Source organism: Vitis riparia, chromosome 3 (assembly GCF_004353265.1).
Source record: "Vitis riparia cultivar Riparia Gloire de Montpellier isolate 1030 chromosome 3, EGFV_Vit.rip_1.0, whole genome shotgun sequence".
NCBI classification, from domain to species: Eukaryota; Viridiplantae; Streptophyta; class Magnoliopsida; order Vitales; family Vitaceae; genus Vitis; species Vitis riparia.
The window spans coordinates 20061188-20122253 of NC_048433.1; the positions used below are offsets into that span (position 1 = coordinate 20061188).

Sequence of the window (61066 nt, forward strand, 5' to 3'; positions counted from 1 at the left end):
ATAGAAGGATACTTTTGATAAAATATGTCATAATTGTTGTTCTATGTAAGTATTTCATTACTCAATCAAAGGCATGTCAATGTTCTATACTTGACTTACTAATAAATCTACTAACGGTTGGGAATTCCCGAATTACTCTTTTCCCTTATCTTAGATCCATAGGATGTATGCATCTATTTTAGGCTTCTCTAGATTTACGCAGCATAAAAAATATGACATCAAAACTTAATAATAAAAACATAATTCTAGAGATGGAAACACAAACCTGCGATCTAGATGTTCCTAGATTGAAAGATGTCAAAACCATGATAGTCGTCTTAGGACTTATTTACTTAAAAGCCTTCCATTCGATCTCTCTCTCCATGAATCTTAACACAAAAGAAGGGTGGGTTTTTCTCTCCCATGAGGATGGCTAGGGTTTTTCTTTGGAGGCTTTCCAAAAAATGATAGGCAAAAGTTTCAAACTCTAACCCTTAAGGGGGTTATAGACCCCTCATTTTGCCCTTGACACATATAGGTTACCATCGTAATTCATTGACTTATAGTCTCTAATTTTTCCTTAGGAGCTTTTTGGAGGATAAACTACAGAACTTTGATGTGATCACATAAACCTTTGATTTTGTAACAAGTTTTTTTATTTATTATTATTTAAACTTATCATTAACCATAAATTGAAACAAAAATGTTAAATCCTTGTTTTAAAATATAAAGAAAAATAAGTTGTTTCTTTAAATAATAAACATGCCAAAATATTAATCTATTTATTCATTTTCTTTAATAATGCATGACCAAAAAAATAATGATAAATAAATAAATAAATAAATAAAATAAAGTAATATTGAAATCCGAATTTATTACTACTATCAAGTTCATGTTTTAAAATAAACTAAAAATAAGTCTTTTGTTAATAATAAATAAACTAAAATAATATTCTTTTTTTTTTTTTAGTATATCATGAACTATAAATTAAAAATTAAAATTCAAGTTTCTTACAACCATGAAATTCATACTTCAAATGTAAAATAAAAATAAATTGTTTCTCTTAATAATAAATACATGAAAACAATATACTTCCTAATATTCCATTTACCATAAATTAAAATAAAATTCAAGTTTTTTTTTTTAATTTTTTATCATAATTACCAAATCCATACTTTAAGAATATAAAAATAATATCTTATAATTGATATAAAATACATTATATATAGACTTTAGTAACAAGTTCTTTTTTTATGTAGTTTTTATACACTTCAATAACCAATTATAGCATATTCCCTATCATGCACCAAACATCTTATAACTGGACACCAACCCATGCACCTATTCTTCTAGTTCATACCAACCCTTGATCTTATTACATAGAACCCTCATTAGATGTCCAAGACAACCTTCTTACAGTATCATTCTTGACTGCCCAAAACGTACTTTAACCCATGCATGAACCATACCACTCCCTACTACAATCTTTGTTTTATTGGGCTAATTGTGTTTCTAGCCCAACTAGGTTTGATAATTGAGATGAGGTCCTCCTATCACCTATAATTAAACTCAAAATCTAATGAAAGAGTAGAAACTGAAATGAATGATATTGCCTTTAAAAATCTTTAAAATACCCTTGACTATTAAATGAAAAAACTAACCGATCACTCACCATTCTCATTCTTTCTTTGACTCTTTCACCCTTCTCTCTCCTATTTATGCATTTTTGAAGTAAATAACTTTTAAATACTTCATCAAATATATATTTTTTAAACTAACATAATATATAATAAATATTTTTTAAATACCTTATAAACTTATATAATATATAATAAATATTATTTTTTTATTTCAAACTTATATTATTTCTCATATATATATATATATATTAAACAAATTTTATACACCTCATAAAATATTAGTATTCTTTGTTTGTTTTAACTTACAAATTAGACATCATCAAATATTATTTTTTTTTTCAAACTTATAGAATATATAATAAATACTTTTTAAATACCTTATAAAATATTATTATTGGTTTTTTTTTTTTTCTAACTTACAAATTAGACACATAGTGTTTATTATTTCTCACATTATCTCATAAATAATGTAAACACTCACATGCATATATAAATGTATAATATTAATCAAGAAGACAATATTTATAAGACTAATTTATCAACCTTCCAATAATTTTACAAGTGTAAATAGGGTAATTTGTATAATTAAAGTTTTCAAGATATTCAAAATTTCTCCATTCCAAAATTACCTAATTGTTCCTCGCACTAATCCTAAATATTTTAAAATAAAGATTTAAACATTTAAAACCATTAAAATAAATATTTTCTTATTAAAGCAATTTTTTAAAAGTAATAAGATAAATCATGAAATCTTCAAAACTATAATTACAACAAATATTTTTAATTTTAAAACTAATTTTATAATTTAAATTAATGATTTAAAAAAAATGTTACAAAAATTATTTTTTTTCCATTTTTAATTCCATTTAAATATGTTTTAATTTCTACTTATAACAATGAAATTATGTTTATAAGGACAAAATAGTAAAAATATATATTTCATTTAGTTTACTTATAATGAACAATTCAAACGTGATTGATTTTAATTTTATTTCATATGTGTTAATTTTTGTAGGTAATGTCTTAATGACATAGCTTGGTTAAAAGAAAAAAAACTATTAATAATTATCTTAATGTCAAGTTTAAGTTGTTTAAAAATCATACAAACCTATTAGGAGCCTTGTGCATCCTTGTACACTTGGCACATTCTCCTTATACAGTTAATGTAATACCCTTGTACAGTGACACAAATTCTATGTTTCTCCTAAGTTATGTGTCCATGTAGGTATGTTAACCATGTTTTCAATGGTTTGGTTGAGAAAATGATAGAGACTTAGGGTTAAATTTTTTTCCCCAGACATCATTATTGGGAAAAGTATTGAGATTTTCATGTAGGAGTTAAATAAAGTGCATGATATAGGTGTATAATCCTTGGATGATAAGGAAAATAAAGGAGTGGTTCAAAATTGATTGAAATCATTCACAAAGGGTAGTCTTGTATACTTAGTACATTTCTTTTGTACAATTAGTGTAATACCCTTATATAGTGGCACAAATTTCATATCACTTCTAAGTTATATGTCCACAGAGGTGTGTTTAACAATGTTTCCAATGGTTTAGTTAAGAAAATGGTAGATCAGTTAAGGTCAAATATTTTTCCCCAAATATCATTACTAAGGAAAGTATTGGAATTTTCATGTGAAAATTAAATAAAGTGCATGACATAGGTGTACAATTCATGGGTGATAAGGAAAATGAAGGAATGGTTCAAAATCTATTGAAATCTTTCACAAAAGGTAGCCTTATACATCCTTGTACACTTAATACATTTCCCTCGTACAATTAATATAATACCATTGTATAGTAACGCGAATTACATATCACTCCTAAGTTGTGTCCACATAAGTATGTCAACTATGTTTCTAATGGTTTACTTGAGAAAATGGTGGATGATTTAGGATCAAAAATTTTTTTTTTCCCCAAACATCATTATTGGGGAAAGTATTGGAATTTTCATGTATGAGTTAAATAAACTGCATGACATGAGTATGTAATCTGTGGGTGACAAGGAAAATAAAAGAGTGGTTTAGAATTGATTGAAATCTCTCACAAAGGGTAACCTTGTATAGTTAGTGAATACCCTTATATAATTATGCAAATTTCATATCCTGCAGCGAATGTGTGCCTATAAGTGTATTAAACATGATTCTAGTAGTTTGGTTGAGAAATTAAATGGTGGAAAACTTAAATCCGATTTTTTTTTTTTTTGTAAATATATTATATTTTTATGAAAAAAAAAACACAATTGGCCAATTTCTTTGTTTAATTGTGAACATATTATATTTTTTATTTTATTATTAAAACAACTAATAGAAAAAATAATAATAAATAAATGAAATTTAATTCTTTTTATTATTTTCATATAAAAAGAATTAGTACTAAACAAGGTTTTCAATTTTAATTTTTAAAAATATTTTTCATTTTTTAATTAAATATATTTTTAAAAAGAGACAATATAGAAAATAAAAAATGTAAAATATAAAATAAAAACTAGAAAAATATTTTTAAACCAAACTCAAACATAACTATATAATTTATAACTACTTATTTTCATCTAAAATGAGTAAATAGACCTTTTAACCCTTTTATATAAGAAAAATTCAATCTCTCCTATATATTAATATAAACTACTTTTAAAATTAGGTTATACGAAAACATTTTAATTGGATATTTAAAATAAAAACTTTTCATCATTCCTCTTTCTTTCTTTTTCTTTTTCTTTTTCTTATTTTGACAAAATTTTGATTAATTCAAATCATTAAAAAAAAATCATTAGTAAACAAATTTGCAACATTTCATATAACTTATTACTAAAAGTCATATTCAAAAAGTTATTAAAATAAGGAAGGAAGAAGATTAAAAAAAAAATTAAACTTCTTATTTTATAATAGAAAAAAAAACTTTAAAATACTTTTTAGTATAAAAGAAAAGAAAATAGTGAATATATTTATTTTAAATAGTGTTTTAATCATTAAATTATTTACTTCTAAAATGTAAAAGATAATTTTTATTTATTTAAATTAACCTTTTTTTTAGAAAGTATTTTCCAAAATAGTTTTTGAATAATTAATATATATTTTGTTTATTTATAATTTAAAAATAGAAAATAATGTTAATTTTTCAATTATTTATAAAAGAGTTTAAAAAAATAATAAAAATTTTAAAAAATTGTTAAATAAGAGAGAATTTGCTAGTAATGGTATGTGAAGAGTGGTAGAATAAAGACAAAAGTGAGTCAAATTGGTATTTTCGTCCATTACTATCTCATATCCTTATAATCAATTAGAGGTGATAGGAAGACCTACCTCGATTATCAAGCCCAATTGGGCTGAAAACATAATTCTCCTTCATGTGTTCTCTAATATGGTATTAAGAGCATTTCTCTACTCTGCTGCTCTGCTCTCTCTTATTTCTTTCTTTTTCTTCCTTTTCATGTTATGGCTCGAGAAGGTCACAAAAATGTCAATAATAGACAGGTTACTAGTACCTTAAATACATCACTAATGGAAGATTATGGTAACCCATTTTATATGCATAATATCGATAATCTAGGTTTGGTCTTGGTTTCACACCATTTGATTGGATCTAACTACAACACTTGGAGTTGTGCCTTGCTCATGGTGTTCACTGCAAAGAACAAGGTCGGATTTGTTAATGAAAGCATCGATCATCCAACCTCTGATCATCCTTTCTTTGAGGTTTGGAACTGTTGCAATAGCATTATAATTTCTTGGATTCTCAATGAAGTCTCTAGGGAAATAGCAGATAGTCAACATTAAGAATGCTTCTCGATCTAGATTGATCTTGGTGATCGTTTTACCAAAGCAATGGTCCTCGCAGTTTCCAAATAAAAAAAACAACTTATTGCTCTTAATCAAGGATCTCTTGATGTTAATGGGTATTTCACTAGATTAAAAATTCTTTGGGATGAGCTCAAAGAATATCAACCTGTACTTGTTTATCAATGTGGCAGAATGAAGTTGTGGATGGATTTTTAGCAACAAGAATATGTTATGCAATTTCTCATGGGACTCAATGAATCTTATGCTCAAACTCGTGCTCAGATCTTGATGATAACCTCTTTGCCTTCTCTACCGAAGGTGTTTTCTTTGGTCATTTAGGAAGAATGACAACACACTATTAGCTATGGTCTTAATTCAAATCCACTATTTTCTAGTGACCTCAAAACGTCTGCAACATCTTTTGTTAGTTCAGCTTCCAATTCTTCTGCAATGGCTTTGGCTAGCAATTACAAAGCCAAACCCAAGCGAGACAAACCTTTTTGTTCTCATTATGGTATGCAGGGCCACACCATTGACAAATGTTATAAGTTTCACAGATACCCACCTAGTTATAATCCAAAACCCAAGTTTACAATAACTAAAGCTCATGTAAATCGAGCAGCTTCTACCATGAATGAAGATTCAGCTTTGTCTGAAATCTCTCTCAATCCATTGACTCCCTCTTAATGTCAATAGCTTTTTGCGCTCTTGAGCTCGCAATTATAGGGAAATTCTCACGTCTCTTCTAAATCGCAACAACCTGAACCGTCGAATTGTAGCTTTAGTGGTATTGTTTCTTCTTCCTCTTTTACATCTTCTTATTCTTCTATTTCCTCCAAATCATGGGTTTTGGACACAAGCTACTCATCATGTATGTTGCTACTTGAGTTTACTTTTTCTAGTCCAGCTACTAATTCATATGTAAACTTGCCAAATGGTCATTTAGTTCCTATTAAGTGCATAGGTTTAGTCTAACTACTCGATAATTTACTCTTGTCAGATGTGTTGTTTGTGCCTGATTTTCATTTCAATCTTATCTCCATTAGTGCTCTTACTAAAAATCGTCAATTCTCAATCAATTTTCTCACTGATTCTTGTATTATCCTGTACCATACTCAAGGCATAGTGATTGGGATGGGTAGAAGATAAGGCAATCTCTACGTTTTTGACTCCTCAAGCTTTAGTTCTAATTTTACAAATGTTGTAGCAAAGTGTAATAAGATTTCATTGTCACAGAATGATCTCTAGCATTTTCGTTTAGGTCATCCGTTATATGTTAAACTTCACATTTTAAGAAATGAATTGAATGTTTCCAATTTATTTGTTAATTCTAATCATGGTTATGTATATCATTTAGCAAAAGAATGAAGATTACCTTTCATTTCTTTAAATAATTTTTTTGCAACACCTTTTCAACTCATTCACTGTGACATTTGGGGTCCTTTTCATGTTCCCATTATTGAAGGCTACTGATATTTTTTTTACAATAGTCGATGACTGTATTCGTTTTACATGGATTTATCTTTTGCATACAAAATCCAAAATGATAACAATCTTTCCCACCTTCTTTTCTTTAATTCAAAATCAAGTTGGGGTCAAAATAAAGTTTATTCGCTTTGACAATGTGCTAGAACTTTCTTTATTCAATTTTCCTATAAAGAAGGAATCATGTCTTTTCATTCTTGTATGGATAGGCCACAACACAATTCAGTTGTCGAGCGAAAGCACCAACACATTTTAAATGTTGCCAAGGCTCTATACTTCCAATCACACATTCCTTTAGGTTATTGGGGAGATTGCATACTCACTGTTGTGTATCTAATCAATAGAGCACCATATTCACTTTTAGCAAATAAAACTTCTTTTGAATTACTTTGGAACAAAAAAACCTTCCTTCAATCATCTTCGGACATCTGGTTGTTTGTGCTATGCTTCCACTTTGCCTCGCCATCGCACAAAGTTTTCTCCTCAATTTACACAAATGGTTTTCCTTTGATATCTTGTTGGATTCAAAGGATATAAGTTGCTTGATTTGACCACCGATACCACATTCATTTTTAGAGATGTTATTTTTTATGAAAACATCTTTCTGTTCAAGGAAATGTGCCAAAATCCTTCTCAACTCGATTTCTTTTTTTATCGTGTTTTACCATCTTTCTCTTCTATTGATTTTGGTGTTTCTTCCATTGAGTCTTCTAATCCCACTACGATTTCCAATCCACCACCTACCTTTACTTCTTGTTCTTTTCATGTCATAAGCCCCCTCTTATCTTAAAGATTACCATTATTATTTCATTTACAGTGGTTCTTACTCCACCTCTCATCTTTTGTCCAATGTCCTCAATTATGACAAACTAACTCCAAACCATTGAGCCTTTGTTTATACCATTTCTTCTCATGTTGAACCAACAAGTTTCTCCCAAGCTGCTGCAATTCCAAAATGGCAAGAGGCTATGTCAATTGAATTGTAAACTTTGGAGAGTAATTGCACGTGGACCTTGACCACCTTACCACCTAACAAGCATGTAGTTGGGTGCAAGTGGGTTTATCATATTAAATTCAAAACTAATGGTTTTATAGAACGTTACAAAGCTCGTTTAGTGGCAAAATGATAACTTAGCAAGAGGGCATTGACTACTTTGACACTTTTTCTCTTAAGGCCAAACTAGTTACGATTAAAATGTTACTTGTCTTGTCTTCCATTTATGGTTGGAGTTTGACCTAATTAGATGTCAATAATGCTTTATTTGCATAGTGATCTTAATGAGAAAGAGTACATGAGCTTGCCACTTGGTTTCTATCGCGAGGGAGAGTACACTTTGCCTGCAAACACTATCTGCAACTGCATAAATCTTTATATGGACTTAAGTAGGCCTTAAGGCAATGGTTTTCAAAATTCTAGTGTGCTTATCACCAAGGGTTTTAAGTAATCCACTATTGAAGACTCTCTTTTTGTGAAAATTAGTTGTAACACTTTCATGGCATTGCTTGTATATGTTGATGACATTATCTTAGCTAGCAACAATCAGAAGGAGGTAGATGACTTAGAGAAGTTTCTTGATGGATGCTTCAAGCTCAAGGACTTAGGACCCTCAAAATATTTTCTAGGGTTAGACATTGCTAGATCTCCTAAAGGTATTTTTCTTAGCTAAAGACACTACGCTTTGCAGCTCTTATTAGATTCAGGCTTTACTTGGATGCAAGCCAAGAAAAACGCCTATGGATCCTAACACCAAGCTTTCACAAGGGGACTTTCTTGATGATCCCACTATGTATAGAAGGATGATTGGTATGATGCTATATCTCACCATCACAAGACTAGATTTGTCTTCTGCGATTAATCGTTTGAGGCAGTTTTTTGACAAGCCAAGGATCCCACATTTACAAGTAGCTTGTAAAGTGCTCCAATGTGCGAAGTGTACTATAGGACAAGGTTTACTCTTCTCCTCATCTTCAACTGTTCAGATAAAAGGATTTGTAGATTCTAATTGGGCCTCTTGTCTATATACTAGAAAATCCGTTGATGGTTTTTATATCTTCATTAGGGATTCTTTAGTTTCTTGGAAATCGAAAAAACAACAAACAATGTCAAGATCATCAACTAAAGTAGAATGGCGATCCTTGGCAAATGCAACTTGTGAACTGGTGTGGCTTTTCACTTTACTTAAAGATTTGCACATTGAACATACACAACCTTGCTATTATGTGATAACCAAGCAGCTTTACATATTGCAACCAATCTTGTGTCCCATGAATGTACCAAACACATTGAAATTGACTACCATTTAGTGAGAGAAAAAGTACAAGCTGATGTTATCAAAATACTACGTGTTTCCTCATAACACTGACTTACAAACCTATTGGCAAGATGAAAATTCACAATATTCATTCTCCATTATATTAAAACTAGTTGTAGTATCTTTGTAATAAAAAAAAATAGTATTTTACCTTGTTTTTTTTCTTTTTCTTTTCTTTTTTTTGTAACTTTTCTGTTTTCATAAGCAAATATCTAAGCTTTGCTTTGCTTTGTTATAAGGTTGGTTACAAAACCCATTCTCCAAGCAACAGATATAAAATAACACTTTTCTCTGATATAGCCATGAATCTATTGACTTATATATCTCATCAAATTACTTCATAATTACAGTAATGCTTCTCTATCTATCATTTTAGCACTGTTACAATCAATTTTTGGTTAAGTAGCTATCTAACATTTATGCCTAAACCAGCTAATGAGCTTCGGTAATCAATCAGTGTTTTCCTTATGTCGCCCACATCTGGATATAAACCCCAAGTCGTGCCAACAATGGATTACATGTTTCCCTTTTTCCTCATCTGCAAATCATCCAAGTTTTCTATTACTACATCACTGAATATAAAAAAAACACAAGGAACGCCAGGATTCAAAATTTTCATTCTCAAAGTGCATTCGAAATAGGAGAAGAAGAAGACATCATGTTTGCAACAAATGGGCAGATTCTCCAATTCCAAATTCTCCACTCACAGGAAAATCAGCAGCTGCCAACTGTTTCGAGGAAGATAATTACATGGGGGTAAAGCTCACTTAAATGATTTCACAAAATTCCTTATAATGGAAATATATTTGACTTCCAGAATCATCATATTAAATTTCATGACTAATTACAGCTTGTAAAATCACCCACATGTAACACTTTTGTCACACCGGGCCTTTAAGACGCATCATAATGCTAGGAAAAGCAGCTAGTGAACAAGGTTCTTTCCTAGAAGACTTTTTGGTATTCCTGATCCTCTCTTTGCTGTGCAAACCCTAAATACTGAGATGGTGTTTCGCAGATTAGCCAAATTTGCTAAATTTTCTTACCGGACAGAAGAAGATAGTGCATCATCTGAGTCCACCTTTAGCTGAAAATAATGGATAAAAATGGTGAGAATTTCTCATATAGCAGCAGAGGAAAATTAAGGCAGACAAGGACCACACAAGGAAATGGAGAATACAAGGTTAAGATGTCTCAGCAAAGCTCCATGTAGTAGTTTTTTCAGCTTATCACATTGATCAACCATGTTACCCGAACTGATCATTTCCTCAAGCTGGCACCATAGACGCTCAATTGTTGTGTAAGGAAACCAAACTGCAGATGGCCTCTTCCGGTGAATTATATCAGCTGGTCTCTGAAAAAGATTGATAGTGACATGTTTCTTCATTACACAGCCAACCAAAGATTACTAACATGTTTCATATACTATGAATAATCAAATAATCAAATAATGGTCAAGTGGCCACACTTCCTTCGAAGATCTCATGGATGTGATGGTCAAATTGTTACTTTACCAAGTAATGGGTTTAAAGGTACAAATCAATGTTACCTGGATCATAGACTTGCCATGGTATGTGGAATGGAAAATGTTCACTGCTCTAGAAGTTGGCATGTGAGAATAAAACATAAATTTGATGGGAGCAAGTTTAAATAATTTGTATTGGAAGCTATTGTAACTTAGAATGTGAGAATGAAATAGTTGTTTTTTCAATCAATAAATAAAATGCTATATATATATATATATATATATATATATATATATATATATAATTTTTTTTTTCCTTTCCCCCTTTTGGTTTTCTATGTTTTCCTCAAGTCATTTTCAGAAGCATTTTTTCCTTTTTGAATATGAATTAACCATGTGAGGCATAAGTGCATCCTAGTGTGTTTGGTTGCTGCCCCTCTTTACCCCAATATTAGGGGTTGATTCATAACTTTTAATAATGCCTCTCTAGAAGGGAAATAATAAGTTCATATGGTTGTCAAATTCATCAGAATTAGTATTATAGAGCAAAAGTGCACAGATTTTGCATCATGCAGTCTGCATCATATATCACTAGTTACAAGCAAATTGTGGTAACTTGTAGAAATACATTATCTCACTAGTTACAGCCAAATTGTTGTAACTGGTAGAAATACATTATCAGGAACGACACCAATAAAGATGTGAGGAGAGATCACTACAGTAGGAAGGAATTTTCATGAAATAACAGTATTTCACAATTTTCTTATCATTGTAAAGATGGCTTCTGTTTCAAGCAATGAACCCATGACCACATTCAATAGTGAATCTCATAAAATTATTGATAAAACTTGAATGGAACATATCAATTTACCTTTGTTGGCCTACTAGATTAGTTTGATTCAACTATTTCCAGTCCAATTTGAAATGATTTGGTAGCCACATGCTCTCAATTTTGATGGGGTTGGACTCCGAGGATAATGAGATCTTCCTTACAAACCAGACTACATAAAAGAAGCACTTCTAAGGGGTGATAAACCATTCTAAACCACTTCAATAGAACTATCAAATCTTGTATGATCCTAATAGTTCCAAATCCACCTAGTTTTAAGCTTCTTCTTCCCCTGTTAAACTATTAGTTATCTCCAGAACTTATGATATTAGGGAATGTGCTGGCAATGTATATCAAGCTAGCTAATACCCAGCATCCTGCCAAACGTGCAGCCTTCTCTCATATGCAGGTTCAATAAATGAGGACATAAACAGATATAAAGGTTAGAATCCAAGATCCCCAAGAACCATAGTTATGATGTCATGCTTAGCTATTAGATCAAAAGCTTAAGCTGCTAGGGAATGGGCCAAGAATGTATATCAAGTTGACCTCAAGACCTCCCTCCCTTAAACCACTTTAATGCCTGACAGTTCCACCTAAAAAAAAAGGACCCATATCTAGCCCTATTAGGACTAGAAGCAGAACAGAAAGTTTGCTTTGCTACAAAAAGTGTTAAAGGGAGAATTCCCTTGCTCCCCATCCCCCAGCTGCCATGTATTCTCTTGTCAGAATAAACAAATGAATCCATGCTGTTAGGGTATTTTATTTAGTTGGCAATTTTGTTCCTTTCTTACTAATTGGATGCAACTTACTTCCTTGGGTCTTATTCATTTCAAGACAACTTTGCATTTCATCAAATTTGGATCAAATTATTTAGTAAGATTTAAGGTATGTATTTATGGTTGGTAAAGCTTTTGAAATGACTAATACAATAAATTAGGAAGAGAATACTTTCTATTTCTTAATTTGATTTCCATTATATTTTTAATTCCAAGAATAGTTTTTGATAAGTTTTAAAATTATGTTTCTCTAAATTTGTGTTTGATTCTAAAAAGAATTTTTGTAATATTTCAAAATTGTGATTATTTCTAAATTAGTATTTGATTCTAAAAACAAGTTTTAGAATATTTTAGAATTAGAAAACTCTCCATAATTCTAAAAAGAATTTTATAAATACAAATAGAGATATTCTATTTAAAAACGTATGGTGGATTTTTATGAACCCATAGATGGTATAGCCATTCATCAAAATCTTGATCCTCCAACTCTCAAACTTTCAAGATCTTTCTTGAGAGTAACTTTTGACTATAACAAAGGTTAGAGATCTTCGATTAGGGCTTTGAGGGATCCACTAAGGAGCATGGGGGAGTGTTGCATCAGGAACGTGGAAAAGGAGTATAGGTGCTGACGATATAAGATCCTAGGTAGTAGGTGTATCTGATCAAGTAAAATTATGTACCATTTTCTCATATTTAGCTATTAAGAGACTACCCATGGTTTTTTACACTAGGAGGTTACTAGGTGGTTTTTCCATGTAATATCCTATGTTCATTTGTATAATTGATTTTATTTATATTTACATGAGATTTTTGCTCTCTCTAAAGAATTAATGTAAAGTTTTGTGTGTACAATTTCCAAGTCTTTTCAGAGTCACCACTACTAAAAACTGTCTTATTTCAGCTATCCTTGGTAATAACACTTCATTGTCTTGGGATCTTACTTTTCGTCCTTGGTTATAGCAGATACAGAGATTGAGGATTTTGAAAGATTAATGTCCTTATTGTCCAATTTCCATCTGTCTCCTTATATTTCAGATACGAGATCTTGGGTACCGTCCACATCAAAAGTTCTCTCAATGAAGTCGTTTTTTTCAGTCTTATCCTGTTCTCTAGATTCAATCCCCTTCTACCCAACTAATTTTCTTTGGAATTCAAAAGTTCCATCTAAGGTCAAGGCCTTTGCATGGTTTGTGACACTTAAGAAGGTAAATACTAATGACTTGCTATAGTTGAAAAGACCTTTCAAAGCCCTTAGTCTTGATTGGTGCATCCTATATAGGAGTAGTAGTGAGACAATTGATCATCTTTTCTTGCATTGTTCGATTGCTTCGGGATTGTGGCAAAGGTAGGATGAAGTGGGTTTCACCAGGCACTATTTGTGATATGATGGTGATTTCCTTCAAGTGTTTTGAGAATTCATTTAAAGGAAGGACTCTTTGGAGGATAGCTTATCTCTCTTTATTGTGGATTGTGTGGAAAGAGAGGAATGCTAGGATTTTCGAGAACACTTGGAGGATGTCGGATTCATTATGGGATTCGCTTCATTTTTTTGTTTCTTTTTGGGCTTACTGTATAGACATTTTTAAACCCTACCCTTTGAGTGTAATTCAGCTTAGTTGGCTCTCGATTTGTACACTATTTTTTTGGTTATAGGGCTGCTGTTGGTTTACTTGTACAGGCCTTTTTGTTCTTTTTGCATAACCTTCTTTGTTTTGCGGAGGTTTGCTTAGTTACTTTTGATCAAGTTTGTTTTTCTATTAATACAGTTGTTTGTTTCTGATTTTTTTTTAAAAAAACAAGAATTAATGTAAAGGGACAAACCTAAAATAGGTAATAAAATATTAATTTAGGGATTAATTCAAATACTACACCTTCTAGGTAGTTCCATTATATCAAGACTAAGACAATTTCTTTCACATACCATGATCAAAGTTTGAGATGTAATGACATAAATTCTTATACAGTGTAAATTTATGAAAATCCTAAATAAAATGAAGGGGCCAGCAGGAATGCATGTAATTTCATGGACTTTACAATAGTGTGAATGTCATGAGTAGCAAGGAAAAGATTGCAATTTACCATTGATGCAAATGACTCTATGTACTCAAGTAGCAGAGTGGTAGCTTCTGTATATCGACCATGATCAACATAGAGTTGAAATAAGGTTGCAGTATTTGATTCTTGGCCAGTCATTCCCCAATAACTTTCCTTCTGATTACCCTGTCAGAACCATGATGGTGTGAGTCAAGTGTGCCTTCGAATCATGATACAACACAGAGAAGGCATATATCCAGTTGAAACACCAAAAGTTATCTGTAACATGTCAAAATATGCTAAAACAACTCTAATGAGAAAGGAAAGACCACATAGGGAGAAGAAATGAGCTTCATTCAGGCAAAAATGAGTTTCGGATTGCTCTCAGAACAATGCATAGAATTACCAATTTCTGGAATTCAGAGCATCTGTTCCTTGGTTCATTGATGATAAGAAGACTATTCATTTGAGGGTGTTGGAAGGATGATAAGAAGACAGTTAATTTGGTGCAAACAACAGAGGTGATAGTGATTTGAAGGATAAAATTATCTTAAAAGATAAATGACATTGATATGTAAAGCAAAAGTGTATATATATATATATTTTATTAGAAACGAAGAAGAATATATTAATAGAAGAATAGATACAGGAGAAAGAAAAGATACAAAAGAAAGAGAAGAAAGCAAGGGAAGGATGAGAGGTCCTTCCTACACAAACTGAACAAAGGAGAAAACTCCCAACAATAAAACTCTAAGAACAAAGAGAAACACTAACAAACTTCAAACTTTTGAGGCGCAAACCGCAATCCAGTTGAGTTGTAAAACACTTAGAGGAACTCCTCTAAACGCTTCAGTACAAGAAGCCCAAAGAAAAGAATAGAATCGAATCAAATCCCATAACACCTCTTCCGTTCTCCCTTTATCCTCAAATATCCTATTGTTTCTCTCTTGCCACACCAACCAAATCAAGGTAAGGCAAGCGATTTGCCAAAGTGTCTTGCCTCTTAATGAGTTCCCCAAGCCTTTAAAAGTAATAACCATCATGTCCTCAACACTCCTTGGAGGGACCCAAACCAACCCTGCTAGATTGAACAATTTGTGCCAGAGTCCAATGGTAACAGGACAATGAAGAAAAAGGTGGTCAATCGACTCTCCACTTCCTTTGCAAAGAATGCACCATTGAAGACAGAGGGATTTGTAGGGTCTTCTCAATTGCAGTTTATCATTAGTGTTTACCTTCCCATGTGCTACTAACCAAGCGAGGGCCTTAACCTTTGAAGGCGCTTTTGAACTCCACAAGAATTTGGCCAGAAGGAACAAGATAGGATTTGAGACTTTTGACAAGGCCAAGAAAAAAGATTTCACTGAAAACAAACCTGACGAAGACAAACACCACGCTCTTGAGTGTTGGTCAAACCAGCCTTTTGAAGTACATGGGAGGTATGCAACAAACGCTTAAAAGCACAAAAAAGGGAGAGGACCAACAAAAAAACTGCATCCTCCTCAACAAGAACCCACCCAATCCACAAAATCTACAATCGAAGGACTAGAAAATAAAAATAACCTAGACCAATCCCATAGATTACAAAGGAAAGCGTGTTCTAGTCCTTGAATGAATTGTTCCTCATTCTCGAAAGCTCTTCTATTTCTTTCCTTTCAAACTGTCCAAAATAAGCAAAGAGGAGCAGCTCACCACACCTTTTTCCACCTTTTACCAACAAAAGAACCATGCCATCCTAGAAACGTGTCTCTAACCAAAGAAGGAAGTGTCCAAAGCACATTAAACAGGCAGAACACAAGATTCCATACACTCTTGTCTTAACACAATGGATAAGAATGCGATCAATGGTCTCTTCCTCTTCAAGACAAAGGAAACATCTATTTGCCAAAGACCACCCTCTTCTCTTTAAACGATCCAAAGTTAACACCTTTGCCTAAGAAGCCTCCCAAGCAAAAGAACTCACCTTTGAGGGTACCCAAGAATTCCAAATCTCATTAGCAGGAAAGGGCAAAGTACTTTGAGTCTCTAAGGTCGAATATAAGTCTTTGACTGAAAACCTCCCATTTTTTGGTCCCAACTAAATCACTTTATCTTCTTGATCCCTGCACACCGTCCTCCCTTGCAAACTCAAGAGAAACCGCTCCACCAAATCTAGTTCCCAATCATTAATAGCCCTAATAAAACTAGTGGCCCAACACCCCCCTTCAATTGTTGAGTGCCAAACATTCACCACCCAATCCTCCTTAGAATAAACAATAGAATAAAGAGCAGGGTAAGAAGTACACAGTGCCACATCACCACACCACTTACCCTTCCAAAATTTCACCCTCTGCCCACTACCAACTGAGAAAACAACTCCATTAGATAAACGTTCCCATTCCTTTCTAATGGCTTTCCATAATCCTACCCCATAACTTCCTCTCACCACCTTAGAGCACTACCCTCCCTATTCCACCCCGTACTTGCCACTTATAATTTGCTTCCACAAAGCTCTCTTATCTTTTGCAAACTGCCAGCTCCATTTGCCTAGAAGGGCTTTGTTAAGCTTAGCAAGATTCTTTAACCCAATCCACCCTTACTCTTATCTGTACAAACAACAGACCACCCTACTAAGTCTAGCTTCCGCTCAAGTGCTCCTCCTCCCCGAAGGAAATCCCTTTGAATCTGTTCCAAACTCATCCTAATTGTCTTTGGAATACAGAACAAAGACATGAAGTAGATCGACATGCCAGAAAGAGTGCTTCAAATTAGGGTAAACCTCCCACCCTTGGATAAGTATTGCCTTTTTCACATGGCTAGCTTTCTACGGAACCTCTCCTCTACCCCATCCCATACTGTCAAACTTGTAAGGGGCCCCAAGGGGAAGACCCAAATACGACAACAGAGGTGTTCCCACCTTGCATCCAAACTCAATGTGAGAACAAAATTTCCAGCCTTGACTTCCATAACAAATAAAACTTCTTTGATTTGGAAAAAACTAGACTTTTGAACTAAAAATTGCAGGTAGAGTTTCCATCATAACCAGAAAAAGGAGAAGCAAAAACAGTTTTGGACAATGAGAGCAGATCGACAGTACTCAAGCAAGGTTTACAGAAGTTATGCCTTTATGTACCCTAAAGGTGGATTCAATCACTGAGGATAAACAGCCTTATAGAGTTGATGGTGGCTTCACTTAAATGTTTAAACACACAAACACAAATTCTGTTAGGAAATATTATGAAAAGGCAAATTAAAGATTGTTCTTGCTACTTTTTCTTTTCAACCGATAGAAAAATTAAGAAGGAAATTTGAAAACGGGCAAAAAAACTGCTGTTTGACAGTGAATAGGCTAGAACCTCTGAGAAGATTGTCCAAGGAGTCAGTAAAGTACCCAGCAATAAACTAAATATGTGTCTCTCTCAATGTGTGTGTATGTGAAAACATTTAAGTGAAGCCATAGTATTTTCCAACAAAAATTTAACAGAAAATTTTAAACTTCAAGGATGCCTTCATCATATTTTTGACAAGCCACCCAAGTTATTCAGTTGAATTTAAAAAACAAACAATTACCTTGAACATATGAACCAACCAAAGAGGCAATTCAATCTGTGGATCTGTGCGAAGAAGAGTTTCAGCAACTATTACTGGTAATCTGGCATTAAATCCTTTATATTTTTCCTGCAATTAATGTATTCTATGACAATTAGTGAGGAAATCAATTGAGTGCAGAAAAGGGAAAACTTTCATGATTGCTTATCCAAAATGAAGTGTGAAAACAATTATATCTAAAATTTGCAATGGAAAAAGGAACAAGTCACAGGTAGATGAATGTAAAAGCTACTGCATATTCTATGATCTATGGACATACTGACAAGCTGGACATACCAACAAGCTGTCTGACATTTTTAATTTAACTTTTATTTTTTATATTAGAAACACAACATTTTCATTAAAATGGATTAATAAGTACAAAAGAAGGATGAGAAATTCTTCCCACAATTACAAAATCTGATTAAAGCAGAGGAAGAGAATCCTTCTACAAAAATACATTGGCAAATGTTCCTTTCTTTGCTAATTTACCCTTTTGATTTACATATCGAAAACCAATCAAGTTGAATGACATTGAGTGTTATGCCCTTAAAAAGCGAAAGTAGTAGAAGCCCAAAAGGAGGAATAAAAATAAATTAGGTCCCATATCAACTCATAAGTCCATTTATTCTCAAAGATCCTTGCATTTCTTTTCCACCATACTATTCAAATCAACGTAAAGCAAGCAATATGCCATAAAACTTTGCCTCTAATAGAATTCCCCAATCCCCTAAAAGAAATGGTCATTATGTCATTGATACTTCTAGGAGAAACTCAATCCAATTCGGCTAGTTTAAATAACTTATGCCATAGTTCCATATTCAGTAGACAATGTAAAAAAAGGTGATCAATCGATTGTCTGTTGTTCAAACACAAAATGCAACGATGAGGACTGAGGGCCATGAAAGGTCTTCTCACCTGAAGCAAGTCATTTGTGTTAACTCTCTAATTTGCTATTAATCAAGCAAATGCCTCAACCTTTTGATGAGGCTTTGACTTCCAAATGAATCTTGCTAGAGAGAAAAGGGTTGGAATTGATTGATTGCATAAGGCTAGGAGAAATAGCTTCACTGTGAATAAGCCTGAGGATAATAACGACCAAACTCTCAAATCTAGAAAGGACAGTGATAGGTTCACACAATTTGGAATGGACATGAGGCTTTTGAGATCCTCAATCTCCAAATCAATGAGGTTTTGACAAAAGGTAAAGTTCCAACCAAATGGGGAAGAGAAATTTAAGACTTGACTTAATTCACTATAATTATTTAAAAATATGATCCAGATTTCAAGAAATTTAGGAAAGTTATTGGCAAACCAAGCAAACTAAATCGACAATTGCCTACTTAACACAACTATTTGGCTTAGTTGAGTTGAATTTTCATTTTTTCTGGTCAAAACTTTAAATTGTTCTTTGAAAACATCCCCCTAAATAATAAGCATATAAATAGATATATATAAATGTAAAATCTTTAAACATCTAAGTCGAGAACACAATCTATCAACCAAATACCAGAAATACTAATCCAAACCAATGGTACTTCTTAAACCCAAGGCAAAAGACTTTTATGAAGAATATTCTGTATAAGTTTAATAGCCTTTCAAACATTTTATGATGTTGTAAGGCCATACCTTGTTAATGACATGAAAAAGCTGTTAAAGAAAATACAGAAGGTGAATACTAGTTCAGCCACTCAAAAACCTTAAAAGGTTGGCTTTTCTTCAAATGGCTCTTCATTTTAAGTTCTTAACAATATGGAGTCTACTAGAAACTTTATTGGTACATTTTTTTCATGGAATAAACTCCAACTTCAATCACTTTAGAATTGTGTCATGTATATAGTCCATGTTATATGGGTTTGGGCATGGTTGTGTGCATGTACGTATCTAGGTGCTGGAATTTTTGCATCCCAAAATCTTAAGACATAGGAATTCAACTAAAATTGATCTAAACTATGAGTGTGAATTCTGGGATACAGAGCAAGTTGTCTGATATATATAAATATATATTTAATTTGAAACACAACATTCTCATTAAAATGGATTAGAAGGATGAGAAATCCTTCTCACAATTACAAAATTTGATCAAAACATAGGAAAAGAATCCTTCTATAAAAATACATTGGTAATGATCCTTTCTTTACTCATTTACCCTTTTGATCCACATATCAAAAACCAATCAAGTTGAATGATTTTGAGTGGTATGCCTAAAAGCGGGAGTAGTAGAAGCCCAAAAGGAGGAATAGAAATAAATTAGGTCCCATATCATCTCAAAAGTCCTCCACATATCCTCAAAGATTCTTGCATTTCTTTCCCATTATACTATCCAAATCAATGTAAGGCAAACAATATGTCATAGAACTTAGCCTCTAATGGAGTTCCTCAATCCCCTAAAAGAAATGGTCAGTATGTTACTGACACTTCTATGAGAAACTCAATCCAATCTAGCTAGCCTAAATAACTTATGTCATAGCTCCAAGGTTAGTGGACAAAGTAAAAAAAGATTATCAATTAACTATATACTTTTCAAACACAAAATGCAATGAGTAGGACTAAGGGCTATGAAAGGTCATCTCACTTGAAGCAAGTCATTTGTGAGAACTCTATTATTGGTCACTAACCAAGCAAATGTGTTGACCCATTGATGGGGTTTTTGAAGTCCAAAGGAAGTTTGTTGGAGAGAAAAGGATTGGAATTGATTGATTGCATAAGGTTAGGAAAAATGCTTTGATTGTGTGTATGGGGATGATGATAATGATGATTAAACTTTCACATCTAGGAAGGACAGTGATAGGTTCACCCAATAAAGAATGGACAATGAGGCTTTTGAGATCCTCAATTTCCGAATCAATGAGGTTTTAAAGAAAGTTAAAGTTCCACCCAAAAGGGGAAGATAAATTTAGGATCTGACTTAATTCACTATAATTATTTAAAAAAAGGATCTGATTGTTGAGAAATTTAGGAAGTTATTGATGAACCAAGCAAACTAAATTGACAATCACTTCACCTAATACAACTATTTGGCTTAGTTGAGTTGAATTTTCATTTTTTCTTGCCAAACCTTTACATAGTTCTCCAAGAACATCACCCTAGATTATTATTATCATTATTATTATTTTGATAGATAACATCACCCTAGATTATAAGCATATAAACATACTTATGAATGTAAAATCTTTAGACATCTAAGTTAAGAACATAATCTATCAACCAAATACCACAAACACTACTAAACCCATGGCCTTTAGGTATCTTTTATGAAAAATATTCTATATAATTTAAATAGCCTTTGAAACATTTTACAATTTTATAAGCAATACCTTGTTAATAATATGAAAAAACTGTTTAAGAAAATATAGAAGGTGAATGCTAGTTTAGCCAATTAAAACCCTTAAAGGGTTGGTTTTTCTTCAAATGACTTCATTTTAAGTTCTTGACAATATGGAGTCTACTAGAAACTTTATTGGTACATTTTTTCATGGAATAAACTCCAACTTCAGCCACTTTAGCATTGTGTCATGCATATAATCCATGCTACATGGGTTTATGTACGAGTGTTATGTGCAGGTACATATATAGGTGTCAAATCTTTTGCATCCCAAAATCTTAATACATAGGAATTTAGCTAAAAATGATCTAAACTATGGTGCAAATATGGGGATACACCATTAATGAAAAATAAATTAACACTAAATATAAACACAATAAGATAAATAATCTATAATACTACATTGTTAATTGTAGATAGAAAATTTATTTATTGTATCTTTTCTATTTTAATAAGATGCTAAATATTATTTTACTTTGATGTTATGACTAATTGTACATAAAGAATCTATTTATTATAGGTCTTTTATTTTAATAGGATGTTGAAAAAAAAAACTTTAATAAAATATTATACCACATTATTAGTAAACTTTGATTAGTTTATTTTTTTTAAAATTTATATTGATTTTGTAATAAAAATTTCCCGATATATTAGATAAAGATTCAATGTAAATTAAATATGTATTTATATAAATTATTATATTTATTAGATTCATGCAAAAATTTTGATTTTTTATATTAATTACTATAATTTATCTCTAGATTTCTTAGGATATTAATCTTAATATTTATATTCAAACTTTTTATGCTATTAACTATTATACTTATTTTAAAATTTTATATAATATTAATTATTATATTTATCTTCAAATTTTATCAATTATAATTTTTTTTCTTTTTTTAAAAAGAAGAGATAAAGCACTTCTTTAGTTATAAGAGTTAGAAATTTAAAAAAAAAAATCTTTATTTTTTTAATTGCAATTTATTTTATACTCTCATTTGATATAATATAAAAACAATTAAGAAAGAAATAAAGAGTGAAATAATTGTATTTGATACAATATAAGCATAATTAAAAAAAAAAAAAATAAAGTAGTCACGAGTTAAATAGTTGTATCCAATGGAATGTAAGTGTATCCGACATGGATCTTACAACCACACCCCATGTTGTATCGTGTCAACATGGTATTTTGACTAAAATTAGTGTCTGTGTACCACAGTATATAGTAATAAGGATGTGAGTGTGTGCACGTCTATGCATGTTTGCGTACTTATGAGAGAGATAGAGAGAGAGAGAGAGAGAGAGAGAGAGAGAGAGAGACAAGATATAGCTCAAGTGTTTCCCATCGATTACTCCCCTTAGATTGCTGGGTTGAAGGATCCGGATCAATAGAACCATGAATGGCTGTATCATCCTTTGATGATGTCAACAGAAGGCCATGTGTCCTGAAATCATTCCAGAAAGATTTAGATTACATTGTACATATAAAAGTGGTCAAGAGGTATCATAGAAAGTTAAATTTAACAACCAAACCAGATTGAAAAATGAAGTATAATGCAGCAGATAAACAATGATAAAAGAATATCTTACCTGGTCAATGAGGAACCTACTCTATTTGGACAGCATTTCAATGACATGGCAATGAAAATTCTTTCCAGCTCCCTGAACAAAAGAACCAAGTTTTGCATTACAGGCATGCCAAGAAGCATACATGACTGAAATGAAATTATCTTTTACAACTTATATGCAAGAACCACACCTTTTTAATCCTGAACCCTTCCAGAATTTGAGAACAATGGTAAATGCCATATCATATAAGTTTGTCTCCACTAACAGATCAACTAAATCTGATGGGAGTTTTTGCATTCCTGTAAAGAAAACAAGAATGAGAAAACAAGAAATAATGTCCAGCAAACTATTAAACTACTTCATACGAACTGAAAAGAAGATTTTAAATGCTTAAGAAAATCTGAGTAAAAAAGTAGTCCATCAACAGTGATGATGTTTCTGTACAAAATAAAGGTTCAAGGATCCAATTATGCATGAAACTTAAAGACTTTCGATGAGCAGAAGTATATAGGATTTTGAAACTCTAGTTTCGTTCAAACATCAGTGGCTTTGAAATTGGAATTAGCTTCTGAAGTTCACAAGGTCGATGCTTCCAAGACACTAAATAGACAAAATAACCTAAAAATAAAGATTACCAGTATATGTCCATTTGACATTTGCTAATGAGAGCAAATATTCTGCTGTAGTTAGCACAAACTCATTTTCAAGTTTCTCAACATCAACATAAGAATGGAGTTTTTGAAGCTGAGCATCATTGCTGGAAGCTGTAGCAAAGGTAAACATAAAACAATGTTATTGCTTCTAAGTAAACCATGTAATGCATGATAGGAGATAAGATCAGTCTTTAATATTGAACAAGAGTTTATCATAGAAGGCAAGCATGGGCAAAAGAACAATCATAGATCTGGAAACAATAAGATTAACTGAATAATAAACAAAAAAAAATTATTTTGTCATTGCAGTATTTACACTGTTCTTCCACCATCTTTTTAGCCTTTTTGCTCGGATAATGCTCATTGTGAAGAGGATTTCCTCCAAGGAGAGGATTGATCCAAGCACATGCAGGATGAACAAGATATAAAGCATTGATAGCAGCAGATAGCCCATTCAGCCTCTCTTGCAGTGTTAGAGATAGGTTTGGGCAATCCCTCAGCACTGATTCAGTTCTCAGACGAGCTGAATAAAGATATATGTAACTTGCTGCTCTTCGCCAGTTATGTCTATGCATTTCAAAAGCATAAAGCAACTTATACGGGTTTGGTTTTGCTGCAATATCTGATCGCTCTGCCTAAATATTTTAGAGGAAAAACATCAATGATTTCAGTCAGCAAAAATATCAGCCAATGTAGTTCTCTTGCCATTTTGCAACTAGGACATACCTTCCAGGCTAGCTCTCTCTCAACCTTTTCTGTTAAACCAATGAAGGGTAGTTGACCATCACAAAGAATCTGCAAGGAACAGGAACACAAATTTTCTTTTAGAAGTAAAATAACATGAAAAAAATTAATTTTCCATGTGATCAATAAATGGTGATAACATTATGTACTCTCCAAATACCATAAGACAGTCCGTTGCTAGGAAAATAAGAGAAATATGACAACGATTGCATATTGTATGATGAAAAGGTTAGGCCAATAGTACTTAATCTCACAGACATTAAACAGGAACATATCCTAAACATTAGACACAAAAATGATAATTGAATTATATATATTGTAATTTCTATTTTTCTTTGATGAATTAAGCTTAAAACTTGCTAGACTACTTTTATCAGGCATTTTCTGCATACCAGAGGATATTCTAGCATACTTTGAGCTCTAAACAGAAGAGGATGTTCTGACATACTTTTAAGCACTAAACAGAAAATTGTCTTACAGAATTCTCATATTGCCTTTTGGGAAGATAAACACCAGGCTAATTTAGTCACATGTTCATATTTGCTAAATGGAATGCTTCAAATATATTATTGATTTAAACTACATTGGAAATTATGGATCATTTTCTGATTGCTGAAAGTAATAAAGAAAATTGTTAATGGATGGAGACAAGCACTAAAAAAAAATAAATTCTAGAAAACCTTTATGGCACCATGTTCATAAAGAACAATTATGAAACGCCTTAAGCAGATGTATTTGCTTTCTTCATCTGGATTTGATATTATGGCACAATAAGCATCATAGAAGTGATTGAGATCTAAAGTAAATTTGAAGACGTTTGCCCATAGTCGGCCTTTAAAAGAAGTGGCCAATTCATTAAGAGGGTCTTCTCCACAGCTGTCATTTTGTGGACCAAGCGCTTCATCAACTTGTTCAAGTGCAGCAAGAGCAAACTGGCAAGCACCTTCACTGATATTATATTGCTCAAATATCTGCATTGCCCATTGATAATAGTGAAGCTTCCATGCTGCAGATGATACATGACCATCTGGGAAAGAAAAACAATAGTAAAAAACAAATAAATAAAAAGATAAATCTGTTTAGAAAATAATTATGGGTCATTCTAAAAAACTTACTGAAACCAAGGTGTGGCAATCCTGCTTCAGAAGACAAACTCTGCAAGGCCTGTGAAGCTCCCTCTCCAGATGAAGCTCTGGGCAAAAAAGATTGCAATATAAATTCAAAACTTCTAAAAGTACAAGCCCATGAAGACTTATCCTTAATTTATGTCAAAATCAAATTGAAGGTTCTGTTTTGGAACTAAAATATAGCAAGGAAATAGCAGCTATTTAGGGGCAGAATATAGTCACTCAGTTGAGAACAATCTTCTAGGCAAACCAGAGCATAATACAGTAAGAATTTCAAATTCAGGTGCACAACAAGCTTGGGCATCCCACCAAGGAAAGGTACACACTGGTGGAGTGTGGCATGGTGAAGAAGGATTTCTATTTTTATATTGGAATGTGATATTAAAGAAATTTGAGGGAGAAAAAAAATCTTATTTATTTTTCTCTTCTTTTCAAACTGATTATTGTATCAATATTTATACATGAATGGTTGAGATCATCTGCCTTGAAAAGAAATCTAATCCTTGATTTTAGGAGAAAGTCTCACATCAAATCAGGAGATAAAATTAGAATAGAAAATACAACTATATCATAGTTGTGACATAACTGTGACACAACTTTAACACAGCTGTGACACAACAATAACCGTAACACAACTGTGCACACAGCTGTACATTCTGGATTTCCTTCGGATTTCCACATTATCCCTCAAGCTGAGTTGTAAATGTGGATTATTTCCATCTTGAATCTCAAGTCTTCAAAGTTGGTTCTAGAAAGCACCTTGGTAAGGATGTCTGCTGTTTGGAGAGCTTTTGGAGTGTAAAGCAATGAAATTGTCCCTTCTATCTTCTCCTTGACAAAATGACAATCTATTTCCACATGCTTTGTCCGATCATAATGAAACTGGGGTTCTTAGTGATACTTATGGTAGTTTGATTGTTACAGAACATCTTCATAGTATTTTCTACTGGAATTTGCATCTCGTTTAGGAGTCTCTTTAACCACATGGCTTCACAGATTCCATGTGCAATAGCTTTAAATTCTGCTTCTACGTTGCTTGAGCTACAATAGACTGTTTCTTGCTTCGCCAATTAACTAGATTCCCTCATACATAGGTGCAATATCCTAAGGTTGATCTCTAGTCAATTATGGAGCTAGCCCAGTTTATCTAAAAAAAATTCAATATTTCTCTTCTGTTTTATACCAAATAAGGAGAACAACAGATGCCATAGAATTCTTGCCTTGATATAGTGAAGCAAAATATGATTAATAGATTCCCCCCTGAAGTTTACGAAGAAATGATCTATTTGCTAGTGGCCACCCTCTTTTTTGGAGCTGATTTGAAGTCAAAACTTTTCCCCAACTAGCTTCCCAAGAAAAATAGCTCAATTTGGATGGGACCAACGGATTCCAAATGATGTTTGTTGGAAAGGGGGCTTTTGGGTTCCAAAACTGAATAGAAAGATTTAATTGAAAACATGTCTTTCATAGAATCCTTCCATATCACCCTGTTGTTCTCTTCCCTCCTAACCGACTTCACTAGCAATCTAGAGAAAAAGCTTCCTGGTGGGAAAAATGAAATTATAAACTAATTTACAGAATACTAAATACCTGAAGAAGCAGCGAACAGCTTCACAAATCTTCTTTTCTTTCTGTATTCCATTTAAGCCACCTTGTGCCTGAGCAAGAAGACAACATCCTAGAAGATGATGGAGTGTGCACCATCCACCATCACTACTTTGGATACTTCCAGATAACTTTTCCTTGCGTGAATGGGCATCCACGATGGTAAGTAGGTACTTGGAGAAAGAGGAGCTAGTTTCAGTAGCATTCACAAAGAAAAAGAAGAAAAGGGAAAAAAGAAAAAGATTCTCATCATAAAAAATTAAAGGGATATAAACAGACCTCAACTGCATCATATTGGCCATGCTTAAGTAGGATTGATGCAAGCTCAGTTGAATGGCTAAAGAAAGCAGATGATTCTTCTCCAGTACTGCCCCAAATCATCCAGCTAGTAAAGTCCCGTACTGAAGAAACAAAGCTGTGGGGACTAGGAAGGGATCTTAAAGAGAGGTGGCTTAGATCTCCAGAGGAACTTCGAATATTTAGTAATAGCATAAAAGCCAATGTGAAGTCACACTTTCCAAGCCTCTCGTTCCATGATTTCCTATCAATGTTGCTATCTGGACCATGAAGAAAATGAGATCAGGGTCACGGCAACAATGTAAGGGCATTGTATCCCGCCCAGTAACCGCAGAGAAGCCAAAATGGTATGAAACCATATCTCAATGAGTTGAAGGAATACTTGATAAAAGTAATAACTTTATCTATTATTAGATCATATTAGTGTATCTGTATAACCAACAGAAGCAGAAAATAGTGGCATTTTGATGGCAGACCAAAGCATAAACCTACCAATTTGTAATGATGAAAGTTGAGAACTGAAATCTTCAAGAGCAGGTGACTCAGAAGGTGTGGTGCTAAAGAAATGAATGATAAGCCACTCAGTAACAATTTCTTGAATCATTGGAACCAACTCAAGCTGTATTCTGGATATATCATCATGCAACATATGGATCTGCAAAGGATAAAAATTTGCCATCTAAATTTAATAAATGCAATGAAATTGTCCATCCTAGCAAAAAAAAACCTTCGATGAAGGGAACCAAGATATTTTGGAAACTCTCATAAAAGCAAAAGGTAAGTACAAGAATTAAAGATGATCAATTTACTACAATATGAACAGAAAAAAAGATGATGTATCAGACTGATTAAGGCATCCACATGGCAGCCAACATTTTACTGCCTAATTCAACAAAGTGGTAAAACTAAGGCAACAGACTAGAAAAGAGGTTTGAATTCGTTTATCAGATCCTATAGTTGTATAGCTTTTCTCTTATTTATAACCACTGTTGAAACCATAGGATTAAGACAGATAGATAGAAAGATGTAATATAAATTTATAGTGTAAGTTAAGAAATTTTAGATCATCCAGCTTCCTGGTTGCTATAAATTAGTAAATCCAAATTATCCAATTATATGGAAAAAAAAGTGTGGAAAATTTTGCAAACTATATGATCTAATTATCTAAAGACATCGATCCTTTGGCTTACATAATTTTCTTGGTAGGACTTATCTACTATAAGTTTGTGTTCTGTTAACTGAGTCAATGAATAACAGAATTCCAGAAACAACATATCTAGTTGCCCGGGCATCCCAAAAGCACTGTGGAGTCATCTCCTGGTTAGAACCACTCTCCTAGGCCCTAAATCAGGTGATAAGGAACATGGTACCCCAACTATGACTACAGATCATGTATCCACAGAAGTTCCACTCACAAACTACTAGCCCTAAAATGATTACTTGAGGAAACCAGCTTTAACATCTGATATTACTCATTAAATTGTCTGTTTAACATTTTTTTTTTACAGTGAAAAAGCTTCATCCCAATTCTAGTAACATTAGTATGGTAGAACAAACATATGTATACTTTACCTTAAATATAAGAAACTTTATTGTGTAAGTTTGGCATACCACAAATTCCATGCTATACATTGATAAATGGATGTTAATTGTCTGTTAACTCATTTAGGGACAACACCACAGATGTATATGTACATGAAACTGTTGCCATTTGAGCAATCTCTAATAATTAAGCAGTAAAAGCCCTTTACATGCAAAAGGCGAATGATCTTAAGAAGAAAAAAAAGGAAAACCAAAGAGGTAATCCCAGGTGAAGCAACGCAAGCCCAAGAAGAGATTCAAACCAGATTAGCTCCCTCCACCTCAACCTCTTCTTGGAACCTCAATTTTTGCTGCAATGTTTCTGACTGGGAATCTGAGGAGCATCTCTACTAATATATTCTCTAACTCATGTATTGTTCACCTATTTTCCTTGATGTGAGGGTTGGATCATTAACCTCTTCAGGTTTGCTCATACCAATAAGGAGTTTGAAAGAGAGAATAAGGAGAATGGGAATCTTTATGCTAACCTTTTTTTTTTTTATAGGTAAAGTATTTTCATTAAAGGCCAAAAGGCAAAGGAAAGAGTATACACGGAGTATACCAAGATACAAAGAAGTAAAACACCAAAGGGCAAACAAGCCTCACCCTTAATTGGTGGCTAGCCAATCTACAAAATCTATCAAAGAGAAAGTGTGTTCCTTTATAAATACCCTAGCCCAATTCACAAAAGTGTACAAAAAAATGGACTTAATATCTTGGTCGTTCCTCTCAATATCATCGAAGGCCCTCCTATTCCTTTCTTTCCAAATGGTCCACATCAGGCAGAGAGGGGCCGCTCTCCAAGCTTTCTCTCTTTTCTTGCCCACAAAAGAACCATGCCAACCCAGGAGGTTCTTTTTCACAGAGGAGTGCATCACCCATTGCACCCCAAAGAGGAAGAGAATCAAAAGCCATAACATTCTGGTCTTTTCACAAAACAAAAGAAGGTGATCTATGGTTTCCTCCTCCCTTTTACACAAAAAGCACCTGTTGGGAATGCTCCAACCGAATCTCTTCAGACGGTCAGTGGTGAGCAGCCTACTCCAAGCCGCCTCCCAACCAAAGAAGCTAGCTCTAATTGGGACCCAAGGCGTCCAAATAGTTCTGACCGGGAAGGGGGTTTTGATGCCCCTTGAGAGAGAGCTATAAAATGATTTAACTGAAAAGGTTCCATTCTTGTTCTCTTTCCACCGGAGCGAATCGTTCACACCTCTTCTAATGGTCATAGGGAGGAGCTTGCCTAACAAGCTTCCAACTTCTCCCACCTCCCAATCATTAAGGTGTCTATTAAAACGAGGCGCCCAACTTCCCCCAACTCCATCTTCCTCCCAGGCCTTAGCAACCCAACTATCTTTGTTGATAGAGAGATTAAACAAGGTGGGGAAAGCTTCTTCCAAGGATTGGTTTTCACACCACAAGTCTTTCCAAAACTTCACTCCAGTGCCATCCCCTACAAAGAAGCGGGAGTGAGAACGGAAGCTCTCCCAACCATTTCTGATGGCCTTCCAAACCCCCACCCCATAACGATCTCTTACACCTTTGGAGCACCATCCCCCGTCTTGAAGGTCATACTTACTAGAGATAATTTGCTTCCATAGGGACTCATTCTCATTAGCAAACCTCCACAACCACTTCCCAAGAAGGGCCTTGTTAAAAATAGCTAGATTGCGAATGCCCAAGCCTCCATCCTTTTTAGCAGCACAGATAACCTTCCAACTTACTAAGTGAGGCTTGTTCTCTAAGGCACCACCGCCCCATAAGAAATCCCTTTGGATCTTTTCAAGCCTTGTACACACCCTCTTAGGGATCACAAATTGGGAAAGGAAGTAGGTTGGGAGGCTGGAGAGGGTGTTTTTTAACAAGGTAAGACGGCCACCTTTGGAGAGGTATTGCCTTTTCCAGAGAGACAACCTTTTCCTGAATCTTTCTTCTACTGTATCCCATACCCTGGTGGATTTGTAGGGGCCTCCAAGGGGGAGACCCAAATAGGTGGTAGGAAGACTCCCTATCTTGCACCCCTGAAAATAGAGTATGCTGTCCAAAGCAAAGGGGTTGTAGAAATTTCATTACCCACTAGTATGTAAGTTGAATGAGGAGTTGACACTCAAGGTACCTGAATAAAAAGTTTACCTACTTTCGAGGTTAGTTTTGGTGTGATTGGTTACTTGAATTTGATCAAAGAAGGCCATGAAGATGAGTGGAAAACAGATTTCAAGACAAAGGGTCTCTAAGAGTATGCAAGAGTTGAAATCATTGCAAATCACATGTTTCATAAGCGAGGTTTATGCCAAGTAAATTACTTCTTGTCCATAATCAATTCATTCACATGGGATGAGGAAGAATGGTTGGAAGAACTTGCTTTGGATTTCAATAGACTAAGGAAATGATAAGGAAAGAACCCCTAGGATTTATTCTCAAGAAGGGGAAGACAAGGATAGTTTGGTTTCATTGTCCTACTTGAGACTTCTATTATGGTAGGATTGAATTTTGCTTGAGTTTCTGTTCTTGTTATATTGGAAAGTTTCTATTTCTTTTAGTTTCTAAATAATAGTCAATAGATTTGCAAGTAGTTTCTATTAAAGTAGAATAGTAAAAATACAATCTTGCGTATTCCCTTTTTCTATTGAAAGCTTTATGGGTTAAGCACAAGGCCTAGGACTGAGGATGCAAGGCAGGGGATAACTAAGTTTTACAAATGGCAAAAGAAAGCTGAGATTGGAATTGTGATGAGCCAGAGCCAAAGGAGGTCAGTAGGGCTTGGTTAGGGCTCTTGATCTGGTTGAGCTAGGTTCTTCCATGCAATGATGTATGCATATTGGTACCTTCTTCAGGACTGGTTGCTTCTGATTTGGGTTCATACATTTGGGAAACCTTCTAAGCCCACATATCTTACCCGCTGTGATTCAATCTTTCCTTTCTTGTATTGATAAGGAATTAAGATAGTTGTGCTATAGATAAGTGTTTGTGTGTATGTATCAAACACACATTATATTCCCAAAATCTGCTAGTCTTAACATTTTTGAAAGAGACTATGCTGGGCAGCACAGAAAAAGACTCTTCTGAAGGTCCTTTCTATACCTATTTATCCAAGCATAATTTAGTCTTTCACCATTCAAACCACAGTGGAAGTTTTACTATTTAACTCTTTACATCTCCTCATAATATCTTCCTGCATCTTCACACTAAAAGCTTCTCTCACTTCTTTAGTGTGCCAACCCCCTTCATTACCATTTTTGGCCCTTTCTTGAAAGAACAAGGCATTGTTCATCAATTCTCATTTATTGACACACCACAAAAAAATGGAATTGTTGAACATAAGAATAGACACCTATTAGAAGTGACTAGGGCTATTATGGTTACCATGGGAGTTCATAAGCACCTTTGGAGTAGGGCAGTCCTTATGGCTTCTTACTTGATAAATAGAATGTCTACTAGAATTCTGAAATTTCAAGCCCTATTGCAGTTCTTCTCAAAATATTTTCAACCCTGTCCCATTAAAAGCCTTTGGGCATATAGCATTTGTTCGTATCCAAAAATAACTCTGTTCCAAACTTGGCCCTAGGTCTGTCAAGTGTGTGTCTCTTGGTTATTCCCCAACTCAATAAGGGTTTAAATGCTATGATCCCAGTTTCTAAAAGATCTTCTGTGAGTACGGATGTTACTTTTTTCAAAAACAAGCCCGACTTTATAAAAACATTCTTTTAAGGGGAAAAGAATTACTGGAGAAGATTCTTTTTGGAAAATTTCAAGTTCATTACCTATGCCTATGTTAAATTCAAATTCAAGTGGAGAAACACAGCTTGAACTACCCGTGGCTATACTAAATTCAAATTCAAGGGGAGAAACACTACTTGAACAACCTTACATCGAACTCCATGTCTACTTAAGGAGGAAGAAAGATTAAGGCATGGAATATCAACCTCTTACAACTCACCAAACATCACATCCAAGTGTATGTACCTTGGAAAAAATAGGTATTCCAACCCCTAAATGTCTTCCATTTGTTATTCCAACTGCCAAATCTCTTTCCTCTGATAATTCTAATGCAGAAATACCTCTAGTGATGATCTAAATGTTCCAATTACTAATAGGAAAGGTACCAGGGTTTGTACTAAACATCCTATTGCTAAACATCTTATGCAAGCTGGACATCGAAAAGGTTTATGACCATTTAATTGGAATTTTATCCTGGCAATAATGGAGAAAATGGAGTTTGGCTCCAAGTGAATAGGATGGATCAGATGGTGTATTTCAACAGCGCGCTTCTCTGTTTTGGTAAATGGCTCCCCTTCGGGTTTTTTCCATAACTCTAGAGGGCTGAGACAAGGAGATCCCTTGTCTCCTTACTTGTTCATCTTAGCGATGGAGACTCTTTTCCATTTGCTCTCTAAGGCAAAGGAAGGTAGGTTCATTAATGGCTTTTTAGTCAAAGGGAGGTATGGTGTGGGAGTGGAGGTGTCTCACTTGTCGTTTGCAGACGACACACTAATCTTGTGTGATGCTAGTAAGGAAAACCTTGAGTATCTAAGTTGGGTTTTTATGTGGTTTGAGGCTTGTTCAAAGCTGAAGATCAATCTAGGGAAAAGTGAGATGATTCCAGTAGGGAATGTCCCAAATTTGAAGGAGCTTGCAAAGGTTTTAGGTTGCAAAGTGGGAGCCATCCCAACCACCTATCTTGGTCTCCCTCTTGGAGCTCCCAATAAGCTTTCTAAGGTTTGGGAAGGGGTGGAGAAGAGGTTTCAGAAAAGGCTAGCCTCTGAAAAGGCAGAAGACAAACCTTGATTAAGAGCACCTTATCTAGTTTACCGATTTATTATGTCTCTTTTTGTCATTCCTAAGAGGGTAGCAGCTAGATTGGAAAAGATTCAAAGGGATTTCCTTTGGAGTGGGGGAGCTCTGGTTAACAAACCCCATCTATTGAGCTGGTCGGTTGTTTGTTTGGAAAAAGTGAAAGGAGGGTTGGGATTTAGAAGTCTTGGAACCTTTAATAAGGCCCTTTTGGGAGCAGGAGGAGATAGACATCTTCTTTGGGAGGCTATAAGATCATTCTATTTCTATGGATACTGAGGATTCAGTGGAGTGAGTTGACACAAAGAGTGGTATTTTTTCTGTTAGGTTCTTCTACTCCTCCTTGACTGGTAGAGGAGTGGATCCTTTCCCTCATAGTATAGTCTGGAACTCCTAGGTCCCTCTTAGGGTCAAGATATCGACTCTAGATCAACTCAAAAATAGGGGGTGGAAGATGTCTAATAGATGCCACATGTGCAAAGAAGAAGAAAAAACGAGTGTCCATATTCTTCTTCATTACCCGAAAGCTTGTATATTGTGGCATCTTATTTTTGCTTTATTCAGTGTTCAATGGGTGATGCACTCTTTGGTGAGAGGTTTACACTTGAGTTAGGGAGGCTTTCCTGTTGGCGGAAAAAGGAAAAAGGCTTGGAAGGTTGCTCCATTATGCCTTTTTTGTCTATTTGGAGGGAAAGAAATAGGAGAGCCTTTGAGAATTGTGAATGTTCAGATCATTCTTTAAAAAGTTCTTTTTTGTATCTATTTTGGGATTGGGTAAGATTGTATATTAGGGATTGGGTAAGATTGTATATTGGGGAGGGCTCTTTGTCGATGCTTGATTTTGTAGATTGGTTAAGAACTCTATAAGGTGCGGTTGTTTTTGTGTGTCTGCACTTTTTTGTTTTTTGTTTCCTTGTACACATCGTGTATACTTTTCTTTTTAATACAATTACTTTTTTACCCATAAAAAAAAAAAAACAAAACATCCTATTGCTAAAGATGTCTCATATCATAGAGTATCTCACACCATGAGAGCCTTTACTACTAATCTATTTAGTGCTGAAATTCCAAAGAACGTATAGGAGGCTTTGGCTATTCCAAAGTGGAAGCAAGCTGTTTTGGAAGAAATGAGGGCACTTGAGAATGATGGGACATGGCACCTTGTGGATGCACCAAGAGGAAAGAAACCCATGGGCTGTAAATGGGTATTCACTGTGAAGTACAATGCAGATGGATCCATTGAAAGGTACAAAGCAAGGTTGGTTGTGAAAGACTTGACACAAACCTATGGGATTGACTACCAAGAGACATTTGTACCGGTTGCAAAATTGAATACAATAAGAGCTCTCTTATCCCTTGCAGCCACCTTGAATTGGTCTTTACAACAATTAGATGTTAAGAATGCTTTTCCAAATGGTGAATTAGAGGAATAACTTTACATGTCTTACAACTAGGTTTTGAAAGAAGATTTGGAAGTGAAAGGTGTGCAGGTTGAAAAAAACTAATTCCTATGGAACCAAGAGCTTGGTTTAACAGATTTGCAAAGTCTATTAGAAGCCATGGGTACTCACAAAGCCAAGTAAATCATACTCTCTTCTCAATCATTCTAGTGATGACAAGCTTGTTATACTAATAGTGTACGTGGATGATATCATCCTTACTAGAGATGAGTTGAATTAGAGAGATTGAAGAATTTTTTGGCTAAAGAGTTTAGGATCAAGGATTTGGGAATGTTAAGGTACTTGTTGGGAATGGAGTTTGCTAGATCAAAGGAAAGTATTTTTGCATCACAAAGGAAGTATACACTGGATTTGCTCAAAGAAACTAGATAGCTAGGGTGTAAAATAATCGAGACTCCAATCGATTGTACTTGCAAATTAGGGTTACTAAAAAGAGTGTCGGTGTGCTGACAAAGAACACTATCATAAGCTTGTGTGAAAACTTATTCAGTGACTGCTGTGAGCCAATTCATGCACTCTCCAAATTAAGAACACCTTGAGGCAGTCTATTGAATTCTTAAGTACCTAAAAGGGAGTCCAGGAAAAGGCAACAATAGCCTTTAGATTGAAGCCTATACAGATGCCGATTGAACTGGGAGCATAACAGATGAGAGATCTACTTCAGGTGACTGTTCTTTTGTAGGAGGAAACCTAATGAATTGGAGGAGCAAGAAGCAGTCTATTGTTGCAAGAAGTCGGGCTGAAACTGAAGAAATTGCTTGAAGACCTAAGAATTTCTAGTAAGAAGCCAATGAAGCTCTACTGTGATAACAAGGTAACTACTAACATTGCTCATAATCCAGCTCAACATGATAGAACTAAGCATGTTGAAGTGGACTGTCACTTCATCAAGGAGAAGCCAAAAGCCGGACTGATCTGCATGCCTTATGTACCTACCAAAAAACAGTTAGAAGATGTTCTAACCAAGGTACTTCATGAAGGGATGTGTAATAGAACAATGAACCATTAGAAATGATATTTATCTTTCACATGATAACAAGAAAATAATAAGTTGGTCAAGATGAAGATTCGAATGCTTTCCTGGAATGTAAGTGGGGCTAATGATAGAGACAAAAGGAAGGTGATCAAAGCTTTGATAAAAAAGAATAAGGTGGATTTGGTTTGCTTGCAGGAAACTAAGATCCAGGAAATGTCAAGGGGTCTCGTTCACAATTTAGGAGTAGGGAGATTCTTAGAATGGGGAACTATGAACTCAAGGGGAGCTGTTGGAGGTCTAGTGGGTTTTTTTGGGATAATAGGGTGTTGGAATTGGTTGAATTGGAAGCAGGCATGTTCTCAATCTCTTGCCATTTTAAGAATTGTGAGGATGGCTTCAGGTGGACTTTTATTGAGGTTTATGGCCCAACTCTAAGGAGGGATAGGGAGTGTTTTTTGGATGAGTTGGGGGCCATAAAGGATCTTTGGAGTGACCTTGGTGTGTTGTTGGGGATTTTAACTCAATTAGATGTCGTGAAGAGCATAGCAGGGGAGGGAGTTTGAACTCAGACATGAGAAGGTTCACTAAGGTAATGGAAGACTTAGAGTTAAAAGACCTGCCGTTGTTGGGGGGGGCCCTTTACTTGGAGTGGAGGGGTGAACAATCAGTCAAATGTCAAGGCTAGGTTGGTTTTTAGTGAATAAGGGGTGAGACTGTCGTTTTAGCGGGTCGATGCAATGTGTCTTTCCAAGACTTGTGTCTAACCATTTCCCTGTTCTTTTAGAGGGCAGAGGTCTGAGGAGAGTTCCCTCCCTTTTTAGATTTGAGAATATGTGGCTGAAGGTGGAGGGCTTTAAGGATCTCTTGAAGTTGTGGTGGGAGGGGGACAACTTTAATGACTCTTCAAGTTTTATTTTGGCGGCAAAATTAAAGGCCTTGAAATCTATATTGAAGGAATGGAATAGGACAAACAAAAGACAACCACTCTCTTCCTCATCAAGAACAACACCCCTCCACCCACCCACCCACACACACTCTTTTTGACAAATAAAAGGATAAATTTTATAAGTAAACAAGAATGCTATACATTAAGTTATATAGGACATATACAAAGGGTACCCAAAGACAACCCTGAAGGGGGTTTATGTCTTTGTTACGCATGCCAAGCTCAATTAGACAGAGACTAGAGCACATTCAAAGGAATTTCCCTTGGGGAGGTGGAAATTTGGAGCGAAAACCTCATTTAGTAAGATGGAAGTTGGTGTGCTTAAGTAAGAAAAAAGAGGGTTTGGGGGTCAAGTGTCTTTTCACACTCAATGAGGCTCTTCTTTGTAAATGGAATTGGCAGTTTGCAAATGAGAGAAAGGCTTTGTGGAATCAAGTGATTAAAGGAAAGTACGGGGAAGAAAGGGGGGGATGGTGTTCTCGGGAAGTGAGAAAGACGTATGATGTTGGGTTATGGAAAGAAATAAGGATAAACTGAGACATTGTAGGTACTAGGATTTCTTTTCTTGTAGGTAATAGGCAGAGAGTGAGATTTTGGAGGAATAGGTGGTGTGGGAATTCTCCTTTGTGTGTGTCATTCCCATCCTTGTTTGCTTTAGCTGTTGATAAGTAAGCATGGGTGGCGGATATTTGGGACCCCTTGGCTAAGAGGGATGGAACCCTTGTTTGTCAAGATCCTTTAATAATTGGGGAAGGTAAAAAAGATCATCTTGTTAGTTGGGATGTAGTGTGTAATCCGAAGGTAAAAGGGGGATTGGGATTTGGGAAGATTTCTCTAAGGAATCTCGCTCTCTTAGGGAAATGGTTGTGGAGGTACCCTAGGGAGAGTTCAGCTATGTGGCATCAGGTCATTTTAAGCATTTATGGAACACATTCCAATGGTTAGGATGCCAACACTATAGTCAGATGGTCACATCATTGTCCTTGAAAGGCTATTGCACAAGTCTTTCAGGATTTTTCCAAGTATACTCGGTTTGTGGTAGGAGATGGGGAAAGAATTCAGTTTTGGGAAGACTTGTGGTGGGGGGACCAACCTTTGGGTTCCCAATATCCAAGACTATTTAGAGTAGTCACGATAAAAATATTCTTATATCTTCAATTCTCGGTTCTGTTCGCCCCTTCTCTTGGAACTTTAATTTCCGTCGTAACATTTCCGATTCTAAGATAGAAGATTTAGAAAGCCTCATGCGGTCACTTGATTGTTTGCATTTATCCCCATCGGTTTCATATGCGAGATCCTGGTCTTTATCTTCTTCGGGGCTTTTTACAGTCAAGTCTTTTTTTCTAGCCTTGTCCCACTTTTCCAATTCTTCTCCAGTTTTCCCTACTAAGTTTGTATGGAATTCTCAAGTCCCTTTTAAAGTCAAGTCCTTTGTCTAGTTAGTGGCACACAAGAAGGTAAATACTAATGACTTGCTACAATTGAGAAGACCCTACAAAGCTCTTAGTCCTAACATTTATAAGTTGGGTATGAAGCATGGAGAATCAGCAGATCATCTTTTCCTACATTGTTCTTTGATGATGGGGTTATGGCACAGATTATTTCAGTTAGCCAAAATGGATTGGGTTCCCCCAAGGAGCATCTCCGACATGATGTCCATCAATTATAAAGGTTTTGGATTATCCAAGAAAGGGATAGTTTTGTGACAAACTGCGTACACTGCTTTAATTTGGGTTGTGTGGCGGGAAAGAAATGCAAAGATATTTGAGGATAAAGCAAAGAATTCAGAGAATCTTTGAGATTCCATTCACTTCCTTGCTTCTCTCTGGGCTTTTTGTTCCATGGTTTTTAAGGGCATTCCCCTTAATGTGTTACAACTAGATTGGCTAATAGTGTGTAGCTCCAACGGGATGGTCTAATCTAGAGAGTTTGTTTGTTTTTACATTGTAGTTTTTTTTTTTTTTTTTTATTCTTGTTGTTTAGTTTTTCTTTGGTGGGAGGATTTCTCATCCTTCTCTTGTACTTCTTATTTCTATCAATATATCTCTTTGTCGTTTCCTATCAAAAAAAAAAAAAAAAAAAAAACAGATCCTTTAATAATTAGGAAATGGAAAAGGTGGAAATCTTCTTGTGGCAACTACATGGGAAGAGTGTGTGCAGTGATGTGGAAGACAGAGTGTTTTGGACTAAAACAAAGAGTGGGAAGTTCTCAGTCAAATCCCTCTACTATGCTCTAGAGCCAGCCAAACCTTCTTTGTTTCCCTCAAGTTGCATTTGGAATGTGTAGGTGTAGCCCAAGATTAGCTTCTTTGCTTGGGAATCTACGTAGGGCAAATCTTTAACTTAGGATTTAATTCAAAAATGAGGGTAGGCCCTAGCAAATAGATGCTTTTTGTGCCATGAGAAGGAAGAGACTATAGACCACCTTCTTCTTCATTGTATTAAAACAAGGGTCTTATGGGAATTGTTCTTCACCTTGATTAGGGTGTCATGAGTGCTGCCTTCTTCAGTTAGGAAGACTCTCCTTAGTTAGCATGGTTCTTTTGTGGGCAAAAAACATAAAAAGGTGTGAAGAGCAGCTCCTCTATACATCTTTTGGATGGTTTGGAAGGCGAAAAATAGATTGGCCTTCAATGATGATGTGCTTTCGATTCAAAGACTCAAATATTTTTTTTTCTTTTTCCCTTTGGTCAGAGGCAAAGTTGTTTATAGCTAATCACCCTCTAACTTTACTTAGTTTTATTGATTGGTTGGGTTCTAGTTAAGGTTGTTTTTTTTACTCGACTGGGCGCTTGTTTACTTGTACTTATTGGCCAGTTTGGCGGTGGGTGTATAGGTATTGTATACCTTGAGTCACTCTTTTGGTGCCTCTTTTCAATAGATCTTTTCTTTACCTATCAAAATAAAAATAAAAATGAAAACAAAAAGTAACAATTATTCTTTTTAATCCTGAGACTTTAAAAAAAAGGACATAGTCAGAATTTTTATTTGAAAACAGAGAGAACCGATTCCACAATCATAGCCACATTCTAAATGTGAATATATGGTACAAAGCAGTTCCATGTGAAGTACATTACAATGTGGAAATGCTGGTCACTTTATAAATCACAAATAACAATTGATAAAGACATGCTGGTCACTTTATAAATCACAAATAACAATTGATAAAGACAATCATGTTTTCTTTATGAACCCATCCATAGTCGACAATTGCTAGTAATGGGCTTCGATCACATTTTCCTTGTAGGCTTTCCATGCTGATGGTTCAGAGGAACACATAGCAACACTATGAAGTATCTATGAGATAAAAAATGAAGTACAGTCAACACTATACTTTGTAGATTTCATGCTCAGTGCACAGACCAAAAAAAATAAAAAGACACACACATGCATGCATATGAGATATCCAGTGTGCTTCATTAAACAAAAAACTGACCTGCCCACTTATGTTCACCAGATAGCTTAGTAAGAGAAGAATGTCCAAAGCAGATTCAAACATCACTTTTGCAACTTGAGAAGTAGCTTGGACCAAAATGGAAGTATTGATATTAAATAATACTTCAGAATCCACTCCCTGTGTCATTTTTCGAGGTACAAGAAATTTTAAATAGCTTTCTATGACATCCAAAACCCTGCTCCATGAGCTAGCTTTGTTGCACAAAGCATGAAGAGACAAAAGCATGTCAACAGAAAATTTCCTCAACATTTTGTGATTAGCCAGTTCCTTCTCCCAAGCACCATCTGCTCCAAGATCTGATATAGGGAGTGCTGCTACCGAGGAACTACATCCAGTCTCTAAGATCTTTAGTAATCGAGGAACAATTTCTTCAGATGAAATGATTGGTGCACTAATAAGAGATTCATAAAACAGTGCTGAAGCAGTTTTGCCCAGTTGTTGGCTGATACTACTAATGCATCGGAGCACTTCAAAAAGAATTTCACGTTCTAGATCATCACCATACAGATCAAACCCAGAGTTCACAAAATCACCAAGTTCATCAAAAGAACCTGGAAATATACAAACATATAAGTTAATATAAGAAGCAATTCCTTAAAAGAAAAAAAGGAAGAAAAAAAAAAAGGGATCTTGTCCACAAGCTCACTTTAGGAAAATCAAGGTTCTCAAGCATACCATAGATAAGCAGCTCAATATCCTCCAAACAGCGGAACAAGGATAATGAATCTTTTCTGATTAGACCAACAGCACCAGTCGAGGAGTCAACAAGCAAACCATATGGTGCACTGTTCTTGCACCAGTAATGGAAATAGCGCATACAAAAATTTTTCCAGCAATAAATTAATGTACTTGGACTTTCAGGGACACCCTAATAAAAACACAGTAGATCAGTGTACCAACTTTCTCCTTGAGAAAAATGGAAAAGATAGGGAAGAAAATTTTGGGTGAGAAATGAAAGATAAAATGAAATAAATGACAATAATGAAAGCAAATAAAACCTCATGTTCAATCAGCGAAAGGATCTCCTTTTTCAGTCCATCAACAGTCAAGGACTGGAACTCAGAATTAGTCCAGTGTTTGTTATAATCTTGTAATGTTGTACGTAGAACACTGTTATGATAAACCCCAGGATGAAGCAGCCTCCGTAAGAAAATAGAAGACACAAATGAAACAATTTGCTCCTGCAAAATTTCACATTGGGCAAAATATTGTCAGATGTCTGTAAGATGCAAATAAATTCCCATAAAACAAGTCTGACATACAGGAAATGCCAAAAATTAGAAGATCTATCCTAAAAACTTAAAAGTTTTTCATGGGCCAAATAGTTAATTGAACAAGATTATGCTTCAATGCAGGACTGACATAAAATGATCAATGATATCTAAGAAGAAATAACTACCAAAAACATTGCTATCAATAAAAGTAATGAAACTAATTCTGAAGTGGTGAGTTTCATATAAATAGCATATAACACCAAGTTATCATATAGAGGGGTAGCCTTGTGGAGAGAGACTCCTTGTTATGTTATGGGTTATATGATTTAAACTCCGAGAGGAGCACCAAATTTTTTTAGCTCAAGTGGAGACAAGTGGACAAATGCTTGGGAGAAAATATGTTACCTCACAACTCCTTGCCCCTTGGATGTATGTATCCAAGGAGTTGTTGAGAACTCCTTTGAGCATTTTTTTAAACCATAATGGACATCATTTTGTTAGCCTTATGAATTATACTAAAATCAAGATGGGATATACACTTCCTCAAAATCCTCTCTAGTAGAACCACTCATGGCTAGGGAATCAACTTCCTCCACTCTGTGTCAAGACATACATGAAACTTCATTGCCTAATCTCTTAATGGATTCTGTATTTTCTTCATGAAAAAACTGAAACACTATTGTCCTATTACGATAGAGCCCTTAAAAGTAATGATATGATGTAACATTTGATTTCATTATATATGATATCAATTTTTTTCCCTATCCTATTTACATCATTATGGTATATTTGAATATTCAAGTCTAATCCCTTATATTATACATGACCTAAGTGCATTCTAGTTGCATGGAAGATTCAAGTTATAGGTTCCTTACAAGATGAGTTTGTTCACGACAAGTTCATGAACTTAAACAATCCATTAGAAGCCGTAACGCACTACCTCCTAATTGATGAAATGATTTGTCTTAGTCATCAAGATAATTATCCCATGTTGAATGTATTAGTGTGTATGGTTACACATTGATTAGGACCTACAGAGAGTCATGACTGAATAACTATCGGGTTGTAATGACTACTCCAAGCTCCTATGTTGCATGAGTTCTCAACTTTGAGAGTACAGTGTGCTAGTATTGAGGTAATAGGTGACTTTAACCTAAGGGTGAGATCCTAGAATAATAATACATTTCCCACAGATTCGATAACTGGTGGTCTAGGTAGATGACAACAAATATTCTCAATAGAGGCACTATGACATCTCATGGATTTGAGATAGTATGTCCCCTTGGGTGATCCAGACATTCGTGATCAAAAAATCTATGATTATAATAATTCCTTAAGTGGGATTTGACATATTTCCTTTATGGATGAGAGTATGTCAGTTGATCATGATATAGATGGATCTTACACTCAAACATTAGATAGGTTATCCCGAAAGGTTAATTAATTAATGTCATAGAAAACCTGCATGTAAAGAATAGTAGGTCATAAGAAGGTCATGGTTGGAGAGCAAAGAGGGCTTATGGGGTGTTCGGAGTAGGGGTGTGGAAGGAAATTTTGAAGGAAACTCAATGGTGTTGGGACAACATGGGGTTCATAGCTGGGAAGGGAAGCAAAATCAATTTTTGGACTGATGTTTGGTGTAATGGTACAAGGCTGTCCCAAAATTTCCCTCATCTATTCGCTATGGCTTCCCATAGGAATGCTACGATGGAGATGTGGGATCAGAATTTCGGTCAAGGGGGTTGGAATCTAAGATTTTTGAGGGATTTTAACGATTGGGAGTTGGATATGATAGGGGACTTGCTCCATGCTCTGAGGGGTTACAAGCCTTCAATGGAGAAAGATTCAGTTTGCTGGAAGGGAGGAAAGAATGGAAAGTTTAGGGTCAAAGAAGCGTATAGATTGGTGGCCAGAACCAATGATATTGTTTTTCCATCAAGATGCATTTGGGTGGATTCAGTTACTACCAAGGTTGCATTCTATGCTTGGGAGGCTACATGGGGGAGGGTGCTCACTCTTGATAGGCTCCAGAAAAGAGGATGGCAGCTTCCTAATTGTTGCTTTCTGTGTGGTTGTGAAGAAGAAACTGTAAATCATATACTTATACACTGTATAGTGGTCAGAGTTCTGTGAGATATTGTCATTGGGTTATCAGGTGTGCAGTGGGTCTTTCCAGAAACTGTAAAGGAGGTCTTAACTAGCTGGAAGGGCCCTTTTGTGGGAAAGAAAAGGAAAAAGATATGGAAGTTCATACCGTTGTGTATTTTTTAGATGGTTTGAAAGGAAAGGAATAGACTAACTTTTAAAGGGGGAGTGTTAGATATTCAAAAGCTTAAGAATTCTTTTGTTTGTAGTTTGTGGAGCTGGGCTAGATTGTATATTGGAGAGGAGCGTCTATCCCTTATAGGGTTCTTGGAATGGTTAGCGTCCAACTAAGGGGTGGTGAGACTTTGTTGGTCTTCTTTTTGCTTTGAGAGGGGGTAGTTGCTTTGTATACCCCCTGTATACTTTGTAACTTTCCGTCTCTTTCTTAATACATTTTGCTTTACTTATCAAAAAAAAAAAAAAGAATAGTAGGTCATATACTCAAAAAGTTAATTAATTAATTTATATTTTGATTTAATGTCATTAGATATTGGAGTGTAGTTGACTCTTTTTAGTGAAGTGTGGCGTCAATTTCAGAATTTGATTCTTGAATAGCCAATATTTCCTTATGGATCCTAGTGGTTCATGGTTGAGCTCACATTCTTTGATGACACATGGTTTGAGGAAAATTTTTATTTAATTGTAAGTGTAAATGTATAAGCACAATGTTGCACAAGTGCTTATAATTAAATGATTTATAGTTTCTAGTTTCTACTTGGGTTGTTTAATTAATTGAAGCCCATAAATTAGTCAATTAATTAAATAAGATTAAATAGGAACAAGTGGGTTGGATTAAGTGACTTAAACCCATATGTTGGGCCCTAGTCACTTAAGCCTGCTTGGTGGTCTATATGAACCACCTTAGGGTCTATAGGATTAGATAGTGTTGTGATCTTCCATCTTCCAAAAAGAAACCTTAACCTCCATAGCCTTTGTTCCCTCAAGGAAGAGAAGCTCACACTTCTCTTATCCTTAAATCCAGAGAGAGAACCATTAAGTGGAAGGCTTTAGGATATTGAAATCACTCTACATTGGCATTGAAAAAGGGATTTGAGAACATTCAAATTCAAGGTACATTCTAAAACACCATAGAAAGTAAAAGTTGAAAAATAAGCATATTTCATAGCCCCTAAGGATCTTAGATGCATGTTCCCCATTAAATCCCAATTCCCAAAAATTTCATCATCCCATCTCATCATGAAGTGAACATGGAGGGATCCCTATTCTCATACATCCTAGGAGTATTCCCTCTTTTGCCTCATGCTAATATTCCAGAAGAGCTTTTAACTTCTACCTTAAACGCAAAACCATTCTCAAATTATCAAACAAACACCAATCGAAGTTTATTTTGATGAGTACTAAAAGAAATCTTCAACATGGAAGTGGCATGCCAAGGCCCATACTATTACTTTCTTTGGAATTGGACCTTCAAAACTAACTTGGTTGAACAAGAGGTAGAATACCTATAACCTCACTAACTATGCAAGAAGAATTGAATGACTCATCAATAAAGAGACACCAACACCCCTCATCAAGTATAGAATTGACAAAGTAAAAACACTAAATAAGGAGGGAAGTGAATTCAACTGTCTTACAATCATCACGATTTCTAAAGACATTGAGAATCCAAGAGGGTCCAATAATTAAAGGAAGCTGGAGATTAGCCACAATCTTTTTTTTTTTATAAGTAAAGCAATTGTATTAAAAGTGCCAAAAAACGCATAAAGCATACACGATGTATACAAGGCTAAGAAAAATGAGGGATAAATAAAAAACCAACACCTTCGCTTCACTTATTGCCTAACCAATCTATGAAATCTAGGGGACAAAGAATTAGACTCTATATGTACCTTAATCCACTTCAAAAACATGTATATGGAGTGTAAAATCGTGTGGTCTGTTAGTTTAGAATCTTTAAAAGCTCTTTGATTTCTCTCCTTCCATAATGTCTAAAATAGGCACAAGGTGCAACTTTCCAAGCCTTCTTCCTCTTCTTCCCAACAAAGGCACCCCACCAAGTAATGAGGGCATTCTTGATTGAGAATGGCATCACCCATTGAACATCAAATATAACAAAAATAAGGTTCCACAACATGCTTGCCTTAGGATAATGAATGAGAATATGGTTTACTGACTACTCTTCACCCTTACACAAATAACATCTGTTTGGAAGGCTTCAACCCCTCCTTTTTAGTTGATCCAGAGTTAGAATTTTTTCCTAAAATGCTTCCCAAGCAAAGAAGTTTACTTTCATCAGCACCCAAGGATTCCACACCAAGCTTGTGGGGAAACCTTTCGGATAACAACCCACTAAGGAGAAGTAGTAAGATTTGACAGAAACGTACCCCCCTTCGCCAACCACCAAACTATAACATCCTCTACTCCTCCATTGATCATGTGCCCTTGCAACCTTCTAAGCAAACCTTCCACCTCACCTAACTCCCAATCATTTATCTGTCTAGAGAACTCTGGATTCCAACAACCAATCTTCCCAACTTACTCCCACAACTAATCTACCCAAGCTTCTTTATCAGTGGCAATTGAAAACGGCTTTGGGAATGTCATAGCCAAAGGTTCCTCCCCACACCACCTATCTTTCCAAAACCTCACCCTCTTGCCATCTCCCACCCTAAAGCCAATCGTATCATAGATATCCTTCCACCCACATCAAATAGTCTTCCAAAGACTCACCCTCTAGCCTTCTATCGAAATTCTAGAACACCATCCCCCCTCTTCCTTTCCATACTCCCTGCAACCACTTGTTTCCAAAAGGAATCATTCTCAGAAACAAATCTCCAACACTACTTCCCAAGAAGAGCCTTATTTAGAAGAGATAACTTCCTAACTCCCAAGCTAAGACTCACCTTATAGGGGATCACAAATAAAGACATGAAATAGATAGGCAAGCTAGATAAGGTGCCCTTTAATAAAGTCAGTCTCCCTCCTTTTGACAAATAATGCCTCTTCCACAAAGCAAGTCTTCTCTGAAATCTTTCCTCCACTACATCCCAAGCATGAACAGATTTGAAGGGAGCTCCCAGGGAAAGACCCAAATAAGTAGAAGGTAGAGAACATACTTTGCACCCCAACACCTTAGCCAAATCCTCTATATTAGAGACCTCTTCAACGGGGATTAGCTCACTTTTGTCCATATTAATTTTTAAGCCAAAAATTGCCTTGAACCACATGAACGCCCAACTCAAGACTTCTAAATGCTCCTTGTTTGAGTCACCAAAAAGGAGATGGGACACCGCCCTTCCTACTCTTCTTCTCCCATAAGCCAAAAAACCCTGAATGAAGCTTCCTTCCAAAGCCTTCTTCAATATATGGAAAATGCCTCCATTGCCAAAATGAAAAGAAAGGGGGAAACGGGGTCTCCCTGTCTCAGACCTCTAGAGCTAGCAAAGAAGCCGATAGGAGTTCCATTAATTAGAATCGAAAAGCGAATAGAGGAAATGCACCACCTCATCCACCTAACCCACTTGGCCCCAAAGCTCATTTTTTCCATGACTGTTAATTAGAACTCCCATTTCACGTGGTCATAAGCCTTTTCAGTGTCCAATTTGCAAGTGACTCCCTTATCAGAGCTCTTAAGCCTTGAATCTAAGGCTTCATTAGCTATGAGGACTGCATTCAAGATTTGTCTGCCCTCCATGAAAGCATGTTAAGAATTTGATATTACTCTCCCAACCACTCTTTTTAACCTGTTAGCCAAGACTTTAGCTAGAAGCTTATAAAGGCTCCCCACCAAGCTAATAGGTCGAAAGTCCCTCAAATCCTCTACACCCTTTTTATTAGGAATGAGCACAATAAAAGTAGCGTTAACACTTCTCTCAAAGAAACCTGAGTGATGAAATTCAACAAAAAGTCCCATCACTTCAAACTTCATAATGTCCCAACAAAACTACCAAAAGGCCATGGAAAACCAATCCAAACCCGACACCTTATCCCTACACAAACTAGAAAGGGCAGCAAGGATCTCTTCTTCAGAAAAAGAATTCTCCAAGGCCCTCACTACTTCACTATCTAGAATCGAAAAGGGTAACCCATCAATGCTTGGTCTCCACCCATCAAATTTTGACAAAACTCGTTAGAAAGAGTTAACCACCTCCTCCTTTACCTGATCTTCTCTTGTCAACCTTTTTCCATTCACTTTGATGAGAGCCAAATAATTCCTCCTCCGAGCATTAGCCATCTTGTGGAAAAACTGTGAATTTTATCAACTTTTTTCATCCATAGCTGTCGTGACTTCTACCTCCACGAAATCTCTTCCATACTTGCCCATTTACTGAATTCCTCTACAACCCTTCTCCTACCCTCCGACTCTTCAAGGGATAGTCCCAAATCTCTTTATTTGGCATCCCAATAACCAATCTGAGAGAGGGCAAACTCTTTGTTAGAGGAAACATACCCAATCACCTCTCTATTCCAGGTTTTGAGATCCTGCTTCAACGCCTTTAGCTTGCAGGCTAAGATGTGGCTAAACAAACCACTAAGAGTGTAGTCTGTCCACCGTCTCCTCACCAGATCTTTCAACCCTTCCACTCTCAGCCACATGTTCTCAAAACAAGAGGGGGATTTACCGCTTCTAATCCCTGCTCCCTTTAGAAGAATGGGCACATGATCGATTGTAGGCTTAGGCAACAACTTCTAAGAGAGACCATTAAAGTGACTTACCCACTCTTCTAAGACTAAGAAACGATCTAGCCTAGAGGAGTATCTGTTATTCAGGCCACCACACCAGGTAAAACACCCCCCATCTAGGGGTAAGTCCCTCAAAAGAAGCTCTTCAATGACCTCCCAAAAACGCCTCATTGCAGAAGAGAGTCTTGAACTATTTCTCCCTTCTTTAGGAAATCTAACCACATTGAAATCCCCACTAATGCACCAAGGATCACCCCACAGCTCTCTGATATCCCCAAGTTCTACCCATAACTCCTCCCTATTAGCACTGCTTACTGGCTCATACACCCCAATGAACACCCAAATGAAATTGCCATCACCATTTTTAAACCTACAAGCAACAGAGTACACACCTAATTCCATTTCCAGAAGCTCCAAAACTCTACTATCCCAAAAAACCAAAATGACCTCTCGAATCCACACTTTTCCACTTCGAGACTCTGCCTACCCCCAACTTTCTCACAAACAAATTCGTCATATGCTGAACCTTAGTTTCCTGCAGGTAAACTAGGTCTGCCCTCTAAGCTCTAATAAGAGCTCTCACCATTTTCTGCTTATCCCCATCATTTAAATCCCTTACATTCCAAGAGAGAATTCTAATCTTCATCCCCACAGTTCACAAAATTCCCCAAAGAGTTCCCACCCCTTTTTCTGATCCCTGAAGTTGAGTCATAATTGATGGAGCATAGAAGATAGCATAATTCTCTATCAAATCTAGATCCCGAGGTTGAAACTTTCTTTTTTCCCTGTTGAGAGCTTCTGCCCTTCTTCCTGGACTCTAGTCTCCAACAAAGGGCCAAAATTTCTCTTTCAAAACCTTCAACTGACATTCCCACAAGCCTATTAAAGGCCAAAAATTTGCCAAAAGATCCCTTAGAAAGGTCCCCCTCAATCAGACCACCAATTCCAGCTCCGTGATTGACCCTTTCGCTGAAATCCACCTTCTCTACTGGCGTCCCATCTATCTTAATGACACTCAAAGGCCCAGGCTCCATTACCACTCCTCCCACAATCTGAACTAACAAGCAATTGGAATAGTCTGTTTATTAAATAGGACAATTAATTTGTATTTTGATGAGTACTAAAAGAAATCTTCAATATGAAAGTGACACATGCCAAGGTCTACGCTATTACTTTCTTTGGAATTGATCCTTCAAAACCAACTTGGTCAGACAAGAGGTAGAATACCTATAGCCCCACTAACTACGCAAAAAGAATTGAAATGACTCGTCAATGAAGAGATACCAACACCCCTCATCAAGGGTAGAATTAACAAAGTAAAAACACTAAATAAGGAGGGAAATGAGTTCAACTGTCTCACAATCATCGCGGTTTCTAAAGACATTGAGAATCCAGGAGGGTCCAATAATTAAAGGAAGCTGGAGATTAGCCACAATCTGAACTAACAAGCAACTGGAATAGCTTGTTTGTTTAATAGGACAATTAATTTGTGGGTCCAGTCTTTTGGAGAAGTGTGCCATGTTGCATGAAAATGTGACACAACCTATAATAAAAACCTATCCAACATACTCTACAGTTCTCCCACAATATGCAACAATATCTAAAACATCAGGAAAAAAATGATAATATATTTGAGATCCAATTTTGATGTAGGCTTGACATATAACAGCAATTACAATACTCGTGATTCCATTTCTAACTTGACTGCAACAATTTATATGTAAATTTTGTTTGTTAATAATTTGAAGGTCAAAATAACAGGCAAGTAACAAAATAATCATAGATGCAATGATAACACAACACTAATAGTAATACTACCTTCATAGTGGAAAATAGTGAATGGGTGATCCAAAGAAGATCATCCAAACAATGTTCAGAACTTTGAAATAGCTGGTCAGCAACAAAAGTTTCCTGCAAAGCATAACAGTGTCCTTCTTCCCTAACAAGAAATTCAGGAACATTCAGCCCAAAAAATTAAATAATCATATCAATTAAAAAGGAAATATCTATTCAACGGTTGAAATAAAATACACTTGGATAATAAATAAGTAAATATAGAAACATATACATGTCCATGCAGGTGTCTGCGAGGGTGTGCATTTGTGAATATTTATACAAATACCTGATTTTTCCATAAGATTTATACTATACTTATGTATCCACAATCAAGTAAAACGTGTCTGTGTTGTGTGTGAGCACATAAATATCTTGTGTCATTTTCACAATCAATTGTAATGAAGGATGAAAAATGAAATCTAGGTGCTAAACAAGAGTAAAATTAATAACAACCAGTAAAACCACATAAAACACGAGCTTAAGACATGAACATGCTAGCACCATGAGCAATCCAATTCTTTGAGTTCATCATATCTAAACATGAAAAGTTTAGAATATCATAGAGAGCACCCCAAAAAAAAAAAAAAAACACCGCACTGGCAGGCAAATGTCCAATGAATTTCAAAGTTTCAAATAAACAAACCCAACATGAGTAAAATGGACACATTTCTCTCATCTCTGCTGGGATATAATAAGCAAAAAATGTACATAGAAACAGCAGATAGGATAAACATGATGAAGTTTATGGAAAATTTTAAGATTCTCTAAACATGGCCAATTAAAAAGTGACAGGCATTAAAGTACTTACAGATTAGTTTTTGTATGAAACAGGTTGTGTGATATCAACCCGTCTTGTTTTAGCATCCATATCTTATTTGAAGTAAGTTTCACATCAATGAATTTCCCCTGAGAGAATTCAAGCATTAGCGCATCCAATGCAATGAATAGACTTTCATCATTAAATAAGAACAAAGTGGGGAAAGCAATAGTTGGACAAATAAATTGTATACCTCCTCAGAAGGGATATTTTGCATTGAGGGCTCCAAAAAGAAAATGATCCTGTCTCCCACACTAAAACGGAGGTGATATATGGAGATCATCTCCATGTCGACTTCCTTCAGAATTGGGGAAAGAAATCAGATAGTATCACAGCAAACAACATGAATGTAATCAGAAAGACCAGCTAAGTATCCATTAAAAGTTAACTTCACATTCAATCAAACCAATTTGACATCATTACTCCTAAAAACCTACTAAGATATCTATTAGATGAATATCAAGCATAGAAAGAAGTCATATCATATATTAAAGGTAAAAGCTTTAGCCAGTTTAATAGCATTTTGTACATCATGTTCATATTGTTAAAAGTTTTGCTTTCTTTTTGTTTATTGATATTATATTTTCCACCTTATATTCTTTTATTTTCCAAATACTCATAAGCAATAAACACATTTTCTCCCGTGTTTCAATATTTTTACTTTTAAAAGTAGGGGCATGTTCTAAAAAGAGCATCCAATAGGCGCCTCTGATAACCCAAATGATTGGACTACATCCAGATATCAATAATTGCTGCCAGACACATTTGGACCTTCATGAGTTTAGAGTCCATTTTGGATTCATTCTAGAACCTGAATCACTTATCTTATAATTCTTTATAACTAATGTGATTGGTAAAATAAAAAGAAAGTGATTGTCAGAGAATTGAGGGTTTCATAGATCATGCCATGTGTCTCAGTTTTAGTTGCACCATTGCAGGCCACCTATCCCATCACTGTGGAGAGTTGCTTTGCTTGTGCCATGTCTTTTGCAAGCATAAACAACTAATCATATGTCTCATTTATGATGCCTCACAACCCTCATGCCAAGTATCATCCTCTGGATCTGCTAGTAACCCCTTGTTTGGGCTTCTTCCAAAGCCAAGGTGTCACATCCTTGTGCCTTTCAGGTGTAATGCTTTGAAATTTTCTATTGCAAATCACCCTTAAACAGATGTGCATGCATTCCTAATGTTATTTTGAGGTCATCATATCTTAGAATTTCAAAGCCCCTTCAAGAGCTTAAAATCCCTCCCTAAATTCCACCTCCAAAATTATTTGTTCAAATGCAATCTAAAACTAAACAAATATAAGGCACACAGAGAGAGGGGCTTAAAATCAATCCCTAAATTCTACCTCCACCATTCTTCATCCAAATGAAACCTAGAAGTCTAAAACTAAACAAATATATGGTGCAGAGAGAGAGAGGGAGAGAGAGAGAGAGAGACTTTTGTTACTGGCTTTAAGTTATTGGGAAGCTATATAGAACAGTGATAGAGATATTATGCACAAAAAAACAATCTCCTAATAGGAATACCAGTGAATATTAAATTCAAGATTTATTCCTACTTTCAAGTTATTGAGAAGTTATATAGAATAGATGTAAGACCACTGTACAAAAAACAATCACTAAACTGCAATACTAGCATATATTAAATTCATTAAGTTTTAACTGTCTAAAGAATTATATAGAATCCAATTAGCAATAAGAAATAAAATTATATACCAAAAAAATAATTACACTGGAACACTGGCACACATAAAAATGCGATAGAAGAGAAGAATAAGGAAACATTTGCAACATATTTCAACATTAAGGACAACTACAATACTTAATTTTAAATCACATACCAAAGCATGTCTACATAAGATCACCAAAGGAATTACACTTGTATCATAGTTAGCTTCACCCACCCATAACCTTAAAAATGTAGCTCCTGAAAAAAAAAAAAACAAAAGATAAAGAAATGAAGAAAACAAACAAGAGCTAATGAAGTGCAACTCTTAGAACAAGGCTGTTACTGTTCTTTTAAGTTTTAAGAAAAATAAATAACATCATTAGCTTCATGGCTATTTAACTATGTCTCATAAGATTTCAAGCAAAATGGACCATACCAAAATTAAAGCAACCAACAGGAATCAGAAGATCCGGAACAAAAAAAACTACCTAATTATTTGAATCCTTTTTAGTTGTTATGGAGCCTACAAATTATACTCCTTTTGGTTGAATCATATCAACTTCAATTTTTACACTTTATCCTGATAATATCAGTATAAAACCACATTGGATTCTTCCTGAAACTAGCCTAGAATCAGATCTTGTTTGGATTCCCAGCTTCATTCTTGCCCTGATGTACCAAGGAATTTTTGGAATCCATCAGAACATTCTAGGAGAGAGAGCTTGTAATGATCTTGTTGAAGAAGCAAAAAAAGGAGGGATTCCACCAATTAGCCCTACCCGATAACCAAACAACAGAATTATGGAAAGCAGATAACCAAACAACAAATGTTGCTTAGAACATCATCTATGCTGCTAGAAAACTGCTTTATTTCCTCAAGCAGGTACAACATCTTTGTCCAAGCTCCATGCCAACTATTTTTAGGGTCTATGGCAGAGAAGCTTACTAGTTGCAAGATTTCAGAATTCCCTTTTTGACCTTTGGGGCTATACCCATAATATCCTTCTGATGGACTCACTATTCTCTTGAATTTCACCATTATGTAGCTTCCTTTTTCATTTTTATACGTGTTCCTTGCAACAATCCCAAACTATCTCAATTGACTCTCCCCTACCACTAGGGCGAAAAACCCTTTTTTTTCCCTCTTACACTGCTGTGTTAGTTTGTGTTTTCCATTTATTATTATTTTTTGTTTTTTGGTTTTTGTTTTCTCTCTAGGAAACAATGAAGTACTCACAAAAGAAGACGGTGACACCATAACAGCGCCTAATCCACAAACCCCATTTTACTTATTCCTAATTGTTGCCAAACCTTTCTACAGAAAACCCTAAATAGAAGTTCCCATTATGGTCCTGCAACTCCTTGATCAATAAATTTTAGTCAATGTTTTATGAAGTTTATTGGAATTTTCTAAATGACTACGTGCTCAAATTTTGGTGTATGGCAACCATGTCATGAGAAGATGGAACATATCATGAAAAGTGCGATCCTTGAAACACATATATGAATAGGCTTCTAGTATTAGGATAATGGATTCATGTAGATTTAAGAAGCTCTAACCAAGAACTATTCAGGAAAGGAGCGGAACTGAAATCAACATATAGTTGTATAGCCCTCTTTGTTTAGTAGAGGTTTACTCAATTCTTTTGGTCAGGTTTGTACATCATGGGGAGGACTTCATCCTTCTCATGTTTTTTTCTCAATTAATACATTTGTTCGTTTCTGATTATAAAAAAAAAATCAACATACAAACCTGGCAATGGTGTAGAGCTCATGGTACAACTGAAAATCTTGCTATGGCTTAAAAGATCCCATACTCGTAACATCCCATCAAAATGAAGCACAAAAACAAGTTTTCTACCAGCCACCTCTGATATTACTAAATCCTGAACAGGCGACACCATCCTACCCCTGCAGAACATGTTTAAGGAACATTATGTTCATCAGAATGCATGGAAAAACAAAGAAAGATACATAAACAACAATTCAAATGCATTATTTACATTGTAAACATCAATCAACTACATGAAGAAATCACATTTTCATCAATCAAGTACACTATAACACAATGATCTGTTTTTTTTTTTTTCTTTTGATAGGTAATATGATACAACAATCTTATGCAGCACATACCACAAATAGTGATTAAAGAATAAGCAAGAATCCAAGGTGCTAAACAGAAACTTAATAAGTTAGAGGATAACAAGCCCCTCTATAAAACAAATCAAATTGAAGAGGAAAGTTTTGGGAGTTGAAGACACTCTCCTGGCAGCTGCAACTTTTGAAGGCAGGGCCAGCCACTTTGCTTTGGGAAGGGATTTACTCTTCTTCTTTCCCTTCTGTTTATGCAGCTAGGTCACCAGATGATGGTAGTAGGCCTTTGAATCAGCCCTTAGAAACAATTGTGACTGGAGAAGCAATCTCAGTGAAATGTGGGGCTTTCCGATGGGTCTTTGGGCGAGGGAGACAGACTGCTCAGGATGAAGCTTCAAGATTGTTCAAGCTGGTCGGTATGGGAAGAGCATCCTTCTGATGGCCTCTTTAGTAAGTTGGTTAATTTTAGTATCTACATAGGGATGGCTATTGTGGTTTTTGAAAAGGAGATTATCTCCCCCTTTTGAGGAAGATGGAAGAAAGGAGAGCACTGGTGTCAATGTAATCGGGGGGGGGGGAAGCTAACTTGTCTTCTAATTTCAGGAGGGAGATCGGAAAATTGGAGTATTTGGTTAATTACAAAAGCTCTCCAACAATAGTTAGGGCTAGGGGGAGTTGTAGTGGGGATCCAACTCTCATGTGTGAGGAATCAAGGGCATCTCAATTGTTGGTTTTGTTGGTGTTTAAGCCTAGAAAAGGGTTTTTTTTTTGGTGTTGTGAGCAGTTGGGACAAGAGAGGCGGGGGACAGTTTGGTTTTCTGGGTTGTTAGGGTTGTGATTTAGTTTGGTTGTTTGTCCCTTGTTTTTCTCTTTCTTTTCTTACTGGCCTTTGGACGCTTTTCATATAGTTCATGTTTATGTTGATGTGCCCTTTCCTAGTGCTTTTAATATATTCTCTTATTTTACCTACTTTTATATATATATATGCATAGTCAAAGGCTAGCATGAGAATGGAATTCTCCATCACGCAGCAGGCTGAGCAACACATAATCCTATAAAGTTTTTCTTTTCCCTTTTATACACACACACACACACAAAGAGAGAGAGTGAGAGAGTCAGGCATGAGAGAGTGGAAGAAGAAGAAATAAGATGAGAGAGAACAGTGCAAGACTATCTTTAAAGACTTATTAGAAAATGAGTTGTGGATGCGTGTGAGAGAGAGAGAGAGGCTCTTCCACATATCAAGCCTACTTGAAGTTGATGTCCCACCCATTGGAGTGCAATCCATATTTACTTTCTATAGTAGACTGCAGAGAATTTTGTTTCCTAGAGAATCTAATTTTGTAAGATTGCTTTTTGATAGGTCTAATTTTGTAAGATTATCATCAGAATATCCATTCTTGATTATATGCTTTTTCAAAATAGAGTGATTCCACAATTTCATTCTTGTCTTCCTTTCCAGTCATTCTTCATCTAGGCACCTTGACATTTGAAAAACCTTAATGAGCTACCAACCCTAGGATTGGCATTGTGCCTTTGTTCTCTTAGGACTGTCATTCTATCCCCTTCCACTGATGTTGGAAAGGTTGAGCTCTTTCCATTCAAAATCCTTCTTTTGTTGCTTCCAAGAAGATAGTTAACATTTTTCTCATTGAGTAAAATGATTTAGATTTAATGCTTTCCCAAGAATGAAAAATATCACATGGTTAATGGCTCATAAAAAAGTTAATAATGATCATATACTTCAAAATAGAGACCCTACAAAGCTATTATGCCCAACAGATGTATTGTGCACAAAGAGCGCATCCTTCAAATATGCTTCCAATAAAACTATGCCACAATGATCTACTCTCCCTAAGAAACCCACAAAGTCACTAACTTAGAATTCCTCTTTTCCTCACAAAGACCCTCCCTAGACCCAAATTTCATCATTCTTCTGCTTACAAGCCTACTTCCAGCCTAGTAAAATGATCTTTCTTCTCTCCCTCGACATCCATCAAAGAAAACTTTTCATGGATTCTCTCAATCTTATAGGCAGCATCACTTGATATCATGAAAACCATTTCAACCTCAAGCCTTTAATGAGGCCTCTATCTTAAACTCATCAATGGATACCAAAGTCGATATTAGGAAGTATGATTGTTCTCATGTAGATTAAAAATTCATTTCAAGAAGATTTATGGTGAGAGCACTAACCTCTTTGTTTCATAGACCCTCACCTCTATATATCTTTTTGTCAGGTCATTTTTCATTTATTGTCTTATTACCTTGGAAATAGGGCTTTTCATTTGTTGGTGCCTCATGAGCAAGGATAAAAAATCGGTTATCGCGAAAATATCAATGGTTGGATTTTATGGAAATATCATGAAATATTGATAGAAATTTTAATGAAAAATATTAATGAGAAGGAAATTAATCAAACCTCATAGAAATTATTGGAAAAAAACTCTATGAAATGATAAATATATATATATTATTTTAATAGTGTTAATAATTAAAATATAATTATTTTAATAACAAAAAATATAATTTATGACATTCGGTAATAACAAGTAGAACATGAAAATACCTATCAAAAAAACAAATAGAACTTGAAAATACATTTAATACTAAAATGATGATTTATTTAATATTCATAATATAAAATAAATAATGATATATATATATATATATATATATATATATATATATTATGTTTAAAAATGTTAATAATTTCATTTATAAATAATACACAAAATATATAAAAGAGACTCATTAATAAGATTGTTATGATGCTTTTATATTTTTAATAATATGTTAAATGAAATTTGAGAAATAAAATAATTAAACTTGATTTTATTAAAGAGACTGTCTAAGTGAAATAAGGTTTATATAAAAATATATCAATATATACAACAGGAGGCAAAGTAGCCCAATTGGCCACCATCTCTTTGCTGCATGCTGGAGATCTAGATTCGATTCCAGGCTCCCTCCCCTTCCAACTCTTTGAGGCTTTGATCAATTGACCCCGACATTGACTGGTCAATGCCGCTTTGACCCCCAATAAAAAGGTGGCTTTGGCAAGAAAATCTTGGTAAAAAATGGAAATAAAATCAGAAAATTGAAATTTTCCAAAAAAAATTGGGGAAAAATCGTCTAACGGATATTTCTACCACAACATTGGTTTCCAGGGTTTTGCAAAAAAATCTAGATAGAGGTGAGGATTGTTGACAATCTGTAAAATATTTTTGGTTATCTCACTTGTTTTTGGGTGGTTGTTGCTAAAGAGTTTGTTACTACTCCCATCAGCATCTTCTAGTTTGACCAAAGACGAGAAACTTGCTTTTTGCGTCAGAGAAAGGGTAAGGGCCTAACTTATAGGTTGCCTTAAACCCAACTCTTTTAGATGTTAATTGGATGCCTAGGTCAGGAGAGTATTAGAATTTAGTTCAAAGAATATAAATGTGGGCTTGTTAGAGCACTTCGTAAGTCAACTGTATAAGATAGCAACTAAGGCAGAGATCTTTTTTTTTTTTTGATCAGAAACGAAGAAGAATATATTAATAGAAGAAAAGATACAGGAGAAAGAAAAGATACAAAAGAAAGAGAAGAAAGCAAGGGAAGGATGAGAGGTCCTTCCTACACAAACTAAACAAAGGAGAAAACTCCCAACAATAGAACTCTAAGAACAAAGAGAAACCCCAACAAACTTTAAACTTTTGAGGCGTAAACCGCAATCTAGTTGAGTTGTAAAACACTTAGAGGAACTCCTCTAAAAACTTCAGTACAAGAAGCCCAAAGAGAATAATAGAATTGAATCAAATCCCATAACATCTCTTCCGTTCTCCCTTTATCCTCAAATATCCTATTGTTTCTCTCTTGCCACACCAACCAAATCAAGGTAAGGCAAGCGATTTGTCAAAGTGTCTTGCCTCTTAATGAGTTCCCCAAGCCTTTAAAAGTAATAACCATCATGTCCTCAACACTCCTTGGAGGGACCCAAACCAACCCTACTAGATTGAACAACTTGTGCCAAAGTCCAATGGTAACAGGACAATGAAGAAAAAGGTGGTCAATCGACCCTCCACTTCCTTTGCAAAGAATGCACCATTGAGGACAGAGGGATTTGTAGGGTCTTCTCAATTACAGTTTATCATTGGTGTTTACCTTCCCATGTGCTACTAACCAAGCGAGGGCCTTAACCTTTGAAGGGGCTTTTGAACTCCACAAGAACTTGGCCGGAAGGAACAAGATAGGATTTGAGACTTTTGACAAGGCCAAGAAAAAAAATTTCACTGAAAACAATCCTGACGAAGACAAAGACCACGCCCTTGAATCTGCCATAGAAGGAGAGAAAAGCATAGAACTAAGGGAGGACATTAATCTCTGAATGAGATCAATTTCTGAATCCGTAAGATTGCGGCGAAAGTTAAAATTCCAAGACAGTGGAAAAGAATTGCCAAGGACATTTGAGATAGTGAGGTTTTTCACAGAAATAACTCTGTAAAGATCAGCAAATTGAGAACACAAAGTTTGGTTACCCCACCAAAGATCTTCCCAAAAACGAATTCTCTCCCCATTGCCCACCACTAGGCGGACAAAAGGGGAAAAAACCTGGAAAACTTGAGCAATAGCCTTCCATGGACACCTGTGTGACCATCTAACCACCATGTTGGCGTCCCATCCAGTAGGATGTGTCCCATATATACTCGCAATAACCTTATGCCAAAGACCACTCCTTTCTCTAGGGAACCTCCAAAGCCATTTCCCTAAGAGAGCATTATTTCTCATAGAAACTAAGGCGGAGATCTTAGCTGCACTAGAATCCTTGAAAAAGGTGCCATTGCTAAGGGTTACTAACCTTATGGAAGAGGACTTGACGATAGCCCTTTCTAGGGCAATTTAGAATACAAGAGGGCCTTAGTGGAACAAGATATGACTTGTGGATCTGTAAGTTTTTTAACCTCTCTAGAAGCCTTGATACTTTTTTGCATGGCAGTGTAGGTAGGCAAACCAGGAAGCAGAAAAAGGGGAATCTTTTTGTCTGAGGAGTTTGGATGAGACTGCCTTCCCTCTAAGTCATTTAGGCTTCCTTCTAATGGATCATTTAGAAGGGTGAAGAGCCTCTTGTTGGAAGTCTCCTTTCTTAGGCTTCCTTTACATTTTACTTTCTGTTGTTTGCTTTGCAAATCTCAGACTTCCTGCATTTTTTTTTTTTTTTCTTTTCACATCTTTTTGTCTTTCCTATAAAAAATACAAAAATAAATAAATAAAGCTCTAGCAAAAAATGTGAAGAAGGCAAATAGTGTACTACCAACAAGGAAAGCTTAGGGAGATTGGTAAGTGCAGGTTTTTAATAGGATTTTTTGAGGGTATCCTCAGATCTATATAGAAAAAGAAAACCAAATAAAAAGAAATTCATAAGTTATAACATAGGTAATGCTTTTCATTTATTGTCAATAAGCCTGCAAAGGCAAGGACACTGCAAATTTCCATTCTCCTTTTGCTTTTGTTCATCATAGAGAAGGAAGTTTTAGATCAATTATTTAAAAAATAAGCAGGCATTATGATAAAATTTTCAATAATAAACGTAATGGATTTCTGATCCAGATGTAATTATTTGCCAATGCCGATGATGCAATAGGAAAAATAAACTTATCCAAATATACTATTTAGTAGTGAATAAGAACATATGGATATTTTCTGTAAAAATAATTCAATACAAAAATCAGTACCTTGAGATGAAACCCCACAAACGACCAATTCCTGCATCATCCCGCAGCTCATGTACAAAATCTGAGAATTGAAAATAAGGGAAATAGAAGTCAGAAATGAGGTCCAAGCACAGCAGAAGAAAGTAGAAAGTTACAAGATACAGAATGTTGGGGGCTGCATAACAATGAAAAAGAAATTTCTGCCACAACTAGACTACAAAAACTCGGAAAAGAAATGTATGTTTTAATGATAACAAGCCACAAAAGCAATAACTGAATCCTCTACATTGCTACTCTATATCCATCTTCCCCAAGAAACTCCCAAAAGAGGAAAAAGAAAATGAAAAGACAAAAAATGCCACTTATTTCAAGTGTGAGCATTAGTCCATCAGATCCAATAATATACCTACACACTACTTGTTACTCTCGGGTTTTTACCAGAGCCCTCATTTATTAGCATCCAATAACAAAACTCAATCTCTGAAATACACCAAATGTACGGGAAATGATGAACATATCCTCAAAACCATCCTTGTTTCAAAAAGA

The 61066-nt window shown here is 35.3% G+C and overlaps 1 protein-coding gene across 1 annotated transcript; it reads right to left on the minus strand.

Moving 5' to 3' along the window:
• Positions 1-9497: 9497 nt before the first annotated feature.
• LOC117911047 (nuclear pore complex protein NUP160) lies at positions 9498-60720 on the minus strand (the record flags this gene model as incomplete). The annotated part of the gene is made up of 24 exons (XM_034825206.1): positions 9498-10285; positions 10379-10552; positions 14351-14491; positions 17855-17962; positions 22519-22642; positions 22788-22859; positions 22957-23065; positions 23402-23530; positions 23736-24054; positions 24146-24214; positions 24844-25190; positions 25279-25355; positions 26881-27068; positions 27175-27452; positions 27685-27847; positions 40380-40951; positions 41076-41268; positions 41399-41581; positions 50222-50342; positions 51048-51145; positions 51250-51354; positions 52906-52991; positions 54487-54644; positions 60542-60720. Coding segments are annotated over 24 exons (4038 nt in total), but the record flags the coding sequence as incomplete, so codon positions are not given.
• Between the last annotated feature and the right edge of the window lie 346 nt (positions 60721-61066).